Here is a 72,089-nt window from a genome sequence, read left to right as displayed (position 1 = left end):
ACTGTTCTTCCAACTTAGGCACTAGAACAGTAGCCACAGCCCCTCTACACCCAGTAAACTGGATCCACATAGATTCTGAATCCCACACACTCCAGCTCACTACTCTTTGCTTTCCAACCTTTGTAGGGTAGCATGTAATTCTACAACGGGCAGGGAGAGGAAGGATGGCCTTGTGCTTAAGGCGCTGGACTATGATTTGGGAGATTTGGGTTTAGTACCTGGTTATGCAACAGACTCCCTATGTAACCATGTGGTGATTTTTTTAAGTGTTCAACTTTGCTATAGGCAGCTAAATGGACTGACCAGATTTTCAAAAGTGCTCAGCACTCAGGAGCTTCTATTGTAGGAGTCACAATAGTTTTGGACCCTGCATAGTTTTGGGTACAAGGGGCTGAGGGTAGTTGGATGGCTTCCTGCCTAGACCCCATCTTTCCTTCAACCCTCATATTGCAATACCGGCTAAGCTGCTTCAGTGTCCGCTGTGCCAGCGTGACTTTCTTTTCTGGCCCCCAGAGCTGGCACATCCCTGGAATTTCTTTCTTTCTTTCCCCCCCCTCCCCAGTCTACATGGCTGCATTAAATGATTTGTCAGGGAAAAGAAATGTGCAAAGGTATTAAGTCTAAACAGTCTAAGGCAGTGTTGAAAAAAGTAGGAGAACAGTCCTGCAAGCTTTTGACTTCAATATGCTGAATCACATGAGTAAAGATTGCAGGATCAGACCATTAAGAATATAAACAAGTTTCTTTCATGAGCATTCATAGATATATGAATTTACCTAAGGATGAGCAGAAAATCAACAAAATAACAGGTGCAAATAATATGAAATTTCTCAATTTGGTTGGTCAAGTATCTTTCAAATGTATCTGTTTATTTTAGACAGGGTATTTAAACAGATATTTTAATATAACAAAATTGTGCATGGCATATTGCTTGTTGTTGACTAGGCCAGATTTTCAAAAGAATTCAAGGTATTGGGTGCTGCATTCTGTCCTGTATAGAGGTAACTAAATGAGAGCAGCACTCTTCTGAAAATCTGGTTGCAATTTTCAACTCTGAGCACTTCTGAAAATCTGGCTCAAAAGGTACCTTTATCTGTGGATGCGCCTTACTGATTCATTAAGGTTTAATTAAATAGTCATAGCTTGATTCATAATTTTCAACCTTTTTTTTTTTTTTTAAACTTCAGGCTTGATACTTGGAGTGATATACGGGTATACTGTCCATAACATTCACTCTCCTAAAACTACCCGTAACTTATATTATGATACTGGTGCAAAGAACTGCATACTTGATTCTTCTATTTTATTTGTATCAACTTCTAGCTCTTAACATTTTCCTTTCATTGCTTTTAAAGTAATTTTGAATCAGTCTCCTTTCTTTTGCTTTTTACTGTCATATAACATCAAATGAAAGAAGCAGGTTTTTTATTTCCATATAGTTTAGCATGACCTAAATCCATGTGATGTCTCCTCTTTAATATTTAGAGTTTGTGAGAGACTGAGCAGTGGCCTAAGGTCTTCAGAAGGTACACTAGCAAATAAGTCATTTGTGGACTGACTCAGACCCAGTTAGAGTCCAGGGGAAGGCCTGTTGAATTCAGTGAGAGGTTTTTCACTGACTTCAATGGAGATTGGGTCAAATTCTTGGATGAGATTCTCACATCCACTCCAGCTCCTTTTTACTCTGGATAAAGGCATTGGAATAGCAGAAAGGGGCTCTTAATGCCCTATAGCCAATTATAAAAGATATCAGGTATATTTAGGATATAACAGCGAAATACAAGTATTAATGTTGTAACACAGGGCCTTCAGGCATGTAAGATATTTAGCTTAGCCAAACAAGGCCACATTTTGAAAGATAGACTGACATGAGCAGCTAACCAATGAGTGACCCTATGTCATCAAATGAAACAGTTACAGTAATAGATGTATTAATTGCAGATATTTAGAAAATTATATATTGCAATGTTCCAGTTAAAGCAGGTTAGAGTATTTTGGGGATTATTGCAGACATAGGGTGTCAGCAATGGGCTAAGCACAAATTGTTATGGTGACTGAGTGACATATGTGTAAATGAGTATACGGGGACCTTACAAGTGCCTATGAAAAATGGGGCACACCAAATTTGGTGGGGTGTGGAAGTATAGATAATGATTGAAACCTTCATAAATGTGTCTGAACCCCAATGGGTTTCAGCATAAACACTATAATAGTTTGTGTGCCCTGGGAGACACTAGGATGACAGCCACTGGTAGTTGTGGCAATAAGGAGAACAATAATGACTCACACTTTGAAGGAGTTGTGAGTGATGCCAGTCATAGGACTAACCACTTTGTATTATCTCTATCTGTGGTGGTAATTCCATGTTTGTTGCTTATCTGCTTAGTGGATTTGTTAATAAAGGGATGTGTGATAAATTGCAATTGTTTCTTGTGTGGTTCTCAGGTCTCTCATTCTAATAACATTAGTGGTAATCTTCCTGATGCAGTAGCTGTTCAGGAGACTCAACCCTTATTGACAACTGTGGTCTTAAAAAATTAATCAATACACCAAAAGGAACATATCAGGCTGGGGGAGAATTTTCTTGGTGCAAGAACTGAGGAAGATAGATATAAATTTTGAGAATCCACTGTCCCATCGTAGTTTAGAGAATAGGCAAGGGTTGGAGCTGCTGACGGGAAGGGAACATTGGGGACAAGACTACAGCACGGAGCACTGTGAAGGTTCTGGGCAAGGTTGTTGCTCATAGGGCAACTTGAGGATTCTGCTGTAACTTGAATATTCGCTAAGGGTTGGAGCTGCTGTGGGCTCTGGAGCAGAGCAGAATCGGGAAAGCACAAGCGTAATTTAAAGCCGGCATAGTTCCTCACTCCTTGGGCTGTAAATTCTGTGCCTCTAACAGTCACATCTCACAATTCACCTCCTCCTTATGACTGAGAGGATCATGATAATGTTTGTTATGAAATCTGTCCCTTTGTGATAATACGTTTCCACTCACCATTTGGTTTCTTAATTGCAGTCTGTCTCTATTTAGTTCCTTTGTATTAAATTACCAGACTTCATAACTAGACTGGGAAGAATTTGATTTATATGTATTTTCAAAGGATAATACTGCAGTTTATTTCTAAGCATTTTTTCCAATTTTATAGATTAAAATTTTCACAGTTGTGGAAAGTTGGGTGGGAGGTGTCAGACAATTTAATGACAGTAGATGTTGTGATTCAAAAAGTTAAAACTTTATAAACTATTAAAAACACAAATTGTCAACACCAAATAGCAAAATATACAAAGTAAATGTCCTTATTCAAAAAATCATATCAGTTTTTACTATTCATTCACTAATCCATTTGAAACAAGCCTAATTCAAAAGTCTAAATCACTGGATTTTTACTCTAATACATTCCCAAATAGCAGTTTTTTCACTTTGCCTATCTGTAAATTTCTGTTATCAATGCAAATATATTTTCTGTGCTTTGTGTGTATGGTGCAATTGATGTTTGCCAATAAAAATGTAATCCTTCCAAACCCATACTCATATCTATTTTTGTTACAGTTGGTGGTGATGGGGAAATACGTTTTGACTCTTGATCCCTTCTGTAATAAAGACTGTAATTTGGTCCACGTGCTTAGTAGTTAAAACAAATTCTAAATGTGCTAATTTGCCCTCTTTTTCCAAATGGAAAATGTGCTGGAGACAGTGAGTATATAATTGTTAAATACACATTTCTATCTCACCTATTGCTATCACAGCAGCTTGCCACCATCATTCTTCCAGGTGGAAGAACAGATGTTTCACAGTTGACATCAGTGCTACTCCTTGGCCAGCTGGCAACAGAAGTCCATGACTCCCTCCCACTTGAGATCGCAGATGTCACTTTTGAGACATTCCTTTACTAGGAGAGCAATCAAATTGTGACAAAGTTGGCACCACCATGCAATATTATTTTGCACTTTGTGCGTGTTCCTGCACATGTCTGTGTCTGCATGTGTGTTGATCAAGATCAGCAAAATTGTACCTGGGAACCATATGTGCTGTGGCAGGGATTCAAATAAGTAGTTATCTGAGAATGGGATTTTTCTAAGGGATGGAATCCTGTTGGTACCACTTTCCACTTCAAATATAGACAGCATGTAAGCTTTGTTCTTTTTAAGCTAAATTTGACATTCTTGCTGCATGAATGCTTCTCCTAGGCTTCCAAATATTGTTTATAATCAGGCCAATAGTTCACATGGATTCAGTTCCCTGCTGCCTCAAACTACTTTGACATTCATTCTCTCTCCAACTTTGGAAGACAGGGGAGGAGGAGAAGGTGTAAAGAAAACAGAAGTGTTTTGAAAAAGTGCCAATTTGCAAGCACTTGTGACAGGAGGAGGTTGTGTCTCCTCCTCCATATATTTTCAAATGTGAACAGTATTCAAAATGGAGACCAGATGGAAAATTACTGCTCTCCAACATGCACTGCATCATTTTATTTATTTGAACCCCTGGTCGACAAAGTTGCAAGCAGTGGTAGTTTGTTTCTCCAAGCACTAACCTTTTTTTTTTTTTTACTGTTCTCTTTTTTTTTAAATGTATGAAGTAATTCAGTCTTCACAATAACCCATCATTTGATCTGCTCTTCCAAGTAGCAGACTGAATCAGGTTCTATGACATGGCTGTAACATGGTTTTCTGTGACTGCAGTTAAACCATGGAGATTCTACATACTATAAGCACTTCCGAATACAGGGGTGATGCTTAACTTATGCATGGATGTACAGAGCATTGGTGGTCTGGCATGTTCTATCCCTCTTGCAATCATTAGCTGTAAAACATCATGTAGCTATATAATCTGATTAACCCAATAAGCATTAGCAGATGCTATGGTATCATTAATTAATGGAAATTCCAACTTTGGAGCTACACTTTAAAGAATGGTAATATTTAAATGGTTCCCTTTACCTAATACCCATCCTAGCAACAGGATAGGCAAAATAATAGGAGGTAAAGATTTTTTTAAAAAAATACCTTCCCTCTGTTTTTTAAAGTGATTATATGTGTATGTTTCGGCATGTGTCCTTACAGGATTTAGCTGTAAAGACGGTTAATCCTGTATCCAATCTTCCTTGGGCTAACCACCTCTGTCTCTTTGACTTTGTCTCCAGCTGTTTTTCCTTCTCTCCTCTCCTGCTACTCAGCAGCTTCAGGAACTTAAATGCCAGGAAAGTCTTTAAAGCTCACTGCAAATAGTTTGGTTTCAGCTGGATTTGAGGGGGTAGATACCGGGGGAATAGGTTAATTAAAAGCTGCAGTAAAAATAAAATAAAATCATTCACAGAATCTTTAAAACTGAGAGAGGATCTGAATAATATTGACAAACAATTTATGTTTAAAATAGTATAGAAAATGTATATCGAATCTTTGCCCTAGTAAGTATTTTCTCAGGAACCACTTTTTCATAGTGGAAAGATACATGTCATACAAATAATGCTTTTTAAAACTTTTTGTAATGATATGTTTCAGTAAATAGCAATAGACCAGCAATAAGATACTGGTATATCTTGCGCATTAGTATGGTATTGATTCACTTCTTAATACCTTGAAATCAATCCGTCTTAGTTTCATTCCTCACACCACAGCCATGTACCAATAGCCTAGTAATACAAATCCTGTTGTGACTTATTGCTATACTGGCCAGTGATGTGACTTTATTCATGATACTTTAGACATCATGCTTCTGGATGTGATATAAAAGCATGCCAACCACCAAATATTCAGCATAAATTTGGGTATGTCAAATAACTGGAGGACTGTATTGTGCAACCAAGCAAATAAAGTATTTCAAATTATAGTCCCGTGAGCCTGGGACAATCTCTTTGTTCTCTGGTTGTGCAGCATCTAGCACAAATGGGTCCTGCTGTATGACTAGGGCCCCTTGGCACTCTGGTAACACAAATAATAATAACTCAGTCCATCTCTAAGACTCAAGTATATTTCATTTCATTTAAAACACTCAAGTGAAGCAAAAAGTAATAAGCGAGATACATCTCTAGATGGACACATACCCAAGGGTGTTTAATGAGAATTACAATATGTGGGACGTGGGGAAAGCTTGGAAAATTTTCTCCCTCGCAAACTGTTTAGCTGGTAAATTTGGAGAAACCTTTCCAAGCTTTCCTCACATCCCACATATTGTAATAAACACATAACTGGAAGTGACTTATCCTGCAGGTTTTATGCTGCCTTCTCTTATAACTTTTAGGAGTAAAGAAAGTACGTTTTCCTCCTTAATGAGCGTTACTGTCATTGGGAAGGAAACAAAACAAGGGGTGGGAGTAATGGGCAAATCACTTCACTTCTCTGCATAGCTGAGCCTCTCATTAACATAACCAGGTTGTTATCCATAAAGGCCTATCTCTTTTTTTAACAAAATGTACGCCCTTCCCTGACACCCACAACCACAGAAGAATAAAAGACATAGGTAGTGCTGGATTGCGATCACTCCTTCTGTGGACTAACAGGGGCAGAGGAGTATACAAGAAGCACCACTGCCTTGCCCCCAGGAGATAGTGTATCTCCTGAAGCACAGTCTCCTGCAGCATTCCCCTAGGTTGTGCAACTCTGCAATCGCTTACTCTTCATCCACAAAAGTATATGCAATTTGCATAATCCAGCCCTGGAAATGAAGCATAGCAGAAAATTCACTCAGCTCTCCGTAGTGAAGGGATTCATAAGCAAAATGTCCTTTGCACACCACAAGCCAGGCAACGTTTGCACTCCGGTGGGATTTCCCAGCTCGTGTACACATACTTGCGCTAGCTCTCCTCAAGCTAGCATGAGGATACGTAGCAGCGTAACCACGGTAACATGGGCAAAGGCAGCACAGCTTAGCCAGGCCAAATACAAACCCGCTTGAAACCGACACGTGTGTCACTGCTGCCCATGCTACCCTGGCTACAGTGGTATTTCTATTCACTCGAGTATGTGTACCGGAGCTGGGAGTCATAGCTCTAGCTCACAAAGTACACGTAGTCTGAGAGAGGCATTTATTTTCCATTGAACTGCTAGGAGCACCGAAGATACTTATCTAACGACTTGCATTCTCCTTGAGGTATATTTTCTATTAATAGTAATTATCTGTGACTGAGAATTTATCTTGAATTCTCCTTACTGCACTTGAACTGATAACACACTGCCACAATTAGAGTCAAAAGTGATATGACTGCATTCTTAATAACAGCTGCTGATACATGTATACTTAAAAGTATCACTTCTTCTGAAAGGTGTTTCTACTCACAGCAAGCAATATGAATATCTGAACACTTGCAGAATAGCTATGATGACAAAACTCTGATATTAGCTTTAACCAGAAAGGACATTGACATAAACTTTTATGGTCATGGACAGCTCATGTTTTTATTTATTATTGTTTGTTATATGAATTACAATTGCACGTAGAGGCCGCAGGCAAATTTGGAACCTCATTGTGATGGTCTCCAGGCAAGCACACTGTAAGAGAGTTTACTGTCTAAATAGGAATGAAGCTGGAAAAAAGAAAGTTATCTAATTATTTACATCTCATGTACTGAGACACAGAGAGATTGATTTATCCAAGGTCACACTGGAAGTCTGAGGAAGAACCAGGAATCTAACCCAGATTTTTTGCATCCTAGCCTAGTATCTTAACCACAGTGCCATATCTCTTCTCAATGAGCCTAGCCTCCCTGTTGTAGCTGCAAATTAGACCCATCTTTTCATACCTGCAATTGGATTGTGAGTGCAAATCAGCTACAGGTGTTAAAACCCGATCTGTGTATGTGCAAATTATGTGGTCAGATGTGCGAATGTTATGACTTGCCTATTAAATTCAATTTGTGGGTGCAAAAGTAAAGTTGAATAACAGAATCAATAGAATTTAAACTCAAAAGGAGAAAATATGTGCTTCAAATGGAATATTTTAGAAGCCTGTGATACATCTGAATGCTTGGCAGAAGTGCAGGCCTGCAAAGACCCTCCACTCTTCCAAGATGCCTGTACAAACCTCGCATAATGACAGGTTTCAGAGTAGCAGCCATGTTAGTCTGTATTCGCAAAAAGAAAAGGAGTGCCTATTTGTTAGTCTCTAAGGTACCACAAATATTCCTTTTCTTTGTACAAACCTACATTCACACACACACAGCTTAATTTGGGTACACTAATCAGTCAATTTAACAATGAGTATTGTTAGCTCTAATGTATAGTATTTAGAGTTGCATCAGTGGTCAAAAAAGCAAACATTCAGGATGAAAAACAGAGCTAAAAATAGCCATTTGCTTAGCAGTCACCTTCCCATTGGAAGAGAAATCTGTGGGTGAGTTATCAAAGTCTGGCTATATTGTTAATGTAATTCTTGTTTCATTTACACTATATACAGCAGTCCTTGAACAGAAGTAGTCACAAACAGCATGCAGGCAAACCCCACATTCAGAAAGTTCATCACTAATGCCAGTGCACCATATCGAAGAAGCCACTATGCATCAAGGTTGACTCTCGTCACAATTTGTCAGAAAGAAAACCATCTCGCTACTTGCAACAGCTCCCCAAAAGACACCTGTCAAGGTTCCTCCCCCACTCTGAACTCTAGGGTACAGATGTGGGGACCTGCATGAAAAACCTCCTAAGCTTATCTTTACCAGCTTAGGTCAAAACTTCCCCAAGGTACAAAATATTACCCCCGTTATCCTTGGAATGGCCGCTACCACCACCAAACTAATACTGGTTACTGGGGAAGAGCTGTTTGGACGCGTCCTTCCCCCCAAAATACTTCCCAAAACCTTGCACCCCACTTCCTGGACAAGGTTTGGTAAAAAGCCTCACCAATTTGCCTAGGTGACTACAGACCCAGACCCTTGGATCTTAAGAACAATGAACAATCCTCCCAACACTTGCACCCCCCCTTTCCTGGGAAATGTTGGATAAAAAGCCTCACCAATTTGCATAGGTGACCACAAACCCAAACCCTTGGATCTGAGAACAATGAAAAAGCATTCAGTGTTTTACAAGAAGACTTTTAATAAAAAATAGAAGTAAATAGAAATAAAGAAATCCCCCCTGTAAAATCAGGATGGTATATATCTTACAGGGTAATTAGATTCAAAAACATAGAGAACCCCTCTAGGCAAAACCTTAAGTTACAAAAAAGATACACAGACAGAAATAGTTATTCTATTCAGCACAATTCTTTTCTCAGCCATTTAAAGAAATCATAATCTAACACATACCTAGCTAGATTACTTACTAAAAGTTCTAAGACTCCATTCCTGTTCTGTCCCCGGCCAAGACGACTACAGACAGACACACAAACCCTTTGTTTCTCTCCCTCCTCCCAGCTTTTGAAAGTATCTTGTCTCCTCATTGGTCATTTTGGTCAGGTGCCAGCGAGGTTACCTTTAGCTTCTTAACCCTTTACAGGTGAGAGGAGCTTTCCCCTGGCCAGGAGGGATTTCAAAGGGGTTTACCCTTCCCTTTATATTTATGACACGCCCCCCAAATCTCAGCTAGGGTGAAACACTGGCTGGGATTTCTTCCTGGAGCTCTAGGAAAAACAGAGTTAATAAGACACATGCATCTCTAAATATACTACCAAGTACATAAAGACTAACAATATTTTCCACATCTCAAGGACGATTTTAACCAGTTGATTCTGGGAAACTTTCACGGGAGAGTGCATCAGCCACTTTGTTAGAAGCTCCTGAGATGTGTTGGATGTCGAAATCAAAATCTTGGAGAGCTAAACTCCACCGAAGAAGTTTTTTGTTAGTTTCTTTGACGGTGTGAAGCCACTTTAGTGCAGCATGGTCGGTTTGCAGGTGGAAACGCCGTCCCCAAACATATGGGCGTAGCTTTTCCAGAGCGTAGACAATGGCATAACATTCTTTTTCAGTGACTGACCAGTTGCTTTCCCTCTCAGACAGTTTTTTGCTGAGAAACACTACAGGGTGGAATTCTTGATCAGGTCCTTTCTGCATTAAAACTGCTCCCACACCACGCTCGGATGCATCTGTGGTTACTAGGAACGGTTTGTCAAAGTCTGGGGCCCTTAGTACAGGGTCAGACATGAGTGTCGCTTTAAGCTTGTTGAAGGCCTTCTGACACTTTCCGGTCCACTGAACAGCATTTGGCTGTTTCTTTTTGGTTAGGTCTGTCAGTGGGGCAGCGATTTGGCTGTAGTGCGGTACAAATCGTCTGTAATAACCGGCCAAGCCTAAGAAGGATTGAACCTGTTTCTTTGACTTTGGGACAGGCCACTTTTGGATAGCATCCACTTTGGCCTGTAGGGGGCTGATAGTTCCTTGACCCACCTGGTGTCCAAGGTAAGTCACTCTGTTTAGGCCTATTTGACACTTCTTAGCCTTAACAGTTAGTCCTGCCTCCCTTATGCGCTCAAGGACTTTTTGTAGATGTTCCAGGTGGTCTGTCCAGGAATCCGAAAATATGGCCACATCGTCAAGGTAGGCGACTGCATATTCTCCTAATCCCGCTAGGAGACCATCTACAAGTCTTTGGAAAGTGGCGGGTGCATTTCGCAGCCCGAAAGGGAGTACAATAAATTCATACAGCCCGAGATGTGTGATGAAGGCTGACCTTTCCTTGGCAGATTCATCTAGCGGTACCTGCCAGTACCCCTTGGTTAAGTCCAAGGTAGAGATGAACTGGGCCCTTCCCAGTTTCTCTAATAGTTCATCTGTGCGTGGCATGGGATAGTTGTCTGGGCGAGTTACAGCATTTAGCTTACGGTAGTCCACGCAAAAACCTATTTCCCCATCTGGTTTGGGAACTAGAACCACTGGAGATGCCCATGCACTTTCAGAGGGGCGGATTACACCCATCTGTAACATATCCTGGATCTCCCGTTCTATAGCAGTTTTAGCTTGAGGAGACACCCGGTAAGGTTGGACCCTAATTGGGTGAGCATTACCTGTGTCAATGGAGTGGTATGCCCGTTCAGTCAGTCCTGGGGTGGCTGAGAACGTTGGCGCGTAGCTAGTGCACAGCTCCTGGATCTGCTGTCGCTGCATACGCCCAAGGGTCATGGAGAGGTTCACCTCTTCCACACCACCAGCACATTTCCCTTCGTAGTAGACACCTTCAGGCCACTCAGCGTCGTCTCCTCCCTGGGCTGTAAACTGACAAACCTTTAATTCTCTGGATCGATTAGAAGAGCTGAGAGGCGGTGGGTTGCTCCGTGCCGCCGTCCAAGCTCTCTGGAGGCTTTCATCTGCTTCCTGTTCGGTCTGGAACTGTTCCCTTGATGCTGGAGACATCAGTTCCTCATGGGATTGTGGACCTAGGCTTGGTCCCTCTGGAAGCGATATAGGGGATGGAGCTGTTTCTGTTGACTGTGAACCGCTCTCCGCTGGTGCACTATGTTGGGATTCAGGCTCCGGCTGAGCCTCTTGTGTAGGGTTATCGGCTGCTGCCAGTTCAGGTTCGGTGGGGCCCTCTGGTGTTGAGGTTGCAAGTACTGGATTCAGTGCTGACACGGGGTCTGGTGTTGGTTGTTCGGCTGGTTCCGGTTCTGGGACTGGTTCCGTCTGGGTCTCTGGGACTGGATCCACTACTGCTGTTGCAGACATTGGCCTGGGGTCCAGGTCCATCACCTCTGACTGGGTCCTGATAGAAGTTTCCGGAACAGAGCTAGGCCTCACGGCTTGTTTAGCCTGGTTGCGGGTGACCATTCCCACCCTCTTGGCCTGCTTCACATGATTGGCCAAGTCTTCCCCCAACAGCATGGGGATGGGATAATCATCATAGACTGCAAAAGTCCACATTCCTGACCAGCCCTTGTACTGGACAGGCAACTTGGCTGTAGGCAAATTGAAAGAGTTGGACTTGAAGGGTTGAATCGTCACTTGGACCTCTGGGTTGATTAAATTGGGGTCCACTAAGGAAGCATGGATAGCTGACACTTGTGCTCCGGTGTCCCTCCACGCGGTGACCTTCTTCCCGCCCACACTCACAGTTTCCCTCCGCTCCAAGGGTATCTGGGAGGTATCTGGGCCTGTGGACCTCTGGTGTGATTCCGGTGCAATGAACTGTAACCTGTTGGGGTTCTTGGGGCAGTTGGCCTTTACATGCCCCAGCTCGTTACATTTAAAACATCGTCCAGCTGACGGGTCACCGGGGCGAGGTGGGTTGCTGGAGAACGGGGTGGTGGGACGATAAGGGGTCTGGAGGGTTCTTTGGGAGGTAGGTGGGGCTTTGGGCGGCCCCCGGTAATAGGGTGTGGTCTGGGGTGGTCCCTTCTGGTCTCCGCTCCAACTGCGACCAGTTTTCTTCTTCTCTGCCACCTCCACCCATCTGGCTCCAATCTCTCCTGCCTCAATTACAGTTTTGGGTTTCCCATCTAGGATGTATCTTTCTATTTCCTCAGGAACACCCTCTAAGAATTGTTCCATTTGCATTAGGAAGGGCAAATTTACTGGAGATTCAACACTTGCTCCTGATATCCAGGCATCCCAATGTTTTACAATGTGGTAGGCATGTCGGGTAAATGACATGTCTGGTTTCCACCTTAGGGCTCTGAACCTCCGACGAGACTGCTCGGGTGTTATCCCCATTCTGACTCTCGCCTTGGATTTAAACAGTTCATACTTGTTCATGTGTTCTTTAGGCATTTCAGCTGCCACCTCAGCTAAGGGTCCACTGAGCTGCGGCCTCAGCTCTACCATGTATTGGTCAGTAGAGATGTTGTACCCAAGGCAGGCCCTTTCGAAGTTTTCTAAGAAGGCCTCAGTATCATCACCTGCCTTGTAGGTGGGGAACCTTCTGGGATGGGAAGTGGTACCTGGAGAAGGATGGCTAGGGTTTGTTGGTATATTCTGCTGGGCCTTTATCCTCTCCATCTCCTCCACATGCTTCCTCTCTTTTTCCTTCTCCTCCTCCTTCAGCCGCATGAGTTCTATCTGTCTTTCATGTTCCCTTTGTTTTTCCTCAGCCTGAAATTTGGCTAATTCCAGCTGTAGTCGAGCTGAGGATTTGGCCATTCTAACCTCTCTGTTTTTAACTAACTTTACACCCGAGGTTTAGAAATAAACAAACAAAACTTGGCTGTAAAATTTTGCTGTGCTGGAATAGAATACCTATTCTCTGATAGTGATTGTCAGCCTACAGAAAAAGACAATTCCCTTGTCTCTGCTCTGGGCCCAAATTAAAGCAAAAAACCTCCAACTACTTGGAAAACTGCTTACCCAGCCCAAAGAAAAAAAAAATTTCTTTTCAAACCTGTGCTCCTTGTAAAACAAAAAAAAATCAAAATCCTAAAAAAAAAACCCTGCCACTTTTGTCTCCAGGCAAATGGGTAGAGCACACACCCCCTATTTACTTTTAGGAAGAAAAGAAAAAAAAAAAAAAACCTCTGGGTTGGAAGACTGTGAATTTCCCTGCAGGAGTTAAGTACCCTGCCTCCAGGCAAGAAAACCTGCAATTCACAAGATAATCCCCTTTTGTCTCTGCTTGGCCACAAAGCAGAGAGAAACCAAGCTGCTTTCAGTTTCAAAGCTGCCTTCTGGACTTCCTAAAAATTCCTTTTTAAAATCTGTATTTCTAGTTCAAAAAATCTCAACTGGATCTCAAAATGATTTCAGGTTAATCCCACCACTGTGCCACCATGTCAAGGTTCCTCCCCCACTCTGAACTCTAGGGTACAGATGTGGGGACCTGCATGAAAAACCTCCTAAGCTTATCTTTACCAGCTTAGGTCAAAACTTCCCCAAGGTACAAAATATTACCCCCGTTATCCTTGGAATGGCCGCTACCACCACCAAACTAATACTGGTTACTGGGGAAGAGCTGTTTGGACGCGTCCTTCCCCCCAAAATACTTCCCAAAACCTTGCACCCCACTTCCTGGACAAGGTTTGGTAAAAAGCCTCACCAATTTGCCTAGGTGACTACAGACCCAGACCCTTGGATCTTAAGAACAATGAACAATCCTCCCAACACTTGCACCCCCCCTTTCCTGGGAAATGTTGGATAAAAAGCCTCACCAATTTGCATAGGTGACCACAAACCCAAACCCTTGGATCTGAGAACAATGAAAAAGCATTCAGTGTTTTACAAGAAGACTTTTAATAAAAAATAGAAGTAAATAGAAATAAAGAAATCCCCCCTGTAAAATCAGGATGGTATATATCTTACAGGGTAATTAGATTCAAAAACATAGAGAACCCCTCTAGGCAAAACCTTAAGTTACAAAAAAGATACACAGACAGAAATAGTTATTCTATTCAGCACAATTCTTTTCTCAGCCATTTAAAGAAATCATAATCTAACACATACCTAGCTAGATTACTTACTAAAAGTTCTAAGACTCCATTCCTGTTCTGTCCCCGGCCAAGACGACTACAGACAGACACACAAACCCTTTGTTTCTCTCCCTCCTCCCAGCTTTTGAAAGTATCTTGTCTCCTCATTGGTCATTTTGGTCAGGTGCCAGCGAGGTTACCTTTAGCTTCTTAACCCTTTACAGGTGAGAGGAGCTTTCCCCTGGCCAGGAGGGATTTCAAAGGGGTTTACCCTTCCCTTTATATTTATGACAACACCTAATCACAAAACTAGCAATAATATATAATTTCATCTGAGTGAACAGTGCTAATGCTAAGAAAGAGAAATTAAAAGACTGTAATAGTACTGTCTGGGACTTCTGCCATAACAATCTTACAATGCCATTATCTGAATTAGTTGTATGCTCTTGTGTGGTATACTGTGTTCAGATCTGATCAGCCCATTGGAAAAAAAAGGTGATTGCAGAAACTGAGGGGGTTCAGAGATGGACAACAAAAATTATTGACATGGAAAATCTCTTATATGGGGAGAGATTGAAAGGACTGGGGCTGCTTACCATAGAGAGAAGACATGATTAAAGTATGCAAAGTAATGAGTGGTATAGAGAAGGTAGACTGGAAATGTTCTTATATGATGTGAAAAATTCACATACAAGAGACAAAGGTACACATTTTAACACAAAGCAAAATTAGCTTGTGAAATTCATTGCCACAAAATATCACAGTTGCCAAGAGGCACTGGATCCTCAGAAAGGATTGGCCATTTATATTGATAACAAGAACTTTTAGAATTACAACAGTTTAAAAAACAAAAACAAAAGTTTCAGAAGAATTACCAAATTTCCTGCATTATGGCACAAGTCAACTTCTAACTATTGTGGGTTAGGAAAAAAATTTTCCTTGGTCAGGATATTCCATAATTGCCTCCACTATGGTTTCTTCCACCTTCCTTTGAAGCAGATGGTACCTAGGAGTGCTGGCGACAGGATAGTGGATTAGAGGGAATACTGGTCTGATCCAATATGGCAATTTCTATGCTCCTATGAAATTGCTATTTGGGATTTGACCCTGTGTTCACTGAAGTATATGGCAAAGCTACCATTAGCTTCAAGGTTGCAGGAAATGTTGCATACATAGATATTTACCCACATACATATTCAGGGTTTTTTGCTTTCTCTTTGAAAAACTCGGTCTTTAAGACTAAGAATTGCTATCTAAATCATGAGTGTAATAAGCACATAATTGGTTTTCCATTCCTTGCACTTATTTATTAGTAGTACCTGACATTATTTTAATAAGGCATCTAAGTGAAAATTTATCCCAAAAGTATGTGTATGTATGAGTCTCATAATTATCTGCTCACATTAACAAGCACGCTGACAATTTTTTATTTAGCAACACGAGTGAAGCCCTTGAGCCCTGCCAACAGTGTTTTTCTGTTAATTAAAGTGAGACTTTCCCACCCAGCTTTTTGCTCCTAGTAGACAGCGGAGAGTCTTGCACATCTTTCAAGGAGGTAATGAGATGGAAATGTAAGACCAACAGGTCACAAGCAAGAACACATGTTTTTCATAATGTCAATGGAAAGGTTAGGGTCCTAAGTCACACAGGATGAGAAATGTTTTTAAATTAACTATCATAAATAAGCCTCTAAAACATTATTTGGTTGGCTTGATTTTTTTGGATGCAAGCCACTTAGTTCTAAAATGCTGGGCTTCATCCTGCAGCATGATCAACCCACTTTATGCTGCTCAAGGTGGCAGAAACAATCTCTGAGCAATAACCCAGGGAGAGGTTCTCCCCAGGTGACAGAGATCCTTTATGACAGCTCTCTGCTAGCTCCCCTCCTAGTACAGGGGACATGTCAGGCGAGGGAAGGGATCTTCCAGGAGCACTCTGGAAGGAAGGAGAGAAAGCAGCTGAGACCCACCACATTTTACCTATTCTCCACTGCTGGTGTCCTCTAAGCGTTGCTCTATGGCAAGGGACAGGCCTTGAAAATGTGTGTGTGCGTGTACATATGTATACATGAATATATATAAAGAAGATGGAACAGTTTCCATAAAAGTCCCGTTTTCTAATTCTCGTAACTCCTCAAAACATTTACCTTGAGAGTTGACATTATCCATGCTTAGTTTCTGCTTTAAGGATAAGTTGTAATAATAAAGTAATGTGCCTTTGCACTTTTTTTGGGAAGGAGGTTGGGTTATTAGCAGGGGTGGATGGTAGAGGAAGTAAAACTTTCTGGCTATGTCTCTACTTCCCTGCAGCTCAGACTCCTGGGGTGTGAATAGCAGTGTACACCAAAGTGCTGCACTATAACTCCCGTGTGGACTGTTTGAAGAGGAGGATTATATGAATGTGAACAAGGAACCTTTTAGTTTGCACCTTCAGCATTCACATGAGCAAATTACAGAGTAGCATTTTGGGGTGTGTGCACTGCTATTGACACCCCTGTACTCCAAACTGCAGGGCATCATAGATGAGCCCTCTGTCAATGGGAGCTCTGGGTTCCTAACTTTGAAAATCAGGCCACTTGTTCAGATGCCTAAATATGAATTTAGGTGCCTAACTTTAAACACTTGTACTTCAAAATGTTGTGCTATATCAGGGATCGGCAACCTTTGGCACGCAGCCCGCCAGGGTAAGCTCCCTGGAGGATCAGGCCGGTTTGTTTTGGATAGCTAAAATTAAGTCTTCCACTTGATCTCTACATTTTCCTGTGCAAGACCAAGACACAATACAGCAAGTCAGATGTGGGCTCTGATTTATTTCAGATCTGATCATTTAAATAAGATCTTTAATGTGACTTCAGCAGGGTTTTCTTTACCCTTAATAGATGTGTGTTACATCATTATCTCTTTAGAAGACTGGGATCTATTAGTGGCCTGTGTTTTTCTCATTATATGGTCCATTGTATGAGCTAACCACAGCTTTTTTATGGTCTTTCTTTCTCTGTTATCATCTTCTTAAGTTGTCTATCTCATGTTCAGAGCTATTGTTCTGAGCTGCTTAGAGCAGTAACAGGTAGAGATTGAAACAGTGGAGTGTGAGAACTGAGGGCAGAAGATGATGCTGACAGAAAGCCCGGAAGTAATGTTGTAAGTACTGCTGGAGCCAAACCATTTTCACTGAGCTGATAATATGCATTTTTAGCAACTGTGTGAGTAGATATGTATTGACAGGGATGCACAGATTTCTTCTATGCTTCCCTGTGATGTTGCACTCCATATGTTTTATGGAAATATGCTTATGAGTGTGAATATGATGTAACTGGAATATGTTTTATGCAAAAGGTCTCTTGTAAGATATCATAACAAAGGTTATAACCTACTGAATATATTCCTCATATTTGTATGTATGTATCATTCTTGCATCTGAGGCTAGAAATATGAAGTATAACTCTGAGGTCCTATTGTAATTATGCAAAGTGTGGGCCATTAATGGTGGCTTAGAATCTTGATGGCTCCCATTGATTAGGACAACTGGTTGTGAATGGGTGTATTTACCTGCAAGCCTTTCTGTGTATTTACCTGCAGGCCAGCCTATGGGTAATGAGGAATGAGGTCTCACAGGACATGTGACCATGTCACATGATACTGGAATCCATCTTAAATCTGGTACTTTTCCATTTAGAAGGAGCGGTGGGGACCCAGAGAGACAAAAGATTCCCACCTTGTGCCAAAGTTATAAAAGGGGGTGGAACAGAACAAAGGGAGGCTGCAGTCATGAGAAAGCCCCTGCTTTCCGCCTATGATGTCTGCTAGAACTAACAAGGACTGTACCAGGGGAAAAGATTGGGCCAAGACTAGGAAGGAGTCTAGTCTGTGAAAGGTTTCAGAGTAGCAGCCGTGTTAGTCTATATCCACAAAAAGAAAAGGAGTTCTTGTGGCATCTTAGAGACTAATGAATTTATTTGAGCATAAGCTTTTGTGAGCTACAGCTCACTTCATTGGATGATGAAAGTATTCTTGTCAGCAAGTTAAGGAAGTATGGGCTGGATGAATGCACTATAAGGTGTGTAGAAAGCTGGCTAGATTGTCGGGCTCAACGGGGAGTGATCAATGACTCCATGTCTAGTTGGCAGCCGGTATCAAGTGGAGTGCCCCAAGGGTCGGTCCTGGGGCAGGTTTTGTTCAATATCTTCATAAATGATCTGGAGGATGGTGTGGATTGCACTCTCAGCAAATTTGCGGATGATACTAAACTGGGAGGAGTGTTAGATACGCTGGAGGGGAGGGATAGGATACAGAAGGACCTAGACAAATTGGAGGACTGGGCCAAAAGAAATCTGATGAGGTTCAATAAGGATAAGTGCAGGGTCCTGCACTTAGGATGGAAGAATCCAATGCACCGCTACAGACTAGGGGCCGAATGGCTAGGCAGCAGTTCTGCGGAAAAGGACCTAGGGGTGACAGTGGATGAGAAGCTGGATATGAGTCAGCAGTGTGTGTGCCCTTGTTGCCAAGAAGGCCAATGGCATTTTGGGATGTATAAGTAGGGGCATAGCGAGCAGATCGAGGGACGTGATCGTCCCCCTCTATTCGACATTGGTGAGGCCTCATCTGGAGTACTGTGTCCAGTTTTGGGCCCCACACTACAAGAAGGATGTGGATAAATTGGAGAGAGTCCAGCGAAGGGCAACAAAAATGATTAGGGGTCTGGAACACATGAGTTATGAGGAGAGGCTGAGGGAGCTGGGATTGTTTAGCCTGCAGAAGAGAAGAATGAGGGGGGATTTGATAGCTGCTTTCAACTACCTGAAAGGGGGTTCCAAAGAGGATGGCTCTAGACTGTTCTCAATGGTAGCAGATGACAGAACGAGGAGTAATGGTCTCAAGTTGCAGTGGGGGAGGTTTAGATTGGATATTAGGAAAAACTTTTTCACTAAGAGGGTGGTGAAACACTGGAATGCGTTACCTAGGGAGGTGGTAGAATCTCCTTCCTTAGAGGTTTTTAAGGTCAGGCTTGACAAAGCCCTGGCTGGGATGATTTAACTGGGAATTGGTCCTGCTTCGAGCAGGGGGTTGGACTAGATGACCTTCAGGGGTCCCTTCCAACCCTGATATTCTATGATTCTATGAAAGAAGCTTATTGGAACATCTCTGAGGGTGAGATATTGTCTGTAATCAGTTCTTAATGTATTAGGCTTAGACTTGCGTGTTTTTGCTTTATTTTGCTTACACACTTACTTTGTTCTGTCTGTTATTACTTGAAACCACTTAAATCCTATTTTTTATACTTAATAATATCACTTTTGTTTATTAATTAGCCCAGAGTAAGTGATTAATACCTGGGGAAGCAAACAGCTATGCATATCTCTCTATCACTGTTATAGAGGCAGACTATTTATTATTTTACTCTGTATAAGCTTTATACAGAGTAAAACAGATTTATTTGGGGTTTGGATCCCATTGGGAACTGGGAGTCTGGATGCTGGAGATCGCTGACCTGCTGAGCAGTTTTTGGTGAAAAACTGCAGCTTTCGGGGCGTGGACCAGACCTGAGTCTTTGTTGCAGCAGGCTAGCGTGTCTGGCTCAACAAGGCAGGGTTCTGGAAGTCCCAAGCTGGAAGGGAAAACAGGCTCAGAGGTCACTTCAGCACGTCAGGTGACAGTCCCAAGGGGGTTTCTGTGACCAAACCCATCACATTCCCCAAGAAAATTTTATCTTTAAACCATAAAATGCATTAATCAAATAATATTGAAGATGTAAGGCTGGATTTAGTGGCATGATACATCTGGTGTAAATTTGTCCATAAAAGCAGTATAGGCAGCCCCAAAAGTTTACCCCAGTGAAAGGGTTATCCTTTACTCCTACAACCAGCACAAGGATACCTATACTACTTCCTATCCCAGCTGCCAGAACATCAGGGAAAATTAGAAATGGCCAGGATCCACACACATTGGTACTCAACCTTATTTTCACCTCTATGAGCCTATTTGCAGACAGCATAAGTTAGTCAGGACATCTTTGGTGCACTCTGACTCAGTGCAAAGGGACCAGACATTTTAAGACTGGTTAAATTGTCCATCTTCAATTCATCTGGGGTGCTCATCAGTGTTCCCTCTAATTTTTCTCACGCATGTGCCAGAATGAATTTTGTTATGTGCACCAATATGGAGGTGATATGTAACATCACCTCCATATTGGTGCACATAACAAAATTAATGTGGTAGAGGTGGGGCCGAGAGGTTTGGAGTGTGGGAGAGTGAGGGCTCCGGCTGGGGGGTGTGGGCTCAGGGGTGGGGCCAGGGATGGGGGCTTAGGGCTGGGGCAGAGGGTTGGGGTTCGAGAGGGGGGTGAGGGCTCTGGCTGAGGGTGCGGGCACTGGGGTGGGGACAGGGATGAGGGGTTTGGGGTGCAGGCTGCTCTGGGGCTACAGCAGCACGTGAGCTGGGGGAGGAGAGGTGCCTCTCTCGACTGTGGCAGGACTGTGGCTGGGGCCGCAGGTTAGGCATCTCTCCTCTGGCCACAGCAGGCCTGGGCCGAGGCTGTGTTAGGGCCTCAGGAGAGGCACCACTCCCCCAGCTGAGGCAGGGCTGGGCCAGAGCTGGGTTTGGGACAGGGCAGGGGAGTCTCTTCCCCAGCCGTGGCATCGCTCCCCTCCACAGCCCTGAGCGTCTGCACGGTGCTTAATAGGCTGCTTTGCAGCCACACAGCTCAGAGGGAACTTAGGTGTTCATATAGGCGAATGAAGCCATGACTTAAATTTAAACCAGATAATACCATAAAAAAGACTATATATTTTCTAGAAGAAAATTATCAGGGGTAGGAGAATGCCATTTGTTCCCATGCAGCAGAGTGCAAAGCAGGTCCTGGGTACAGCTTGGGAAATCTGTGGAGCAATGATAATTTACTGCCCTAGGCACAGTAGGGGTTTGTTTGTTTGTAAATTCTCTTTCCTGTCAGGCTTATCCCTACCATGGATTTCAAAATGTTGGTTGACTTCTGAATCTCTTTAGTATGAGACTGAAGAATGGAGAGTAGACCTGGCCAATTAGGGGAATTCTAGAAGCTCAGGGATGTTTTAGCAACTCTCACTGGCAGAATGGAGTCTGTCTGGGCACAGATAACGCATCAATGCATTTAACCCAACACCAAGACTGACATCCTTGTCACTCATGCAAACACAGTCTCATGGGGGTGAAAATTCAAAGGAGATACATCTCAGAAAGTATGTGTTCCATGCCTGACAAATGCTCTGTGTGCAGAATCCTCATCAGCGTGTTTAGCTTCCAAATGTAAATGTCATGCTTTTGTATAGTCTCACTTCCTTCGATGTTTCAACATTATCCCATGTCTTGTGTACAGAGACTCATTAACTTCTTCAAGCACAAATGTGAGGCACCTGGTTTTCTGTTCTGGCTGAGCTCTTCTCAACACAAGAATATAAAAGTGTGTGTTGGTGGGGGAGGTGTCTTTCTGCCTACTTTACTCAGGATGAACAGTTACTCCCATTGACATAAACTAGCATACAGAGAGGAAAGACATGGGAACTGATTCTCCACTTCTCTGCATCTGGTGCAGCCACTGCCATCAGTGGAAAGTGGGTGTAAAATAGAGCTGTTCAAAAACTGCTCTATTTTTCAAATTTGAAAAATATTTTTGAAAAAAATTCATTGAAATTCTTTCCAGGCTTCTTTCTTTTTTCGTTGTTTCGTTTTTCAACCATCTTCTAGAGTGGCTGCAATTTTACAATAATTCAAAATTTTGACAAAATTTAATTTTTTGCTGAATTTTCCACTGGCTTTAGAGTAAGCACAAGCAAATGGGAACACTAGCATTTTACACTCACAACATCTGTTACAAGATACAGAATCTGATTTTCTCCTGTCTTGTCACTCCACAATATAGTGGAGAATCATAATGCAATCTCAGTTGGACTGACAACTCTTGTCAAATGAACATAATAAGTAGTAGTCTGCAAAAGTGAAGCTTGACACGAGGGGTATAAGTACCACAATTTGATGTTTATACAGACATCAACTGATTCATTGCTCCCTGACCATAGCTTGCTATAGTCTTGGATGCAAATGGACATAAATTTAGCATTTAGTTAGTAAAAGGCCTCCTGAAGATTTAAAAACACTCTTCACCATAAGCAACATTAGCTCAGGAAAGTTTAAAACTGTATACTGTCATACATTTGACATACATCTGTCTGCAATTCTTGCTCAGGAAAAATATTGATTTGATTAGGAGTGTTGCTTAAATAAGGATTGCAGATTTGGGCCCTTGATGGTCACCCGTGAATACCAAGAATAGAAAGAAAATTTCCCAAATTATGTCACCATGTTGGGCCAGACGCTGACACTACAGATGCTGGTTCTTTGGATGTGGAATAAGATGTTGTGCAAAATGAGTGTCTGAGCAGGAGACCCTTAATTATGAAATGATCAGAGCAGATAGTGAAAATAATTATTTACACAAAATTATTGATGCTTCACAGAAAAAAAAAAGAATAAATTATTTGACAGATCTTGTTCTGCCACCTGTATCTGCTTTACTAGTACCAAAAAGTTATTTGTGAATATTTTATTTGACAATTGACAGAAAATGACATGGAATAATCTATGCATGAATATTATTCACAGGAGAAAGCTCTTTATCATAACAAAGTGTCTGTGTAGGAATCATTCTGCAGGAGTCTCTCTCTCCTTCCAGTTATTATTGAGAGAGAATAACCTCTATATTTTGGGAGAGGATTCAGTAAGTGCTATTCTCTAAATCAATAAGAGAAAAATTCTTCAAGGCATAGTCCATAGAAATGTGAGAGAAATGCTGTGAGATTGATTGCTAGGGGCTTGAATGGATGACAATGGGTATGAACAGATTTACTTATTCTTCCAGTAAAATATATATAATATATATATATATGTATATATATTATATATATATAATCATGTAAGTTGCAAACAGAGATGGCTTAAATGCTTTTTAAAAATGTTTGAATAAATCATAAAACAAGACAAAAATATATAATAAAATGACATGCCAAGGGGTCCTCTATAAAATCCTCAGTGATCATGAAAGCTGTTGTACGGTAATGGCCTGGTTTTCAGAAGTGCTGAGCACCTGCAAATCCCTTTGAAACCAGTGGGAAGCTGCAGGAACTTGGAGCCTTTTAAAATAGGCCATAAATCTTTACAGTTCTGTCTGCACATCTGCACTGCCATCTTTCTGATGGACTCACACCTTATACATTGTTAGATCAATAGTATCACATTTCTAGCAAATTCACTTGAAATTTGTATTTAGTTGTGAAATTCACATGATAGTTGAAGATATATTTAGCTTCTTAATTATGTTCTATTAACAATTGGCCTGAATTCATGTGTGCCATATATATCTCAGTATGCAAGTATTGATTTGTTGAGTAATGGTATTCAGATCAGATTTTGGTACTTTATTTTACCAAGATCTCCGCATGTAAGGGTTAATGATTTTCTGCACTGATAGTTTTATTGCATCATGACATAAAACGGCCCCCTTTTTATGGCTTGTGCCAAACCAGTGTCACTCAGACCATGAGAGCTGTTGAGCAGCACTAGCTGCAACAGCCAAGGAATTTAAGGTACCATCTGCAACAGTCTAAGTTTGTATTGGATGCCATTTTGGATTTTGCAGTCCAGAACCACTGTATGCTGCATTTTCCCCATATTACATAGTGCGGATTACAGAATGCTGACAGCGTCATTAGCTTTTCTGTTTGCTCCACCCACAATATGGTGCACCAAGAACTCTTTGCTGCAATCTCATGTCAGAATGTAAATCTCCCTCATCCTGAAGAATTTTCTATTTTCTATCTATTTTCTATCTATACTATAATATAGCCTCTTATTTGAAATCTTAGATGAAACAGCATCATCCAGTGGATAGAGTACTAGACTGAGACTCCAGAAACCTGGATTCTATTCTCAGCTCTGTCACTGACTTGCTTTGTGACACTGTTTCTCTTTCACTACCTACCCTTTTCTACCTTCTCTGTTTAGAGTGTAAGTAGGAGTGGTCAAAAATGTTCTGTTGCAACTGGGTTTTGTGTTTGTATAGAACTGCCCTGGTGCAGCTACATCTAGGGCCAGCCCTAGTTGTTTTGCAGCCCAGGGAGGAAAATGTTTCGGTGCCTCCAAGTGGCTGAGCCAAAAAAGCCCCGCAAACAAACAAAAAGCAGAGAGGAGCAACTAAGTGATGTGGCACCTCTTCTCCCCCAATTCCCCACTGATATGGCATCCTCAGATGCTGTCGGCCAGGGCAACTACCCTGATCTCCTGCCTCTAGTGCCGGCTCTAGGAACATCACGGTAGCTAGAAACAGAAAAGTTTCTTCCAAGTAATCCAAATTCTTCCAAGTAATCTTTATCTGCCCTCTGCTCAAGCAGTGTGCTCTGCTGTTAATACAGAATGCAGTTGCTTATGTGGGGATGATTTGGTGTGGTCTGTCTTATTTCGTCCTAATATTTCTTATATATTTGAGTCTAATCTATTGATGTACTTATCTGAGTGTCTAAGAAGAAGCATAGTATTAAAAACTAGAGCTGACCAGAGAATGACAATTCCATGTCACCACAACTTTTCAGGTTTTGAAATTTGTCTTTGTTCAGCACTGGAAAGAAAACAAAACCTTTCAAATATTTTCACAAACCAGCATTTTCTCAAAACAACTCTTTTCACTCGAGAGGGTCCGGGTTTCTGGTTCTGCATGCTCTCTGTCTAGTCAGAAGGGACCAGAGCACTCTGGACCTCAGAGATCTTCCAAACACAGACTTAGTCAAAATCGATACATCTTCAGGTGAAATTGTAGTTACTGTTCTATGCCAGCAACATGAAAGAAGATATGTCTTCATGAAACATATTGACTTCGATGACACACACCATGCTGAAGAAAGTACATTTTGTCAAAAGCATGCTGACCAGCTCTTAATAAGAACAATGGGCCAGGCCTAGGCCCCACATTCTGATCCCTTTGTACCACTCCATTGGTGCAGTGGTGTTATAAAGCTGCCTTAACCAGACAGCGAAGGATTCCCTAGCATGGGAAATCACCAGGTGGTACAGAGCTGATCTTCCCAACATAGCTAGGTTTCCACAACCTCCTCCTTCAGCCCCCAGTGACGAGGGTATGTCAAGGGTGTGGTCAGTGAAGGAAGAGTAACTAAAGTGCTGTTGTTCTCCAACTCATCTTTGAATGGCATCATGTCCCGTTAAGGGGTCACTACCCATGGCTTAGAGCAGTCCTGTGGCTGGCCAAAATGGACCCCAAGTGTCCCCTAGATAAGATGAGCACAAAGGTATATATATTCAGTTTTGCCTCCTCTTCCTCAAGTCCTACACTGACTATAGATTTCTTAGACCTAAAGATTGGGTTCAATATATAATTTTGCAAGTTGATGTCTGTGAGACACAGATCGTATCATCAGACATATATATTATGAGATGCCTTTAGATTGCTGTAACTTTAAATGGAACTCTTCATAAGTCATAGTGTTAAACTCACACATCTCTGACCTGAATATATTTCTGATGATTTGGGAACATGAAAAGGTGTTTGATTATAAAAGTGCTGAGTGCTTGATTGGTATAAAATTTAGTGAAATGGTACCTTGTGAGTGAACAAATTATTTTATGTTCCTAAAATAAATCGAGGTTGTTGGAATCATGTAGATATGAATTGCATAGTGCTCCTGGAATTAGAATTTTAAACTTTATTTAGCTTCTGTGGCTGTTTTATCAATGCTGAATAAAGCACATTTACCCATTGGTTTTAATTAAAAATAACCTCACAATAATGCTTCTGCAACTGCTCTGTAAGGAGCTGTTAATGAACACATCTCAAATGCAGAAAGCCATTTTCTGATCTAGAAACTCTTTTTCCAGCCAAAGAATAAAAATAAATTAATAGATACATCATATGCAGAGTTTCTTAAAAAAGGCATTTGTGGTCTCTTTTGCATCTCAATTCCGACTCCTGATGAGGGTTTTGTCTTTTATTCACCATTAGAAGCTCCCCATGTTGCCTTCATATTGTACGCAAAGCTTTTTTTTTTTTTAATGTAATGGCAGGCATTTCTAAGTGCAGCTTTCAGAGACACATTTGCCTTAATTCATTTAATTAATTATAGTTGTCAATATTCTCTGGGCTTTTATAACTGAACTTTTTAGGGATTGCATTTATTCAAATGTATTTACATAATCTTTTTGTAATAGATTAGCTAGATTTAACCAACATCACCATTCCATTTGACCTATCACATAAAAATAAAAATTTATATTTAAAACAGCTTTCTTATATAAGGCCCCACTTCCAATCTCACTTACATTAGTTTAACTCCAGACTAATTCTATTAACTTCAGTGGAATTATTCCTGATTTACACTGTTGTAAATAAAATCAGAATCAAGCCCTAAGAAAGACAAGACAAACTTTAATCTTACTTAGTCACACTGATTTAAATACTGTCTGAATAAGCTTCAGCTCAAATATCTTAAAAGCATGAGGTCAGGTCTTCAACTAATGTACATTTATACCAGCAAAGGATCTGGTCCATATTGTCTAGCAGGAAAAGACCATTAATTTCCATTGAGACAGATGTACAAATTGTACCTCAAGTGACAAATGTCAGAATGATTTCAGGCACAAGGTCAAACAGGGTCTGTGCCTACGGATTTCTTAAACTGGAGGAGATAAAATCTCAAAAACGTAAAAAATGAGCTTTCTGCTATGAAGAGTTTAAAATTCCTTAGTGGTTTAATATAGACAGTGCTATTCATATCTCACTCTACCAATGAATCCCACTAAAAATTCTCCTTGTCCAAACTTTAAAATTATTAATTGAAATAAGACTAATTAAGAACATGAGATAAGCCCACAAAAGCCTGAAAATTCAGAGGTAAAGCTGAACTTCCCAACTCCCCCTGTCGTGACTATATTTTACTGGTGCACAGATAAGGCCATACATTGACCTCAGTGTATATGCTCAACTCCCACTGACATCAGTGGAAGTTCTTCCACTGAGGAGATATGCCCCCAACTACATGAGTAATCACCTGCAGCATTGTTTGTAGACTTTTGCTATTCCTCGATGCAAAAACATAAGGTATAGATGTGTTTTTATAACCTTAATCACCGAATGCACTGTGATTTGAATATATTTTTGCAGTTACACTTTCTTTTTAAATTCACAACTAAGTTAATTAACAAAAGAAAATCCTCTCTTGGCAGCATATACTATGGGAGTTGACACACTAGATTACTAGGTAATTCAGTGTTTGGGCTCTAGATCTGATATGTACATATTTACAAAATTGTAAAAATGCTTGTTAATATTTATCCAGTAGATCTTGTGAAGGACATGGTGCTAATAATTCATGAATACTGTATGGTGATTGGGATTGTTACCATATGACTATATTAAGTCATTGGGCTGTTTATAGTGTGAATATGTCAGTTTAGTTTAATAGCAGGAGGTTAGGAAATAAGAAGGGGGGAGGGATAGTTCAGTGGTTTGAGCATTGGCCTGCTAAACCCAGGGTTGTGAGTTCAATCCTTGAGGGGGCCATTGGGGATCTGGGGCAAAAATTGGGGATTGGTCCTGCTTTGAGCAGGGGGTTAGACTAGATGACCTCCTGAGGTCCCTTCCAACCCTGATATTCTAAGGCTTCCAATACAGGGGATGATAAACCTTCACTAAAACAGTCACATGTGTAGCCTTTCCATTGTTCTAGAACACTCTTTCTCTTATGTTATTCCTACTGTTAAGATGAAACAATACTTTGATTTAAGAAGGCTGTTTTGTGTCATTAAGCCACTTGGACACAGACAGTCAGAGGGAATAACCACAGGTACACAAATCCTGTTGCACCTGCTGGGTATGCTCAGTTGACCCACAGGGTACTCTAGTTCAGGACCTGGTCTAAGAATGTGAGAATACTGTAACACCTAGGTACAGCTAGTCCTGTAACTGTGACAGACCTGTAGCTTTCTTGACTTCAGTAGGGCTGCACTGATTTACACCAGCTGTGGTTCTTGGCCTACATCTGTACTTAGGAACTTTCTTAAACTTGATTAACTCTATAATAACATTGGAGGGCTCGTTTCAATGTAGTCATGGACACTGCTCTTAGAGCTGTTTTGTGCAATAAACAATATTAGCTAGAAAGATACTTTCATGTATGCTACCTACTTTCCAAATGTTAAGTACCTATAAATTATCTTTATTACTTAAAAATGTAAGTTATCTGAGCTACATGCATACAAACTTTTATTGTCTAACATCTAGTGTATATATATATATATATATATATATGTATGAGTAAATCAGGGGGCAGAAAAGTTTTGACTGCATTGCCTAACATTACGAACTCCAAGTTGAAAACTTAATATCCCAAGTTCTAGCCCCAAAGGAATTTTTATGACCAATTAAAACTTGAGAAGACATGCGTTGATTATAAAAGTTGATATTCTTGTTCTTACCACTAGGATTATGAATAGTATCACAGTAACTAACATATGGATTGCTAGCTTTATTAAATCCAAATTATTAACATCCTCGCTATAGAAATTTTACTAAAGCACGGTGTGTAGAAGACAAAATTTAAAAATCCAAAACTTTAGAGCAAATGTTGAATATAAAATATCCAATGATATCTAGAATAGAAGGATCAGTTATTTCTTAAGAGAAGCATAGAATTTAGTGCAATGCTTGACTTCTAACTGACTCTAGTACTTAAAAATCTATGAAAATGATTACGGATTCTAATATCAGTGGTAAAATAAAAAAAAGTGGCTTCAGGGAACATGATAATAAAAGCAGATTGAATTGTCATGCACTAATTATCTCCTTGTAAAAGCACTGATCAGTAACACAGACCTACAGGACCAAGGATCAAAGACAGAAATGTTATAATTCAGATACCAGTATAACTTCTCTCTTTTGCATCTTTTTTTCCCAGTTGAGAGTAGTCCTAGTTGCTGTGCCTATGTATGGTACCACATATGGTAAAATCACCCATTTTCTACTACTAGTGTCCTTAGCAAGATATTATAATAATTATTGTGAAAGGTCTTGATTAAAGCTGGTAAAAAATAAATCCGATGGAACATTTTTCCACCAGAAAAATGCCATTTCTCTGAAATCAAAACTTCCTGGAGAAGTGTATCGATATTGACAAAATTTATTTAAAAAAAAAAAGGAAAAAAAGCATTTTGATAAGGTTGAAATGTTCTAGTTTGACATTTTTAGAATTGAATGCTTTTGATTTTGAAGTTACTTTTCATTTCAAATTTTATTTTTATTATATTTTTTAATTAAAATGTTGAAATGTTGAAAATATACATTTTGATGTTATCAGAACAATGTTTCAAATGACATGAAATAGAATCTTTTCTGAAATTTTATTTCACAGGGCAATTTTTTTTTTGTTCATTCTGATTTGGAGTGAAAACAAATTTAGAAATTATAGAATTTCCCACAAACTGGAAAAGTCCACACGTTTCTATTCACTGGGTATCACAAGGTAGTGTTGCAGAGCATTTCTGCTTTGGTTTAGTGAAAATATACTTTTTGGTTTATGAAATACAAGTCTTGTGATACAACAGTTTTATATGATTATGTTTAACATGGTTGAAGATTTTATTATCTGTTTAAAAATGTGTATTACTTAATCATAAGAAAATGCAAGAGCTCTTTTGGGGCAGTTCGAAGCTGGAAGAAACACAGCATGAGCTGAGAAGAGTTATTGAAAGAGCATTGTAGCCAGCCACAAATACCAGCTGAGCACTCTTTATTTTTATACCTAAGGCATAAAAGTCCCTGGGTTTGAGGTTGAGCAGTACAAGTAGAACGTCTTTTACAAACTAATTGGAGATTGAGCAGTTCATAAAATTGAACATCTCAAAATTACAATTGTTACTGAGCATAAATTGCAGTGTGGAGCACTGCATCAATTTCTTCTTGTCTTAGAATTTAAGGACAGAAGAGACCACCTCATCTGACCTCCTGTATATCACATCCCACCTATACCACCCAGCACTGGCCCCCGAATGCAACAACAGAATTTAGACCAAGGTATTACAGTCCTCAGAAGATTAAATTATTATATGCCTCAGGCAGCGCATAGGAGGGACTGAGGTGCCCCAATACCTGAGGCCTTTAGAGTGGCAGGAAATAGATTAAGTGAGAGATACCCAGATGATCCCAACAAATGACCCGCATGCCACGCTGTGAGGAAAGTGAAACAAACCCAAAGTCACTGCCAGTCCGACTTAGGGAAAAATTTCTTCCTCACCCTTCAAACTACTGCAAAGTGATGCATGCTAATGTACTGAGGGCATCAGACTGTGAAGATGTCAAGGTATGTCGAGTTACTCTTCATCAGCATCACTTTTGTGGTGTGATTTCTCCCTCTGAGTCAGGAAAAAGGTTTGTTGAAGTGACTGGTGTTCGTAAAATCGAGGTTCTCCTGTACAGCTGAATTTTGGATTCATTCTTTAGAGGATTCTAGAACTGTAGGATTCAGAAACTGGAGGCATCAAAGAAGTTTCAGGAACCTGAGGAACTGGAAAACAAGATGTTTCTAGACACAGAGGCTATACTATGCCCTGAAAATAATCACAGATCTCTCCAAGACGAGACTGAAAATGCTGGAATTTATGTATATCAACAAGCAGAGCTTATATCTGCAGTAGACCTGGTGTGTTCCAGGAGAAAACACCTGTATTAAGAAGTTTAACTGAGAATTTTCACCTTCAACTCTTTTCTAGTTACTTAAGTTCAAGTTGAAGGTGCAGCTTTCCTTTTGGGCATTTTGTTGTTGCTGTTAAAAAAGGATACATATATGCTACCATAGAGAGAATCCTAGAAATAGGAGAAGTCATAAAACTTAAAAATACCTTTAAGAAACTCTGAAAAGGGCATACGTCTCCCCATGCAGCCAACCTCTGGCCTTTCCTCACCTTCTTTGGGAGGGCATCATGTGCCTTTAGCAAGTAAAGGCCTGATCCTGAGTGGTGCTGAGCACCTCCAATCCTCATTTAAGTCAATGGGAGTTGTAGGTGCTCAGCAGCTTACAGGATCAGACCCTAATTAAGGAGGAGTGCTTTATGTGTGCCATTCAAGAGCACAAGGAGGGTCCTTTCTCTGTTTCTCCCCTTCCCACACACACACACACACACACACACACACACACACACACACTGCATACTTGTGTAACAGGTAGCTAGGCCTAGCTCTTAATGAGTAGTTTTCTTTCATTCTTGTTATAACATCCTTGAGAAAGAGACTTTCTTAACAATGTATTTTTTGAAAAGTGTCCCTTCAATTCATGCTGTTCCATCACATTCATAACGATTAGAATTGTGTGAGAACAGTATCAGGTGAGATTAGGCAAGAGTGAGCTGATACAACCTGCAGGACTGAGTTTTGCTTGGTTTAATTTTGGATTTAATTCACTTGATAATGATCATCTGTCATAAATATAAAGGGAAGGGTAAACCCCTTTGATATACCTCCTGGACAGGGGAAAGCTCCTCTCACCTGTAAAGGGTTAAGAAGCTAAAGGTAACCTCGCTGGCACCTGACCAAAATGACCAATGAGGAGACAAGATACTTTCAAAAGCTGGCAGGAGGGAGAGAAACAAAGGGTCTGTGTGTCTGTCTATATGCTGGTTTCTGCCGGGGATAGACCAGGAATGGAGTCTTAGAACTTTTAGTAAGTAATCTAGCTAGGTATGTGTTAGATTATGATTTCTTTAAATGGCTGAGAAAAGAATTGTGCTGAATAGAATAACTATTTCTGTCTGTGTATCTTTTTTGTAACTTAAGGTTTTGCCTAGAGGGGTTCTCTATGTTTTTGAATCTAATTACCCTGTAAGATATCTACCATCCTGATTTTACAGGGGGGATTTCTTTATTTCTATTTACTTCTATTTCTATTAAAAGTCTTCTTGTAAGAAAACTGAATGCTTTTTCATTGTTCTCAGATCCAAGGGTTTGGGTCTGTGGTCACCTATGCAAATTGGTGAGGCTTTTTTATCCAACATTTCCCAGGAAAGGGGGGGTGCAAGTGTTGGGAGGATTGTTCATTGTTCTTAAGATCCAAGGGTCTGGGTCTGTAGTCACCTAGGCAAATTGGTGAGGCTTTTTACCAAACCTTGTCCAGGAAGTGGGGTGCAAGGTTTTGGGAAGTATTTTGGGGGGAAAGACGCTTCCAAACAGCTCTTCCCCAGTAACCAGTATTAGTTTGGTGGTGGTAGCGGCCAATCCAAGGACGACGGGTGGAATATTTTGTACCTTGGGGAAGTTTTGACCTAAGCTGGTAAAGATAAGCTTAGGAGGTTTTTCATGCAGGTCCCCACATCTGTACCCTAGAGTTCAGAGTGGGGGAGGAACCTTGACATCATCACTTGGAAAAAAGCTAAAGAAACCCTTTTAAACAATGGTGCATACAGTGTCATATGCTACATTCCTTGAGTAGGGCATCAATCAAAGTCCTTTGGGGTAAAGTTGTGCGTGCCCTTCCAAACTAGCTTCAAAAGGGGATTAGAAATTTCATTGTAATAACTGCTTCACAAGGGTATGCAGCCTCAGCAGCTTGAACAAGCTCGCATCTGAAGAACACATCTTATTGTAAAACTACTGCCAAGATTCAGGTCAGAGGGAGTCATAACTGTTCACGTGTAGTTACCATGAGGTAATTTAGATAAGAATATCAGTACACAGAAATGAGCTAGACCAGCAAGAACTGAAAGGACCCATTTCAATGTTTGCATTGTTTAGAGAGTTACATTATTTTAACAATGCAATGAGAGTACTCCTGCAGTAAGGTATTGCTCAATGTCAGGGTAATGGAAGTCAGGCCCTATGGGAGTAATGTGCCTTTGTGGATCCTGTTTGAATTTGAATGGAGACTGATTATGACAGTGTTTCAGTTCAAATCACACAGCTGACATCCCTCTACTTTGGGCTGTGCCTAGTTTTGATTCCTATACAAATATGGAAATATCTCTGGGTGAGGTGCTTTGTGTAATGGCTTTCTGACTTGCAGTGTATTAGTCAGCCACTAAATATCTGTGTCCGGTATAGAGTTCTAGGTGGTGCCTAGTAAACAAGGGAGACAAAACTGGATTCTCAAGGTACGTTGAAACGTGCTTGTTTGCTCCGCTTTTTGTAGGTGACTTTTTATTATTATAATTATTTTTAAAGGAAATAGCTCCTGTTTAAGTGATGATCTGAAAGATTTATTGTGTAGTTATGGTCAGAAATCAGAATGCAAAAGTGGCATGTCTGTGTGTGTCATATATACACTTTGTCGGTAACTTCTATGTCCAATATATTCAAATAACACACAATATTCCAGCATGGGAATATCAACCTGATATCTGAAAATCAAGCAGTAATCTTTATACTACGTACATCACCAATGCAACACATTTTGGAGTCAGAATTCAGGTGACAATATTGCTGAGGATATGCAAGACAAAATGGAATACAGCTTACTCTTCCCACAGCTATGCTGGCTCTATATTGTGAATAACTTGTTTTTTCCTCAGTAAACTTAGCAAATATGTTACAGCAACATTGCATTTTTGCAGTCACTTTTCACATCTCTAACATGAAGAGAGACTGAAAAAGTTGGGATTGCTTACCTTAGAAAGGAGGTGAATAAGACAGGATGTGATACAAATATATATAAAAAATGAATGGCATTGAGAAAGTAGAATCGGAGCTTCTCTTCTCACTATCTCAAAACACAAGGGAAGAGATGTTCAATGAAATTAAAAGGGGGCAAATTCAAAACAAAAAAAGGAATTTCTTTTCACACAATGCAGAATCAGACTAAGGAACTGATTGCCACAGAAATCCATTGTGGCCAGGAGTTTAGCAATATTCACAAAGATTCTAGATAACTCTGGGTCTGCTGTTATAATAAATGATAATACAAACTTTGGAAGAGACATTAAATCTTCAGGGTTTAAACCAATCTATAACTCTTAGAGATTAGGATGAGACCTAGTGTGGGGGTAGATTATTCCATATCTGCCTCCTGTTGGGTTCTCACACCTCCCTCTGAAGTTTCTGGTACTGACCACTGCTGGAGATATGATACTTGGCTAGGTGTGCCTCGGATCTGATCTACTATGGCAATCCCTATGTTCCACATTTTAAAACCCTGGCTGGAATTTTATTCAGTTTATAAACCATGACAAACACTGACCACGAAGAGAGGGAAGAGCATCTTTGCCAGCAGGCTGGCTAACCTAGTGAGGAGGGCTTTAAACTAGGTTCACCGGGGGAAGGAGACCAAAGCCCTGAGGTAAGTGGGAAAGCGGGATACCGGGAGGAAGCACAGGCAGGAATGTCTGTGAGGGGAGGGCTCCTGCCTCATACTGGGAATGAGGGGCGATCAACAGGTTATCTCAAGTGCTTATATACAAATGCACAAAGCCTTGGAAACAAGCAGGGAGAACTGGAGGTCCTGGTGATGTCAAGGAACTATGACGTGATCGGAATAACAGAGACTTGGTGGGATAACTCACATGACTGGAGTACTGTCATGGATGGTTATAAACTGTTCAGGAAGGACAGGCAGGGCAGAAAAGGTGGGGGAGTAGCACTGTATGTAAGGGAGCAGTATGACTGCTCAGAGCTCCGGTACGAAACTGCAGAAAAACCTGAGTGTCTCTGGATTAAGTTTAGAAGTGTGTGCAACAAGAGTGATGTAGTGGTGGGAGTCTGCTATAGACCACCGGACCAGGGGGATGAGGTGGATGAGGCTTTCTTCCGGCAGCTCATGGAAGCTACTAGATCGCATGCCCTGATTCTCATGGGTGACTTTAATTTTCCTGATATCTGCTGGGAGAGCAATACAGCGGTGCATAGACAATCCAGGAAGTTTTTGGAAAGCGTAGGGGACAATTTCCTGGCGCAAGTGCTAGAGGAGCCAACTAGGGGGGGCGCTTTTCTTGACCTGCTGCTCACAAATCGGGTAGAATTAGTGGGGGAAGCAAAAGTGGATGGGAATCTGGGAGGCAGTGACCATGAGTTGGTTGAGTTCAGGATCCTGACACAGGGAAGAAAGGTAAGCAGCAGGATACGGACCCTGGACTTCAGGAAAGCAGACTTCGACTCCCTCAGGGAACGGATGGCCAGGATCCCCTGGGGGACTAACTTGAAGGGGAAAGGAGTCCAGGAGAGCTGGCTGTATTTCAAGGAATCCCTGTTGAGGTTACAGGGACAAACCATCCCGATGAGTCGAAAGAATAGTAAATATGGCAGGCGACCAGCTTGGCTTAATGGTGAAATCCTAGCGGATCTTAAACATAAAAAAGAAGCTTACAAGAAGTGGAAGGTTGGACATATGACCAGGGAAGAGTATAAAAATATTGCTCGGGCATGTAGGAATGTTATCAGGAGGGCCAAATCGCACCTGGAGCTGCAGCTAGCCAGAGATGTCAAGAGTAACAAGAAGGGTTTCTTCAGGTATGTTGGCAACAAGAAGAAAGCCAAGGAATGTGTGGGCCCCTTACTGAATGAGGGAGGCAACCTAGTGACAGAGGATGTGGAAAAAGCTAATGTACTCAATGCTTTTTTTGCCTCTGTTTTCACTAACAAGGTCAGCTCCCAGACTGCTGCGCTGGGCATCACAAAATGCAGAAGAGATGGCCAGCCCTCTGTGGAGATAGAGGTGGTTAGGGACTATTTAGAAAAGCTAGACGTGCACAAGTCCATGGGGCCGGACAAGTTGCATCCGAGAGTGCTGAAGGAATTGGCGGCTGTGATTGCAGAGCCACTGGCCATTATCTTTGAAAACTCGTGGCGAACCGGGGAAGTCCCGGATGACTGGAAAAAGGCTAATGTAGTGCCAATCTTTAAAAAAGGGAAGAAGGAAGATCCTGGGAACTACAGGCCAGTCAGCCTCACCTCAGTCCCTGGAAAAATCATGGAGCAGGTCCTCAAAGAATCAATCCTGAAGCACTTGCATGAGAGGAAAGTGATCAGGAACAGCCAGCATGGATTCACCAAGGGAAGATCATGCCTGACTAATCTAATCGCCTTTTATGATGAGATTACTGGTTCTGTGGATGAAGGGAAAGCAGTGGATGTATTGTTTCTTGACTTTAGCAAAGCTTTTGACGCGGTCTCCCATAGTATTCTTGTCACCAAGTTAAGGAAGTATGGGCTGGATGAATGCACTATAAGGTGGGTAGAAAGCTGGCTAGATTGTCGGGCTCAACGGGTAGTGATCAATGGCTCCATGTCTAGTTGGCAGCCGGTATCAAGTGGAGTGCCCCAAGGGTCGGTCCTGGGGCCGGTTTTATTCAATATCTTCATAAATGATCTGGAGGATGGTGTGGATTGCACTCTCAGCAAATTTGCGGATGATACTAAACTGGGAGGAGTGGTAGATACGCTGGAGGGGAGGGATAGGATACAGAAGGACCTAGACCAATTGGAAGATTGGGCCAAAAGGAATCTGATGAGGTTCAATAAGGATAAGTGCAGGGTCCTGCACTTAGGACGGAAGAACCCAATGCACAGCTACAGACTAGGGACCGAATGGCTAGGCAGCAGTTCTGCGGAAAAGGACCTTGGGGTGACAGTGGACGAGAAGCTGGATATGAGTCAGCAGTGTGCCCTTGTTGCCAAGAAGGCCAATGGCATTTTGGGATGTATAAGTAGGGGCATAGAGAGCAGATCGAGGGACGTGATCGTTCCCCTCTATTCGACATTGGTGAGGCCTCATCTGGAGTACTGTGTCCAGTTTTGGGCCCCACACTTCAAGAAGGATGTGGATAAATTGGAGAGAGTCCAGCAAAGGGCAACAAAAATGATTAGGGGACTGGAACACATGACTTATGAGGAGAGGCTGAGGGAGCTGGGATTGTTTAGCCTGCAGAAGAGAAGAATGAGGGGGGATTTGATAGCTGCTTTCAACTACCTAAAAGGGGGTTCCAAAGAGGATGGCTCTAGACTGTTCTCAATGGTAGCAGATGACAGAACGAGGAGTAATGGTCTCAAGTTGCAGTGGGGGAGGTTTAGATTGGATATTAGGAAAAACTTTTTCACTAAGAGGGTGGTGAAACACTGGAATGCGTTACCTAGGGAGGTGGTAGAATCTCCTTCCTTAGAGGTTTTTAAGGTCAGGCTTGACAAAGCCCTGGCTGGGATGATTTAACTGGGAATTGGTCCTGCTTTGAGCAGGGGGTTGGACTAGATGACCTTCTGGGGTCCCTTCCAACCCTGATATTCTATGATTCTATGATTCACCTACAACGGTACAGGTAACCTCTCTATTGTAAGGGGCTTTCCACTGTATCTACAATATAATTCTGCCCCATTTTCTGTTCTTAGTCATCTTTCTCCCCACTTACCATGGTTACAGACTTCCCATTCATTAATTCAAATCCACATTTTGGATTAATTCAAATCCACATCTTGAATAGTCTGTGGTACAAAATCGGAGCTCACTTTTTATTAGGACTTAAGGAAAGCTGTGAAAACCCAGGATCTTTCTTCATTATTCATGAAGATTCTTGTGTCTTCTGGTCCGAGCATCCTGTTAGGCATATACCTGTTCCCATCCCTAGCTTTTCAAAGTGCCTGTGCAGGGGTGTCTCAGGCCATCTTGGCCTCCCTGCTGGAAGCATCTGTCTCCGGACTACCCCTGCTTAAGAAAAACCCACTTCAGCTGTGCTACCTGAGAGATGTAGTCCTCCAGAGGCCTAGAACAGAGGTGGGCAAACTACGGCCCACAGGCCACATCCGGCCCTTGGGACCCTCCCGCCCGGCTCCTAAGCTCCTGGCCCCTCCCCTGCTGCTCCCCCTCCCCTGCAGCCTCAGCTCACTGGGCAATGCTCTGGGCAGTGGGGCTGCGAGCTCCTGGGGCAGTGCAGCTGCAGAGCCCGGCCTGACCCGGTGCATGGCTGGCTTCAGCCGGGCGGCACAGCTGCCTGTCCTGGTGCAGCCGTGCTGCCAGCCACCAGTGTGGGGGGGTTGGATGGGGCAATGGGGGGCAGTCAGGTGACAGGGAGAAGGGGTGGTTGGATGGGGCAGGGGTCCCAGGGGGCAGTCAGGAAGGAGAGGAGGGGTTGGATGGGGTGGCAGGGGGCAGTCAGGGGACAGGCAGAAGGGGTGGTTGGATGGGGCACGGGTCCTGGGGGGCAGTCAGGAAGGAGAGGAGGGGTTGGATGGGGCGGCAGGAGGCGGTCAGGGGACAGGGAGAAGTGGTTGGATGGGGCAGAGGCCCTGGGGGGGCAGTCAGGAAGGAGAGGAGGGGTTGGATGGGGCAGTGGAGGGCAGTAAGGGGACAGGCAGAAGGGGTGGTTGGATGGGGTAGGGGTCTTGGGGGAGCAGTCAGGAAGGAGAGGAAGGGTTGGATGGGGCAGCTGGGGGCAGTCAGGGGTGGAGGTTCCGGGGGTGGTCAGGGGAGAGGGTGCAGAGGGGCGTGGATGGGACAGGAGTCCTGAGGGGGACTGTCAGGGGCAAGAAGCTGGGAGGATCAGATAGGTGGCAGGGGCTGGGCCACGCCTGGCTGTTTGGGGAGGCACAGCCTCCCCTAACCGGCCCTCCATACAATTTTTGCAACCCGATGCGGCCCTCAGGCCAAAAAGTTTGCCCGCCCCTGGCCTAGAAGGACCAGGAGGTGATATGGGTGAATAGGGAGCCAGCAGGCCAATTAAGAAGGCTTACCTGCTTCCTTTGAGGGTAGTGCTGGGATGAAGGAGCTAACTCAGAACCAGGCCAGGTTCGGTCCAATGTGGTCCTTGGCTTATAGCACTGCAGCCACATGTGTGTCTTTTATTTTTGTTTGCCCATTTAAAAGAATGGATAGCCAGATTCTACGCAGTTATGAGTTAACCATTTAAGGATTGTATGCTGAGCTTATAGTACAGACCACCCCCGTCTGGACCAGTTGCTACTCCTTGTAAACTGAGGCAGAGAGCACCTGCCATCCCACACCCCAGGACAAGGGGGTGCAATAGTGGTGAGTGGAACTACTTACAGCACCACTGTCTAGTTCCTACTATTCCTATTTCAATGGTTCACGTCTTATAAAAGCAGTGTACATGTAGTAGTAATTATGAGCAGGATTGTTCCTCCTTTAGAAAATGCAAGGGAAAATTAACTACTTCCCTTAATTTCTTTTAATTTGAGCTACATATGCTCAAGTGTCCAAGCAGATACACAGAGGCAACTGCTGTTCACCCTGTACAGGTAAGAAAGAAATCCCACTGAAGTCAGATGAACAGAATTTGGGCCCATACTATACAGAATATATATGGGTCAAAACCTGAGAGCTCAACGTCAGTTGTGAAGGCGCTAATATGTTATTTCCAAGTTTCATTGAATGAACCTATAGATTAAAACACTGTAATCAGGGGGAGCTGTAGGTGTCAAGCACATTTTTTCAAAGGCATTTGAAAGGATTTGTTTCACAGCTTATGTTTAGATTGAGTTATTTTAACTAAAACAAAGATAAATACAAAATTAAGCTTTTTTCAATTCCAGTTTAGCTTTCCCTTCACCTTTATACATTTATATTTTATAAACAAGGCTGTCCAAAATTATTTTGAAACCTGTGGTAGATTACTCACAGGGGTGTGTATTATTAATATAAACGTGTTTGTAAAGCAAAAATGACTACAGTTACACAAGCCAAATATCCACATTAAAATACAAATAACCTTTGGGCCCCTGAAATGCAGTTTGTTCTTTGTCAAGTAAATATATTTACAAATTATAAAATACAAAGTTGGGGGGGTCCGTGTTTAATGAAGATATTGTATGGAGACTAAAAATGGGGAAAGCTTTCACAATTCTGGTTTCAGAGCAAATGGGAAATAATTCAGTACACTTACAAGTACATTCAAACATGCCAGTCTGTTGCCTCTGGAATAAAATAAACTGCATATAATGACATCTCTGTGTGTCGGCTGCAATTACTATATCAGCCCAAGTGTACTGAGCATGAAACTTACTCCACCCACATAAAGTACACACAGGTGGAGGCTGAAATTGAACTAAGGATCTGACCTAGTGTTAGCTGTCTGGTTGCCAGACCAGGAGAAGCTACATGCCTATTAAAATAGGGGGAAGGTAGACAACTAAAGCCAGATCCTAAGATGGTGTAAATTGGCATAGCTCAAGTGAAGTCAGTGAAGCATGGAGAACTTACAAGAGCTGAAAATCTAGTCCCTGAATATTAACTAGTGATAAAGAGGTTTGGTTTAGATGAAACAAGAAATCCTTTGCAATGCTTAGATCTATGAACAGCACCTAATCCCATTCATTTTAATTCCATTTAGTTTAACAACAGTTTAATATAAATGTGGGAGTTCTTAGTTTATTTCTACTGCATGTTGTTCTCAGTGCCTACCAGTATCCACTGGGCTTGCTAGAAAGAAGGCTCAGGTTTTATTTCATGGGGTAAGTTCTCTCCAATTACATTCTTAAATAACAAGGGTAATGGAGATGAAGGGTGGGTATATAATAAAATGTCAGAAAGCAAAGAAATATGTAACATAAATACTACAACAAAGACTAGACCTTTCTTTGTTACAGGAGTGTGAATCAAATTGTAAATACCTTCAAATCTAATGGGGATGAAAGTGACACTAAACTTGCTGGTAGTACTTATCTGTGTATTGGCAAGATAAAGTGCAATATCCTAATTTACGAGATCAGATTCATAAGCAATGGTTTACATGTCCTGTTCCATTCTGCTTGGCATATGGTTTTGGATTTTTTTTACAACAGTGTATGAATCTTCATTTAAAGTTTACATTTAAACAAGATGATAAAAACAAGGATACAAACAAATGTGCAGCATTCATCATGAAAACCAGAGAGGGTTCCGCCCTCTTTGACAGGACAGCTCAACAGATATTAGGTGTAAATTGACAACAGCCCTATTGACTGCAATGGAGCAGAGCCTACTCACGCTAGCTCAGAATCAGGTTTTCATTAGTACCCTTAAAAGTACTTAAGGGAGATGTTACAAGGAATCTCAATTTTGGTTCAAGATTTACCTTCAAACATTCATAATAGAATTAGAACAAGTATAATACCCAGTCCTAAACCATTTAACAAAATAAGAACTTGAGCTTGCACTCTGAATCAACACCTTAGATAGTCTGTCCCTTCAAGCGGCCAAGAGTCTACATTTCCAGATGGTGTCCCACATAAAGACATGATATTTTACATTTACAGCAGGCAGAGATAGACACTCATCCTCTGAAGTCACTAAGCTCTACAAGACGGCCAGTGATTTGTCAAAGCGGTGTTGCATATATCAGTTGGGCTGGTAGTCATTCCGAAGATGCATTGCAGTGGGTTCAAAAAACTGGAAGAAAAGATACAAGGGAAATTTCAGTCATGTGCTGCCAACAATGCAGTCAATCAACAACACAACTTAGCTATTGATTCGCAGCTGCCTCAGCAGGCTTAAACCAGCAACATATTGTAAGGAAGAATCTTCTCAGGATTAGAAACAATGTTCACTACTGGGATCAGCAAAGCTGAATTCTAAGTATGCATGCTAATGACTCTGGTTAGTTCTTTTGCAGTTCATTTTATTTTCCAGTGGTTAAAATGAAGCATGATATTATATACATTCCAAGGGTCAGCGAGGTTTTATGAATGTTAACATATTATACATGGGAATGGGCAACAGGGGATGGATCACTTGATGATTACCTGTTCTGTTCATTCCCTCTGGGGCACCTGGCAGTGGCTACTGTCAGAAGACACGATACTGGGCTAGATGGACCGTAGATCTGACCCAGTATGGCCGTTCTTATGTTAAACGCCTTTCCAGTTCTCACACTTCTTTCTGCTGGTCTATCCACTCTGCTGCTCCTAAAATCAATTCCTCACTCACATCTCCGTGGAGTTTCTGCATCACATTCCAACTCTACATCTTTGCCTTTAAGCCCCTACAAAGCTTCCTTCCTCTACCCCACCATGCTCATCTCCAGGTATGCGCATAACAAAAACAGCCAGAGTTACAATATGGAGGTTTAAAAAAAAAACCCACCACAATTTGGGAAGGCATATAAATCCTCATTCTTCAGGTCATAAATCAGACTCTTACTGATTGTGAAAGATGGAGAAAGATTCCTTTGGGGCAGATGTTCCCATAACTGCCCACTGCAGGGCTTCTTGCACCTTCCTCTGAAGCAGCCAGCCAATGTCAGAGACTGGACACTGGAGCAAATGGACCACTAGTCCAAATTTTTAATGGCAATGGCTATCTTTCTCATACATTATTAATTGCACTTTGGTTTTGGACAGTATGTCTCATATAGAACTGCGTGAACAAAGTTTATTTGGGGGAATTTATTATCCCTCGCATATTATTTCCAATAGTTAGGATTATTTCAGGACTAGGGCAGCTTTTGCTGAAGCAACCAATATTTTTTTTCAAATTTGTTAGATTCTCCACTCATAAATCCCTGTATCTGACTTGTCTGTCCTGGTGGTTTTGGAATGCTGCCTGCCACTGTACTCAGCGGATGAGTGTGTGCATGCAAATACAGTTGGCAGTATTCCAGTGTCATGTAGGTATGATGAGAAAGTTATATTCTGATATTTTGCAGCTAAATTAATTACAAATTGACCTTATATAGAAAGGAAATAAGTCCTCTTAAAGTAGTAGTTTTAATGCTTTGATTTTTCACATTATAAATGGTACATCCATGCTGCTGCAGTTAAACATCTGTCAGATTTATAACTGAAATGCTATCTTTGCAGAGGCTTATAACATGGCTACCAAAATTCATTTTGGTCTAGAAACTGACATCTGTGGTTTCAGGATTTTTTTATATAAAACATTACAAACACTTCAATTTTCCTGTTACGAATTGCATGAGAGGAAAAAATCAGTGTGATTCTAAAATCACTAACTGTAAAGCCAAGCAAACAGCAGGCAGAACATTGTGTTAGCTTCATTTCACAACTCTGCTGATACAACTGTGGCCCTGCAACACCACTGCTACTCCAGCCCTGAACAGGTGTTGAGCAATAATGTCCAAGTGTGTCAAAAATACCAAACTGTGTAGTGGTTTTATGATATGGATAATTGCTAGTTAAGGACAAAGAAAACTCATTTTCACTCATGATCTAGCCAAGATGTGAATCATTTCTCTTTACCCTATTTTCTTCATGAACAAAAACTTCCCCAAATCATCTTGTTTTAACTTGCATTTGCTTTTCTTTCATTTCAGAGGGTTCTGTCATTTTACTTAAATGTAATGTAGGCCTGGGCATAAGTAAGTTATTTGCCTCATTTCTTAGTGAGCATGATGGGCGAGGTAAATTGATCAGTTGGCTAGAGACAGGATGTCTGCATTAGCTGAGATAAGGGGGAATTTCAGGGTACCATTTACAACAGACAAGATAAGCCTGAAATGTAAGATGAGGTAAAAAGTAGGTCGTGCGTGCACAATGTGTGGACAAAGCATGCTGTACTGGGATTGATTCCTGCAGAGTAACCAAACCAATCCAGAAGCGTGTGATGCACTGTATTGTTAAGAATGCTAGTGTTGGCAAAGATGTATGTAAGGAAAACTTTTGCCTATACCCACCCCCTATACTTGAATCTGATCAACTCAGCATAGCTTTGATGTATGCAAAATAAAGGAGCCTGAGTGATGAGACTGGAGTCAAAATGACTTCTTTGGTAACCGTGTGGAAGAGGTCTCAGGGGACCCCCAACATAGATCAAACTAGCAATTTTACAAAAAATTTGCTAAACTTATTTGTGAAATTCTCTGATCCAGCTGAGTTGTACTTGGCACAGGACCAGTAAGGGGGAGAGGGTCTGGCATTACACCATTTATGCAACCCTCATTCCTGATGTCATGAATTATCAACTGCATAAAACAAACCAGCTTGGAAGGCTGCCAGGGTCTGTTCAAGCACCCAGAGTTCAGCTGGATTCAGTAACGTCCCAGTGCACCAACTTTCCCCAGCCATGCGCCATAATCCAGATTTTAGGAGGACTGTACAACATAGGACCTGCTGTGTCAGCACTCTGCCATCAATGGATTCCTCTCTCTAGGAGAAATCCTCCAATGCTTGGATCCACTGGTATATCGCTGCCTTGAACAGATGGATTGGTATAAAGGAACCATAAATTTATCCTGTGGCATTCTGTGACCAATGGGCATAAATGCTCAGTTACAGTTTTTAGCTTGTTGAAGTTGATATGATTTATGTATACATTAGGACAACATTTTTCCCTTGATCACTTTGTTTGTATTTATAGTATATTTTTCCCTTGTGGTATTTTCTATTGTTCTGCATATATAAACAACATTCAGAATACGTAAACATGGGAAGGCACTTCTTTCAATATACAAAAATCTAATTATTGCATTTGTGCATTTAATATTTTTATTTTTTCCTTTTTAATTGCGTTTTCCAGAACTATACTGTTCTCTAATAAGAAAATTATTTAATGATAATGATTTAACATTTATAAAGCACTGCACCTCATTATGAATCCCGAAGTGCTTTACAAATTTTATTAACTGACACACCATGCAAACTATACAGGGATCACTTCATTCACCGCTAAAATGCAGCCACTTATGATTTGGGCAATAAGCAGTAACTATTTGATAGTGCACAGCAATGCTTCCCAAAAGTCTAGGGGACAGATCTTCAGCTGGTGTAAATCAGCATGGCTCCACTGACTTCAGTGTAACTATGCGGATTCACTCCAGATGAGGGTCTGACTCCAGGTCATGAGGTAAAGAAGAATACTGTAGCCTACTGAAATAAAAAAAAGAATTTGGGCAGACTATATAATGATCTGAATTGGAAAACAACCAAGACATCTGTGTTAACACACCTGCACTTACAAAAAGTGCCATGGGTCTTTATTACAAGTGAACCAGAGCTCGTTGTTAAGTCTCATCTAAAACATGGTTGGTCAGTTTCTCAGCTAGTACAAAGTAGCATCATTCCGTTGACCTTGCTCAATGGAGCTACACCCAGTTTAAATCAGCTGAGGATCTGACCCAGTAGTTCTAGCCCCACACTCTCCCCCATAAAACATACTGGAGCAATCTTGACTGACTACAGACTAAAGGGGTAAAAGTACCATTTTCAGAAACAACAACACCACTTATTGCAACACCTATTGTATGATTTCCTTAAAGGTCTCCCATTCAACTACTTATCCAGACTACCCTTGCTTAGATTATGAGATCTGACTGTACAAAGTGGATTTATTTTTAAAAAAATGCAAACACACATGCAAGCTGTTATTAATTTGTGAAGCCCAAGTGATAAATAATTAAAACTATAACTTCATAAGGTCCATATTACAGTGATCTAGATCTCCTGTCGGCCCTAATCCTGGAAAGCATTTAAACGTGTGTAACTTTGCTCTATGATTAGTGAAACTATTCACTGGTTCTGCAAAGCATTTAAGCACATTCATGACTGGGGTCACTAGTCCCTGATAATATTACTATACAGAATGTGCCAGAGTGTTTGCACATGAAATGGATATTTGGATAATATTAAGGTATTTATTTTTTTTAAAAGATGTCATAAATAACTGATTTTAAAAAATCTAATAAAACTGGATTGTTATACCAAAATGTGCATAGTTTGCTTCTTTTTTTGGAAAAGAAAGGCTCTATGGACTGAATGTGCCACTTCCGTAAAGTAGATGCAAGTCTACTGACTAATCTCCATTGACTTCTTATGCAAGTTATACACTGGTCCAATGTAGCGAGGGTGTGAAAAATATTAATGACGTTCAAAGATATTGTGGCAGGATTCAATTTGTTAAATCAATTTATTTCAGTAGCGTATCCCTGTTTAGTAACTTTGGGCCTAATCCTGCAATTGAGTTGAATTGGCCTGTTTATATGGCCTGGGCTTTGCAGAATTCACTTATGCCTTGAGTAGAAAAGATTAATATAGCAAAACGACTACAGGCATTTGAAGCAATAATGACAAGTTAGTGAGATGGTATAGTAGATTATAATTCTAACAATGAATATCAAAGCCATTATTCTTCACACATGAGTAAACGAAAAGCAAAATGTAATTTACAGAGAGGTGTCTGAAAAATACTGAAACACTAAGTGTCAATAGTCTCCCTTTTTGTAGTTCTGCTTTAGGATTTTTGCCATAATATAAGGCTAGTATTGAAAAGAATTTCTCAGTTGTGTGTGCCTTTTTGGGAGCATTTAAAAGTGACACATGAAAAATTATTGCAGTCAGCACAATTTGAGATGCCTTTGAAAAGTCTAGGGTTAATATTTATGGTAATATACCTGGTTCAACTTAAATTTTCCATAGCTACTGTGGGAAAACAACAATAGTCTTTCATTTTCCATACATCAGTTTAGAATTTCAGAGCGAGATCCTCATCTGGTACAAATCAGAACAGCTCCAGTAAAGTCAGTGGAGTTTATACCAGTTTGCAATAGCTGAGGATCTGCCCCCCAAACTCTCATACTACCAGTTCATGTAATTATGTATTTTATATATTTGTTTTAGGGGAACCTGAATATTTCTGATTGGTGTGTGTGTGAGAGAGAAAGAGAGAGAGAAGTATATATGTTTTCGCTCTCTGTTGTGTATTCAGTATTGTCCAAATGTGGCCATTCTCTCTGTAACTCTCACACACAGAGCAGAGTATATTCATAACATCCAGTGGAATGTATTAGGTGTTCAAAGACAACATGGCAACAAAGTAAACACCTCATGGTTTGTATCATTCTTTTGTCCCATCTGCTGCATTTAGGTGAAAGAGAGTAAATTCAAAGGAGAATTTAAGCTACTAGAAGAAAGATTTAGGGTTTTAATGACTGTCTGGAAATGATAAACTAATCATTGACAGATTATCCCAGAAGCATTTAATTTGCATCATATGCATCTTTTCCATGCCACCTAGGAATGAGGCTGGGAATACGAAGGACAAGACATTGTGCCATTTAATGCAGATAAGACTAAATCTTTTAAACAGAGTTATGCAAAGGGGGACGGGGTGTGGAGGGGTGGGAGTATGTGCCTGTGTGTATTCAAACTTTATTGAGGTAAAAAGATGCACCAGGGTTTTTATATATAGATAGGTAGATAGATATAGATATAAATTAATGATGGAACAATATTTAGAGAGTGTACAATGCAAGTGCAGCCATTTTCCCCCTACTGTTTAATGTTTAGAATGCATCTTAAACTTTCCTTTTTTTTTAAGAGACCATGCAAAATAAACTCATCATCTTAAGACAATCATAGGCTATATTAGGGTTCTTATCTCCTTCATTGCACTGCTTCAACAAATACTATGCCATTCCCTGTCACACCTAGCAAGATTAAGTGATGAAAGAAATAAAATTATATATATATTTTTGCTAGGAATACAATCTTAGACAACTGCTCCCAACCTGCTCAAAGTATGTTGAAAGAAAAGGTTTTAATTTCTCCCCTATGAATAATATTACTTCCTTGTCTTCAACACACCATTCTCACTGGCTGCTAATATGTATTATTAAAAATTTCTATGCTGCAAAGAACTGAGTAACTGAAGTTCCAAGGCTGAATTAAAAAGAATGCTGGCCCCCAAAGCATACTTCCATTCTGTAACAGTTGAATGCAATTAAATGCTAGTACTCACTTCCATAGTATCCTTTGAAAGATAAACAACCCAATATACCAGGTTGAATCCTGCAAATGCCACTGGAAAGAGGATCCTGGAATATTGGTCTATTTTACTAGTGCCTCCGAGTGCTGGTGGGGGAATAGATATCGGTTGACTTTGAGATGCACTATTGGATATTATGCTGGCTTCAGGAGACTGGTCCATCTGAGAGGTTGTGGAGTTCATTCGCTTCTTCAGGTTGCAATTGGAGTCAGAATGCTGTAGGGAGAAAACATTACCAGATTCTCAGCTGTGAGATTTGAGACACATAGTTGCAGTTTCTTTCAACATACTGAAATTAGGCTTCCTCCTGCCTTTCTTCTTGGTTTTCTGAGGGTTTTTTTTTTGTATTCCTCTTTGCACAGTTTAAAGTAGTCACAAAAATAATACACATAGACATGCTAATAGCCAGAGTCAGTCCACAGGTGTATATTTGTGCACCACTCTCATGACATGAAAGATACATGCAGATATCTCAGGCAATATTTGGCTCAGAGCTTTGATAGAAGCTGATAGCAGAAAAAGGTTCTACGTATAATGTTGTGCTACCATTATTATATATGGGGGTTGGGTGAGGGAAAGACAATTGATCAGAAGAGAAACCAGAGAGAAAAGACAGATGAGAGAACACAGAAGAAAAGAGATTAAATAGACATAAATACTTCTCTTCTACGTCAGTGCCTCAGCTTATAAGGCCAAATTCTACCCTCAGATATGCGCACACAAATCCCATTGGTTCCAACAGAAGTTGTATACAGATGGCTGAGGACAGACATTTTCTCTAAAAGTAGGATTTTTTTTTATAACTGCCACTTTTTTATAGCATAATCTATGTTTAATAAAAATGAAACCCTGCTGTTTCTCATAATTTGCAGAATAGCACTGGCCATCACTGATCACTGACATTAACATCTGTTCTTCCATTGTTCCCCTTGCCAAACTACCCCTTTCCGAACCCAACCAGGCCATGAAATCCATAAAATTCAGACAGACCCACTGATGCATTCTGTGTTTGCCTTCCTTATAAAGGATCCAGACAATGCCCAGTTCATTGTCAAATGTTTTCCTACCCTGTTTGATTCAGAAAGACTGAAAACAGGTTGACTGTGCTTATTAAGCATGGATGAACTCTCCTGGGGCTCCTTAACCACCAAGGAGATATTCTATGCTCAGTTCTATCTTAATTCTCTCTCAATTCCTGCCACTGAAGTTTTTCTACCATGTGAGTCTGTTATTTGTTATTTATATTACCTTAGCAAGTAAGAGCCTTAGTCATAGACAAGAATCCTATTGTGCTGGTTGCTGTAGAAACACAGAACAAATGACAGACCATACCCCAAAGAGTTTACAATCCAGTGGATTCACTGATACTGCTCAGTTCTGTCTACTATCATCATAGCTAGGCTTGAGGCTTACAGAAACTGAGGAAGGAAGGTGTCCCAAAAACCTATGTTTCAGGGTTATGGATAAAAATATTGGCACTTAAATTGAGTATAATCTCTGTGGATGTGAATTAGTGAAAACCTACAGAGCTTTTTCCATCATCCTCTGCAGAAACAGAATGACTGAAAGTGATGACTGAAGTCTTCAACAATTTAAATATCATTAGATTAAGAATACTTGTATTGTAAAACAGTGTTGTGAGATTACTTCTTCACACAATGCACAGTCCAAGCACAGTCAGCCTGCAGCACTCTTTGGCAGGGGATGTTGTGCAGGCTAAAAGTATAACTGGGTTAAAAAGAGAATTAGATAAGTTTATGGAGGATAGGCCCATCAATAGTTATTAGCCAAGATGGTCAGGGATGCAACTCCATAATCTGGGTGTCTTCTAACTGCCAGCAACTGGGACTGGACAACACTTGCCCTGTTCTTTTCATTCCCTCTGAAGTATATGGCACCGGCCACTGTCAGAAGTCAGGAGACTGCGCTAGATGGACCACTGTCTGACCCAATATGGCCATTTCTATGTTTTTATATTTGCATTGTGTAGCACAGTAAAATGCTGTTGGCTGTCTAATTTTGGTGACAAAACTCTGCAAAATTCATTATTTGGACATTTATTTTTATGACAATCATTCATTTAAGAACATCCCAGTGTCTTATTGTAGAAGTTTTATGGCTTGATTCTTCAGCTGCTCTATGCATTGGACTTCATTTCAATGCAGAAGCTGCAGGATTGGGCCTTTAGCATATTAAGAGATGAGCATATGTTGAAACAGTTATTCTATTCGATGGTAATCTATAGTTAATATCATGCACTTACGGATAACCAGATAACCTGGTATTGACAATATGTCTTATGTTTGCTAAACAAAAGGGATGTAAAAGAATTATCTTCTTAGTATTCCGTATCACTGCTAGAGTATGAAAGAGAACCGCACACTTCTCACAAAGGCCAGATTCTGCTCATGGATGCACATGCTGATTTCCCATTAAAAATCGATGGAAGTTGTGCATGTGTATCCTCCTGCAGAATTTGGTCTAAAAAGACAAACAGAAGGCAGTGGGGAAAAATAAGCTTCTATTTGCACAATAGATAATGCTTTTTTTCTCTCTCTCTCTCTCTGTTTCTACCCCCCCCCCCGCCCCCGTTTCTTTCCTGAATCCCAAGCCCCCTGCCCACACTATGTCAAGTAACTGAAGAGTAACATGTTTTGCAGATGGATTATCAGTGGCATACATACTGTGGGGCTATGTCTATCTGGAACACAGATGTTTGATTTTTGTATTTTCCAGTTACACTGCAAGCAGCACACAGGTTTGAAGGGGGGATCATCCACAGATGTGTCACAGAAAAAGAAAGAGGGTTATCCATGTGCACTGGCACTAATCATAATAATCCTTCTCTCTAAACAGACTGACTGTTTGAGCCTGAGCTATTACTTTCGCTCAGAGTCACTATCCCATTCTGCTTTTCTGCCCTGCTTTCGAAACTGCAATGTTGCTAGACACACAATGTGGTTTGTCTTAGCTTTAGTCTTTCCCCAGTGCAGGAGAATTCTTTTTAAAAAGTGTTTGTTATTTCATCATATCACTTGTCAATAAACAGCATTCTGACATATATAGATCAGACCAAATTCTGCCTTGAATTACACTGGTATAAATCAGGATTCAGTACACTGAAGTCGTGGAGGTACCATGGTGTCTAGCTGGTCGAAATGGGTATATCTACACAGCCCAGGTAAACAGACTTAGGCTAGTGGGGCTCACAAGAGTGTTCTAAAAATAACTGTGTGGACACTGCTTTGAAGTTGCTGCTCAGGGCTGCTGCTTAGGCTCCAAAGCCCATCCCAATTCCTAGGCTTCAGAGCCAAAGTTCCAGCCCAAGCTGCAACTTCAAACCGCTGTTTCTAGAGCACTAGCCAAGTCCTGCTAGCCCCAGTCTGTCAACCCAGGCTGGGAAGCTCGCTCCCCCAGGGTGTGTAGACATCCATAGTGAAAAGAAAAATAGGCCCACTGTTTGCTGATGATGCTTTGGCAGAAGGTACACTAACTTTCCTTCTATTCCTCCCTTGTTAATGCAAAGATAGGAAATCCCTTTGTATAAGGAGTTGGTTGAGGGGAGGGAAGGTGGTGATTTTGTCAATGGGTTTATTAAATCTTTGTTATATTTACATTGCTACAAGGCTGGGTTATCTGCAGGTACTTGCCGGAGGTTGTTTATTGGAGGGTGTATTTTTAAGAGTGAAGTATTCCCAGAGCATGGTGTGGCCAGTTCTTTATTTAGTATAGCACAAATTTTAAGAAATGAGTATCCCTAACCATAGGTGCTGGAACGAGGGCGGGGGGGCAGGGTTGCTGCCACATCCCCCTGGCTTGAAGTGGTTTCCATCATATATAGGGTTTACAGTTTGATTCAATGGCTCTCAGTACCCCCACTATACAAATTGTTCCAGCACCGCTGTCCCTACATGCCATGAAAGAACTTGCTCTTCACATCAGATGATGATACAATTGGGGGATTTTTGCCACCACAAAATACAGGAGATTCCTTTTATTTTAACTTCTCCCTTACTTTCAAGGGCCCACCTGTATATCTTCATTTAGCATTGCATTCACAGAATCCTTGATCACAGATTCAAGGTGGAATATATTAATTAGTCCCAATTCTTGGGTCCTGTTGAGCTGTGCTCAGCAGAAGACATAAAAGGAGAGAGACAAGATAGTTTTATGCTCCCAACCCTGGACCTAGGCAGTGGCTGGATGGCAACTGGAGCAATTAAAAGGAGCATCCGATTGCTTTAAGTTACACCTCAGTGGCCTATTCCAGCAGCCAGGAAACATTATTGCTCCAGCAGTTAATGGCCGGTTCCTTGGACATCCCCCACACACTGAGGAACATGAGGTAGAGCTGGTATAACTCTCTGGAGGGGAAACCTCAAATAGCTGCTTAAACCAAATTAAAGATTCCTGTTTGCTACTTAAGCAATGCAAAAGGGGCAGATAGAAGCCTAGGACTTGGTCTGATGTGTTGCAATGGACTGTCTTTACCAACACTATCATTGTAAATTATTCTCCAGTTTATAATACAACTTTTTCTCAGCTACCAATGAAGACTACCCAGAGACCCTGGCCAAAGGAAGAGCAGCAAGAGGAGGCAACAACCTGTGGCTCTCATTCAAATTAAATTGATAAAGTTTGTGTGGGGGGATGGGGTTCTGTGACAGCTAAGCTCTGAGTAGTTGCTGCAGTTATTAATTTTCTCTATTTGGATTTTCCCTTTTGAGAGTTTTCTTTGACAAGGAGCATTGAGCTTAGGGTGCAGTGGTGAAATTTGCCCAAAACACTAAACAGAAAATATATGAACTATTACAACTAGCAAGCTATGTTAATCCCTGATTTTATGGACTAGAATAAAGCAAACTTGTCCAGCGCACCTAAGACAAAATCTCAAACACTGTTAGCTGAGTTGACAAATTGCAAAAGAAACTGGCTTCTTTACATGGCCTCTTTGCTGGCAGTGCAGATTTGTGATGTTGCAGCACAATGAAAAACATTGCCCCATGCCTGCAGTCTGACCCATGCGTGTGGACCTTTGCACAATGACTCAAAACTAAACAGGAGGTGCTGTATGGCATAGAGTAGTAAGGTGCAGTCTAGGACTAACTAAGGTCATACAACTAAACTAATTTATACTCTTTGGATGCCCACAAAGCAGCCACGAGTCTATTCCATCCAGATACTGATCTCCCTCAGTTCTCATTGACTTTGCTAGGGTTTTCTTGGCACAACTCAGGAGGCTCTCAGCAAATTGCAGGATCAGGCCCTTACCTCCAGTTAGAAAAGATAAAGCAAATACCGCTTTGGAATGTATGCAATTCTGTGTTCCAGCCTTCTCTGTTTTTACAAGAATGCTGTGTGCGTATTATTAATTTTGTGTGTATACTTTTCTCTGGATATTTTTAATTAAAAATCACTTTGAAATTATCTATGAATCTGCCTTCCTTTGTACTGCGGATATGTGATTTTGCTGTCAGTGCAGCTTGTAGCATGGCACTAAAATGAGCATCTTATGTATGTGCCTGGATACAACAAACTTTAAAACAATTCGTACTTGTTCTTATTGCTGTCTTCTTTGCTCACTTAAGATTATGTACTTTTCCTGTCAGTACAGTGAAGTAAAAAGAAAATAATGGCAATAAACTCTAAACTTTCAGATAGAAAAATGTGATGGTTCTTATTTCCTTTATAATTTACTAGGCTAAGGATATAGAATTTTGCTGTCATCACACTGGAATAAAAATGAAATTAGTGCCAAAGCTCAATATGCCTGGACAAGCATTAAAGAAGAAAAAAGCATATCTCCTACTCTTTTCCCCCTTTCCTTCCTATGAATATGTGACATTCCTACCAGTGCTACACAATATAAATGAAATCACTAACTAGTGGCCTGAAATCCTCAAAGATTATTCAAGAGCCTAACTTCCATTACAAGTGTTAGGTACCTGACTGTTTTTGAGGATCTGAACCCTAGACACTATAAAACTTAGATAATAATAATTAATAATTGATAAAGCTTTCTTTCTTATTTTTGTTTGTTGACCTAATGGCAAAAGGACTCTAAGGACACTCTTTTAGATCCCAGTGACACAGATATACATTTAAAACCAAAACACCATTGAAAATATTAAATCTATTTCCAAATTGGGCCAGATTACTGAGCCTTTACTCACACTGGTGAACACTTACTCATACGAGTAGTTCCAATGAAGTCAACAAGACCAACCTTTTGAGTAACTGCTTACCAGTCAGTATAAGAGGTTCACTGTCTGGCCCTCGATTTAATAACCTTCTCTCCAAAGTTCTACATTGCTCCCAACATCTGTTGATTCCATCACCAACATGTAAAACAGGTAATGAATTGGCATAGTTGGGTCCACAGCTGTTACTAACACTATTAACATCTGCAGAAGAAACACAGAACTCCAACATCACATCTCAGCAGGTAAAAAAAGGCTCTTTTAAAGATTTACGATCTTGCTATATCAATGCAGTTCCATGATACGACACATCAAAATGCAGATTGACACTGCAGAGCCTCTGACAAAATATATTTATTTTATGTTATTTATGTTAAATGATTAAAGCCACATTTTGCTCTTAGATACACTGGTGATTCCAGATTCCAGCAATTTAAATGGAATAATTCTGAAATGGCCCCTGTGGAACTGTGAGCAGAAGGCAGTCTCTCCACTTACTTTGTGCAATCTTTGCAGCTTTTATACAAAAACAACTGATATTCCTTCATTCCTGTGCAATCATATTTGTTGTGTCCTATTTTAAGATGTGCTGCTGTGACTACTGAGATCAGACTGCAATACTGTGCAAAAATGTGTAAATGCTAGTGGGGGAAAACCCTCATATCTTGAAATGCAAGACATTTAAAATATATTTGTGTTTGATTTCAGCTGTCTCTTCTCTCTCCCATCCCTATTGCCCAGCTCTGTAGCTCTAGGAAATACTGAAGACATGTGGATACAAATGATAATCAGTTACTTGCCCTCTCCTTTCAGCCACATCAGGATACTCATTAAACATGTCCAATATATTCTGATTGATGTAATCACAGGGAACTAAATCCTTTCTACTGGAAAAACATCAGGCTCCTCTACACTTGAGGAATGTTGCTTAAAGACAGAATAAGAATCCTCTGCTGTCTGAGCCATATCACTTTGTGGCTTAGGAAAAAGAGCTGTTTGAAAAAACAAACAGCAAAAGCTTTCACAAAAATATTGAATTGGAAAGTGTTTTTATTTGTTTGTTTATCAAAATGTCATCAAAAATTCTGACCAGCTCTATATAGGAAATAATCCCTGTTAAACTCTGTGACTGTCATGCTGCAAAAGCTCTTGGATACTGTACAACAGGCATGCACACCAAGTGACTTTGGTCCCTGTCCTTTTCTGTACTGGGGGACCCTGGCTCCCTCTTGAAGTCAATGAGATGCCAGAGGGTTCTGTGAGGCACCCAGGGACCCATGCAACACTTTCAGAATCTGAGCCTACTAAATAAAGAAAGCTGTGAAGAACCAAACAATGTGATTCATATTTAAAACACACACATTTTAAATGGAATACAATCGAAACGCTGCCCTGCTTTCCTATGCTATTGGTACTGAATTTGCTTCTGATATGCTAATTGTAATTGTAATTATAAAAGCAAATGTAATTACTGTAAGAATAAAAATGGGCTTCCATCAGGGTCCAGATGCATTCTCAGCTGGTGGCTGTCATATATTGGAGTGGAATGCCCACAGTTTTGTATTTCACACAGAGATCACCTGCAGCTGACAAATACAATGAGCCAAATTCGGCTCTGAGCTAGCTGAGGGAAATTCATAGTGACTCCTTGGCAACCAGTGAAGTCACTCTGGGTTTTTATCACTTCACTGAGAGCAGAATTCAGCCCACTGTATCTAACAGTCCAAGAACTTATTGGAAGTTTGCAGCAACTCTACTGAGTATGACAAAATAGAATTTGGCCCTGTGCCTTCTCTATTTTTAGATTAGAGGTTTGGTGGAGCATTATGTAATAACATATTAGTAAGAGATTTTGAATAAAAGAGGCATTTAAACAAAATTAACTATCTTAAAGGGTGAGAGGGACACTTTTAATATATTTTGAATGATTTTTGTAGTAGACAAAGTTAGATTTGGAACTGTAAAAAATTGAACGTATTCTGAATCCACTTTAACTTGCTGGGTTTAAAACTATTCAAGCAACTAAAGCTTTCAAATGACTCTGAATTTTCATCAATACTAGATCTTCTCTCTCAGGTCTTGTCTGCTACAATGAAACGTTTGGGTGCAACTATCTCATCGTTACTATACCACCAGTGGAAGTGTTTGTGTAGACAGGGGCATACACACCACCATCTCACTTAGCCTGGTTGGGGCAGGCTTAGAGAACATATTGGCAAAAATGCTGGTGTCTTATTTACCCTGTAACTCACCCCATTATTACCACTAATGAAATTGTATTGGTAGCACTGAATGATTCCCAGTCTAACACAGACACAACCCTTTTATATTTTCTGCTCCTGGACTCTTCAGTAACTAGCCCAACCTTAACATTCTCCATCAGCTTTCACTGTCTAAGGAGTAAGTTCAATAAAGACAGAAGGCAGATAGCACTCTTCCTTCTGACACAAACACTGCTCACTACATTTCTCCTCAAACTCCCAACTGATAAAACTAAACCCCTGGCAATCATCAAAAAACACAAGAAAACCCACCATTATAGTGGAAGAAAGGTTTTTTTTTTTCTTTGAGGGAGAAATAATAGACCAGAACAAAAAAGTAGACAAGAAGATCTGAGGGCATAAGAAAACGTGAAGATTTTTAATTAAGGGGTTTCTTTTAATCACATGAACTTGGTGGCTACTTAGGAAGGTGGGGGGTTAGAGAAAAAATTTCCTCTTTAAAACATTGTTGAGGAAGAATAGCACAGGGCCTTGTTAAAAAAAAATCTGAGACACACAGAGGACATCTTAGAAAAGACAGAAAGTCCTGCAACAATATTATACAAGGATCTAGAACAAGAAGAAATAGACTTTGCAGAAATCAGAGAGAAAAGGAACTGTAAAGGAAAGCAATGATATGACTTAGAATCAGATAAGAAGTAAGGAACCAAAGCATAAGAACTGAATAAAAAACAGAAGGGGCAGGATTCTAGAAAGAGAAGGAAAAAGAGACAAGACAAATAGGAGAGTGATATAGCAGTAGTATACAAAACACAGACACACCCTCCTTAATGACATTCTAGATCCTATTAACTCCCCTTGAGCCAGGGCTGTCTTCTTACAAGAATTTTTTCCCAGCATGCCTTTATAGGGGTCAGCCCTTTAAATCTGACAGAGCCAAGCAGCTGCAGTCCTAAACAAGCCACTTTTGTAAGTGCTTACTACATCTCCTTCTTCTAGTTCATAAGAACTCTTGATTCTTGTTGTGGTTTCCCTTGGTTTTCCCTTTCCTGTTGCTGAGGAGATGGGTACATCCTTATGCCAAACAAGCAGGGTGGAACTGGAACAATATTCTACAGCTATAAAAAGTGACTGCTGACTCTCTAAAGATACAAACTCTGGATTTCGGCTTGGGGAGAAGGTCTATGCACTGCTCTTTGCAACCTTTTAAAATTTGAAGACTTTTGAATAGGGCTTATATTATTTGCTTGGTTGGTTTTTGCTTCTTTCCTAGTTCTAGATGCCATGTATGACTTGTAAATAGCTCTGTTAAGGAAAATATTTGTAGACTGTGTTTCTTAGGTATTTTACTACTCACTTGCTGGCTTTTATTGTTAAAACGGTGAAAAAAGAGGAATGTATTGATTGTACTTACTTCTACACTTGTTTGTGATTTAAACCCTTGAGAGGGAAACTTTACAGAGTGAGAGTTCAAACTTCTTTGTTTGCTTTATTGATTCCTTCAAGGTCAGACTTTTAGCCTGTGTTCAGATTGGGCTGCAGTGGTATGGAGAATATGTAAATCTCTTCAGCAGCTGTAGGAGCCACCAAGCTTTCTAGAATCAAGCCCTGGTGTGACTGGGAAAGCAGCTATGGGGAGCCATGTCCTCAGCAGCCGGGCTCTCACTGCCTTTGCTTTGTAGCATCTGTTGCAGAGTCACCCCACAGCAGACTATGTAGAGGAGGGCAAACTGAAAAAAGTCACTTGCTGAAATCGCTTCAGTGTGAAGATAAATTGGCTGAATATGGGCCCTGTTTTGGGGAAGCTGAAACACCTCTGTGATCTGCACTAGAGCTCAAAAATAGGGTAGTTCCTCTGTGAAAGGTAATGGCTCTGTAGCTCCTCTCCCTTATACAGATTTTGCACCATTCTAACTTCACTATAAGAGTGAGGAAAATCACACCCAAAACCCTGGATTGCACATTTCTGAAACCCAAGATGAGGACTTTGAGAACTGATGAAGAGGCTGAGAATAATGAAAGTGCTGACTGGATTTTGGTATTTGATTGAACAATTGCAACATGAATGTAATGTTCTTTTCACTAGAGACTCTTGAGTTAAAAATGGAAGAGTTCTGCTAAACTCTCTGTTCTGTGGGAGCTAAGGCACCTTGCAGGATCAGGCTCATGATGCCTTTGGCAATCAGTGCTGTGGGGGGGCCTCCTCACTGCTACTTCTGGGAACAGCAAATAGAAACTCCATTGGGCAAGTTTTCCTGCCAGGCCTCCATGAGCCACATTATCTTATTCAAGTTCCACTGTATGTATCAGTGTCTTAAAAAAAAATGAGGCAAATGTTTGTCTACCTATGAAGAGGAGTTGGATCTTCTAATATAATTTTTTTCTTCTGGGATCTCAGAATTTTAATCATTGCAGTACTTACGTAAGTGTTTTACTGGATATAATTTGATGTCTCTGCCTAATGTATTTGGACTCTAAATTGTGTAAAATTACATTTTTGTCTTCTCCAAGAACACAGGACTTTATGGACCATTATCACATTGTTCTTTTCTCCTCCTTCTGTCCTTTCTGAATTAATTTCATTGTTTATCTATAATGGACCCTCTACAGACCATATTATATTTTCTTTAGTATTCTATATATATAGTATTCTATATCTTTAAATGGGAACAAATGATGAACAGCATTGATTCATTATTCAGGGATTCAGACCCGAAATATCTTTCCAGTTTAGGGTTCTTATTCTAATATAGTGATGTGCTTTCTGTTAATATTTTCTTTTACTGTGTCATGCAAGGTGATCTATTTAACTTAGTATTTTGATATTTGCCTGAGTAATTTCCTGTGAAAAAGCTATATTTGAAAAAAAAGAGGACTAGGGATCTTTTAAAGTGCTCCTAGTCTTTAGATCTGTAGCATTTTCCTTTGTAGCATTAATTTGCTGTTACAATATACAGCCCATAGGGTATGTAATGTCCTCAGTCAAATGATAATATTTCAGTCATAACAACTGAGCCTTTCTCAAATGTCATGACATTTGAAAAAAATTATTTTATCTGAACATTAACAAATATATTATCTGTTTTTATTGTAAGTTTTGATGAGGCAACTTATTATTAAGGGTTCTTAGAATAATAAAAATGTAAATATTCTACATGCACATTTAGATTTACTTTATGCATATTTATTTACAAGTTTCATCAAAATTGAAAATCTACTTTTTCATTATCCATTATTGCAAACTTCTGCAAACTCTATCACACATTACTAGCTTTGCCCAAGTCAGTCTTGCTTGAGTTTTTTGCAGAGGTTCTTTAACCTCATTTTACACAATCTGGGCAGGAAAAAAAACATTCATTTTCTGAGTTGTTAATGTGTGATACGGTTTCTTTAAACTTTTCTGAAAGACAAAAGATCTTATGAGAATCTTTTTTTTTTGGTCCGTCTTTTCTGGAGTCTCATATTTTTTCCCCAATGCTAAAACAAATCTTTACTAAAATACACTGAGGGCTTGTCTAGTTAGTGTGTGGCAAGCTGCAGTATAAACTAGAGTATGCTAGTTGTCCGTGTACACCCTGCTAGCATGCATTAAAAGTTCTGTAGAACACTTTAATCTATTCTGCTTTACAGGAGTATATTAAAGCACACTAGGGAACGGCATACTAGTGCACTGTAGACTTGCACCCCAGCTTGCCACACACTAACTGTTTTTCTAGACAAGCCCTGAGATTTATGAGCCCAGTTCTTCTGCCACTGATGTTAAGGAAAATGTTGCTTTTCTATTTCAGTGGGGAACAGCAACAGGCTGTACAACAACACCTTTGTTAGTAAATGGACCCTACTACTCATTAAATGGTTTTGGGTACACCTAGCCTATTACAGTTTTAGCTGTTTTAAAACACATTTAAATAGAAATGTTTTAGCTAGGGACTCTGAGATTTGAAATGGAGAAGAAGAATGGCTTTGTGGTTAAGGCAGTGGACTGGTATTCAAGAGAACTGGGTTCAGTTGTGCTACCCACTTTCTGGATTACCCTGGGCAAGTCCCTTAATCATTATGTGCCTCAGTTCCCTATCTGCAAATGGAGATGATGATAATACAGTATTAACTTACCTTGGATTAGTGTTGTGCATATAAATAAACTGAAGTTGGTGATAATGGGGGCCATATCATCACTTAGGGAGACTTGGTAGTGAAAATATTTAAAACCAATTTTCAACCATTTAACATATCTTGCTTTTGATAAGAGAAAGCATTTCTGTCTATCACATGTGCTGAATATTTACCCCTCTTCCTTTAAAACTGTATCTCTGTGTCTTTCTCAAAGCTTCCACCAACACAGCTCTTTATTCGAGTAACAGATGCCAAGTTTATGTAAAAGCTAATTCCCCTTCCCCCAGTTGACCCACTTATGGTATGTATATTACAGTGATCCAATAACCATCCAGCCAATGCATGCTCTCACTCTTTTTTGAACAGTGCCCTACAAATTCTGCAATCTTACTATGATGTAGTCCACATACAAGGGATTATTTCCGTGAATCACAGTACTTATAGCATTGCTTAAAGAAAGTATCTGTGTGTCACATTTGTCTAATGTTGTTTTTTTCTTTAATTATCTTGCTTTATACAAATCAGAATGACCGAAGAAGATCTCCACTTTATACACACAACTGAAAATGAACTACTTTCACCATCTGATGTTAGAGCAATAACTTCCTTGACATTTGCATGGATGTGACTCAGTTATGTAATCTGTTCCAGACTAAGATCACTTTAACATTGTTCAATTGTTTTGCGGTCACTACTTCGGCTGTCTCCTCCTATATGACGCTTATTATTAGAAAAATGAGCAATTACCGAGACCGTCTCGTCCTCTGCCGGTACAGTTGCTGCGGCTAGTACTGCTGTTAGTGCTGCTGTCCGGGCTGCCTTCCTCATTGCTCTCTGAGTCTGCAGGTTGGTAAAGTAGTTGACAGCTGCAAACTCGATAAGTGCAGAGAAGACAAAGGCAAAGCACACAGCTATGAACCAATCCATGGCAGTAGCATAAGACACCTTGGGCAAAGAGTGGCGGGCACTGATGCTTAAAGTGGTCATTGTTAGAACTGTCGTAATCCCTTTAAAATAACAGAATGAAAATCAAGGTATTAGGATTTTGCTTATATCCATATTGCTTACAAATTGTTATACATCTGTAGATTACACTTCCTATTGTTTCATTACTGTGCTCCCTCTCATCTGATTAACAGATTGCAAAGTACTCCTTGTGCTTCAAATAGTTCATATTTGTATATCTAATCATAGTGAATAAGCCACCCTAGACTGTATGTCTTATTTGAAAATGGTACACAAATGTAAAGTTTAGATACCCAGCTACTGAGTAGGGATTCTTTCTAGAATGATGCTAAAACATGGACATAACATGCCTGGAAGCACCACTTTCTAAAGAAGGTATTTGCAGGAATGACATGAGGACCACACATGGCAATTCCCCTATAAGAAGGGAAGCGCTCAGATTTCAAAAACCTATTTTATCTATAGGTTAGTGAGCACCATCTATTGCTGTAATCCAGGTTAAAATACTATAATTTAGTGACATGTAATGTCAGCATCCTTCTCCTTCCTCCCCACCACCTTTGAGGTTACATTAGATGAACATAAGATGTCATACAGAATTCATGGGAATTCTGCATGAAGACCAGTGGCATGCTAGAACCCTGAGAACTTTTAGATAAGAACAGGATGTGTCTGAGGAATAGTCCCATATGCAGCATTTTTATTTCTTTGTGGAAAAAAAATTACTGCCTAATTTGATCAAAGTGTTTGTAAGATTCACTAAGATATTTCATACATTTATGGGGACCCCCCAGTTTGCATATTCCTAGAGACTTGTAGGTGTGGAAAACACCATAACCTTTAAGGTCCACATTTGTTCCAACAGAACAAGTCTGAACCTCTGTCTCTTGACCCACATTATGTTTTCCATGTCTTATGGCATACATATGCCTGATTAACCTTCTACTCATTCTTCCTATTTGAAGTGAGAATGGGTTGATCACTCACATATTCCCCACAGATGCCTGATAGAACAAAGAGATTTCATGGCATGCAAGTTTCCAAAATCAATGTTCACTCTTTACTGTGGCAGGTGGGTCTGGGGATAGCATATATTGAAATAAATAGATTGCAGAACACTGCTTCTCTCCTCCCAGTGGTCAGGAAAGGGTGGGTGGGAAGGTAGAAAATGTTATGGTACGTTGTATTGATCATCAGTATGCTATGAATGATGCTGAGCAATGAGAATGCAGTGTCATCACATACTGATGTAACATCTCACTGCAGCTTCTGGACTATGTGAGTTGATTATTTTAGGTTCTCTCTGCAACTCTCTCTCAAGCTGCAGCTTGTCAACTATCTGCAGTTGAGTACCACTGTTCCAATGTCATAACCTAACACGTTTTTAATAAAATGCAAGTAGAAGATTTTAAAAAAAAAATAGTATCTCTCATCCCCCAAATCTGGCAGACATTTTTATAACAGGAGTATACATAAGCCTGAGGTATAATTCAATGCCAAAAGTCCATGTCTCACATGTGCACACAAATGAACTTTTCAAGATTACGTATGATGAGATTAGAACATGGTCATGTGCTATTTAGCAATATTTAGTAATGTAATGATGGATTCAGTGTCTGTATAAATACTTATAACTACTGGAATTTAGATATTAGGAATCTGAAAGATTCCTATCAGTGAGGGCTGAATGATTTTAGAAGGTGATTTTCTTGAAATGCTCTGGATTGACAAAATTTGCTTTATCTAGCAGAATGCTAAAATACAGTTGAAAAAAATTGTACAATTGATATTTGCTTATTTTTGGCTCTAATTTTGAATATTTCTCAGTAAGTTTTAAGAGAGATTGGTTAACATAACTGTGTAAAAATTCATTTTATTTCACTACTTTCACAATATAATTTTGCTTTAAGAATCTTTCCACATCTGAGATTTCAATGAATATGCTAGATCAACAGTCAAATTCTGGCTACCAGTGTGATACAAAAACAAGAGAAAGGTGATCATATCTATCTGTGCATAAAATTTTCCATCCTGAACCTATCAGCTAAAATTCATATAGAGGGGACTCTTTGTGAGGACTCTGAGACAGACATGGCATCTGGATGAAGTGGTGACACCAAGAACAGAGTGGGTGTGAGCTAAAGGATAACTTAGAAATACCCATGTTCTTTATTCCACTCCAGGGCAGGAGTAACACATATATAGGGAAATGCATATTGGGAATGCACGACCCTTTTTGAGTACATAGCAGTACAAAGGAGTACTACTGTACCTGAGATGGTTCTGCCTACCACACTGTTTCTTTCAGAGGGTTCTAGCAAGCAGATCTTTATGACTCCTGCTTCTTCATCTTGGGCTCACAGCATTCCTTATATTTGTAGACTGTAATCTTGCACCCCTTTTTGAGGGATTCAATCTGCTTACAATGTTGTCCCATTTATATAATATTGGAACTGGTTTTAGAAAACTAGCTTTAATCTCCCATCATTAATTTCTCCTTTCCCCCTCTTTAAACCTTTAATTTGGAGAAATTCAGATGACTTTTCTAGTCAAATTCACTTAAATACTAATTATAACATAAGTGTTTTCCAATGTTATACATAATGGGATGTCAGGCCTTCCATTTTAAACCTCTGATTTGTCACTGGGCCTGAAAATTTGCTCTAGGTAGTAAGGAACGGACCCCACAATCATTTTGCAGGTGAAACTCTCTGGAGTCAAGGCAGTTTTGTCTGAATAAAGACTGCAGATTCACACTGTAATGGGGATAAATCCTTCAGTCCTTACTCTGCTGAAACTTTCAGTATAGTCATTGGACTGAATGCCCTGAATAAGGAGTGATGGACTTTATACAAGGTGTCAGTCTTGGTATTACTAATTTTCAGCAAAACTGGCAATGGCATTTTCATTTACTGTGTTTTCTAAGAATATTCCTCTGCTCCTAATTCTGTATTTACTCGTCAGCCTGAAATAGCTCATAAGAGCTGTCATTTCAGATGTTTGTAAATATTTTTTTAAAAAAATCAGTCTGAAGACCTATTTACCCAATAGACTGAGCAGTTCCAAATCATCCATTCAGCCTGTCAGGTGAAGAGTATACATTTCACCAAATATGCCATGATATGTTTCTGATCATCTGTAACTGTTCCATGAACAACACAGTACTGGGAGTTATTACTATGTATTATGATGTCAGATTGTCAGCCCACATTTGTTCTATACACAATGCACTTCAACAGCAATAAAGAACTTTATAATCTATTATATCAACTCAACCTTTATAATCTATTATATCAACTCATCCCAGTACATGATTATTCTTTACAGTTCTGTCTGAATGCTTAAGAAAATAAAAATTAATCTCCAAACTTTCAAAAGTGGCCTCTAATTTTGGGTTTCACGTTTTTGTGTTTTAGGGTGCCCAACTGCAGTTAGGGTTGTAAGAATGAACAAGCACGCACAACTCTATTTCAAGTCAATGAAAGTTGTGTGCGCTTGGCCCTTCTAAAAATTGGGCCCAAGGTGTCCATTGGCTCTAACATGCACATAAGTAGCTGTACGTATATTAATAGTTCCATTGCAGTTAAGTGAGAACCATAAAAAACAATCCTCCTCTCCCCTGAAGTTGGGCAACCAAAATTTTTGAAAATATGACCCTAGATCCTGCAGTCTTAGTATAAAAGGCAAATACAGGAGTTTGGTCTATACAAAGACTACAGGACTGGGCTCCAAGGAACTTACAATAATATACCTAGAGCTGGTTGAAAAATGATCTGGGGAAAAACGCATTAAAATTTACAATTTTTCTCCATTTTTCGCTGTAAATATTTTTGATGAGAATTTTTTGTCCAGCTCTAAGTATACTCCAGTCCTTCTCAACCATTTGGTTGGTAGAAGTTTTGTCTTTGATGTTGATGGGCATAGTACAGGTCCAAAATTAAGAATGAAGTAAACAGAAGAGTCTGAGTTACAAAAGCCAATATATATAAATGAGACATGAGAATCCAAAATATACAACTTGATAGTCCACCCATTAACCCAAGTCATTGGAGAGAGGGAGGCCCAGTGTCATGAGAGACAGGCAGAGAAGAGAGCTTGTGATGGGGTTTCTGTTTGCATTTTGTCACTCTTTTAACATAACTTTTCATAGACTTCTCCAATTTAACACTATACATTTACTTTTCATTAATTTTATAGGTAAACCTTTCTTTGAATCTAAGTATTGGCTTTAACAGAACACAAATCAAGGGAAAACGTCTTTTCTCAAATCTGAATGGTGGATCTTAACTCTGAAATTCTCCGTGCACATATGCCTAGAATGTCTATGGACATTACACAGCAGAAATAGTCAAAACTGACGATGTAAATTTTATGAGAACAGAATTATGTTCCCAGTAGGATTTTTTTAACATTATTGATTTGGTTTCAATATAATTATTTATTTTTGTTCCCTGGGATCCATTAGCTTTTTCTTTCTCTACTTAAAAACAAATTTCCATCACACTACAGTAGCTGTTCAATACTGTGGATTCAATACAACGAATTAATTTCATGGTAAAAACATTAATACCAGCCACAGTTCTTGCTGGAACAGATTCTTTGTTGATCCAAAACACAACTTGAGACAGGACTACAGTCATGGTGCATGGAATATATATCTGAATGAGATAGTAGCCTATTTTCCTTTGCAGATGAAAATAGAGCAGCTGAAGTGAATATTCACCTGCAACAAACAAGCAATGAAAGGCGATGAATAAATGGAATGATGACATGAGCTGTTGCAGAGACTTTAACACAGCATACCAAAAACTGTTCTAGCTGGAACAGACTCCTTATTAATCCAGAAAGACACCTGAGAAAGAATGACTGTCATAATGCAGGGAGTATAAATCTGTATCATGAAGTAGCCCATCTTCCTTTGCAAGTGGAAATAAACTGTCATTATTACGTATTCACCTGTTAGGAGACAAGTATGTCAGCATTATTTTGGCAATATATGAAAGAATGTTACTGGAGTAAACCTTGGAATGTCTTAAATTAATATGCTGTGTTTTGAGGAAAGCAGTGGCGAATAATGGGCCTCCTACTATACGGTAAAGTTTAGCCGATCAATAGAAGCTAAAGTGAATCAACTGAGATAAAGGGAAAAGGTGAATCAGTTATTACTTTGATATGTTATTCTGCTACTGAAAAAGCAGCGTTCCTGGAAGTTGCATTAAACTTTGCCCACCCATGAGCAATATGTTGAAAATCAGTCTTTTGCAGGAAACAAACGAAACTTTTCAGCAATTTTAGTTAGGGGGAGAAGAGTAAACAGTTAAGAGATAAAAACGAGAGCAATTTAGTTGGTTTCCAATGAGTCTTTTATAATGTGTCAATTCTACATGAGGCTATGTCTTACCTGTGTTAGATTTAATTGTTTCACTAGACACTGTTTGTCCTATAAGATCATACTGGAGGAGACTGGAAGATTCTTGTGGTACTTCTACTGAATATAGAGGTCCTTTTTTCCATGTGTAAATGATTTCACTTTTTGGATAGGCGTCTGGGGTATCATGGAGGAAAGAATCAATAGTATTAATTATATTACAGTAGTGCCTAATGGCCAAAATAAATACGATGGCCCCACTATGGTAGGTGTTGTCCAAACAAGGAGACTTGGTCCCTACCATTACAAGCTCTTTCTAATCTAATTAAAATTCAATTCTAATTAAGATTCAGCTCCTGAGCATAACAAATAGGACGGGGGAGAGGAAGGATGAGGGTAAATAACTTTTCCTTCTCAACCTTCCTCTTCCACCCTGGCTCCCATGTAGCTAGCATCTACACAGGACCCTTTTCTCCCATTTAGCAGCATAAGAAGGGTAGACGGTAGTCATGCCCCGGTTGAGAACCCATAACATAGCCTAAGAACATGCCTCAGCTTGAGGGTTTTGAATTATGTTAAGGTTCTTTTTTATTCTAATTTTAAAATTCCCTATCAACTCATAATGCGTTGTGCTCCCTTAATATTTGTCTTGTTTCCCTCAATAAATAAAAGGTGACTCTGTACCCGTGGCCTTTGTATTTGTTTTCCCCCTTTTCTATATAGACTACAACCACCACCCATCTACCTACCATTAAAGGGCCTTATTAATAAACATAAGCAATCACTATGGCTCCCTGGGATGATGGTTCCCCCTTTCCCTGCATAAGCCCCCTCTTGATGTGTATCTGCCACATGTGGTTCTCTGAGACTGTCAGGGCCCTGAGAGTTATCTCACTTACTCTGCTATTGCCCACAGTGGAGGGGTGGTTCCCTCCAGCTGAGGGCAGAAAGTCTGTTGATTGTAAGTGGTCATTTCAGCATATTTCTTCATTCAAAATATACCAGTTTCTTTAATTAGTGAGGGCATGTAATGATAATCTTTCTTCACTGCTAAAACAATAGATTTGTTTAAAAGGTACCAGTATAGACTTGGCTGTGTCAGAATAACAAAAAACAATTCAATTGATAGCCATGAGCTTGCAATGAGATCCACTAGCCTGGATTCCTCTGACTATGCAAAGCCCTGGTCCTAGTGGTATGCATGAGCAGATTCTGTTGTGGAATATGGGCCTATAGTTAGTTATCTCCCATTAAGGACTGCCCTAAGACCCCATTTTCAAGTTCTTAAAGTCACTAACGGGCCCTACATCCTGTTGTTCAAATATGGATATATATTAAAAAGTCCAAAACTTTTACAAAACTTACAGCTCCCAAACTTCAATGGACAAGCATGCCCATCCATAGGGAAGTTTACCAGCCGCATGGGACAATCAGCATTAATGGTCAGTCTAAAATACATTAAAATAAATTGTACTCAGTTCCTTCATTAGCTGAAGAAAACAAGTTGAACGGGAAACAGCACAGTAGCATCTTACCTCATCGTATAAAGAATAGTTCCATTCTGCATAATTCTGAAAAGTTTGTTAGGAGTTGTCATATTATGAGCAATCGACTTTTTTCCATTTCTAAAAAAGGTATCTGGTGTCCAGATCTTACTGACCATTAAATTGTTCAATCTAAGAATTTCAGTTGGCCCACTAAACTTCAACCTCTCATCAGTCCATGTCTGCCGAAAGAAAACATCCATTGTGTATTCCTACAGGAAAACAAATCAATCATAGGTCGTGGCCAACAGTACTGACCTACTATAACTCAGTGGAAGACAACACACATGGTAACCACATTTCATTCACCGCTGCTTAATCGTGTTAATCCTATTATCAAGTAGTTGCTAAAAAAAAAAAAAAGCCAGTCTATGAGAAAAAATATCCTATTTTCTTACTATTTTAATAAAGAGCTGCAAATTAATCACTGAACAGATAATTTGATATGAATACAAAGAAAGTTCATTTTGCTCTCACAAAACATTTATGTATATAATTTATTTATATATATAATTCAAACAACTGCAATTATAAGGAGATACAAATGTCTCATTTTATATGCTTTATAACTGCTAAAATAAACTCTCAGTACTTAGTGACAGTGAACAAAAAAGACACCCTAAATATCTCTTATGCAAATTATTTTGCATATTTGCTACAAAAATCTTATACATATTCATTATAGTGTGATTACACAGCTTGTCAAGTTACTTCATAGTACTACTGCAAATTAATGTTTGCAAAAACTTTTTTCTAATGTTCATGTCCAAACTTTTCAAGTAGGTGTGTCTAAAGTTAGTCTCCTAAATCCATATTTAAGCACCTAAATAAGTTACTCAGAAGCCCAAATATAGACACCTAACAGTAACCACCCAAGTTAGACAACATACAGCCACTGTGACTCATAGCTGGAGAGCGAACACCATTTCTAGAATGAAAATATGCTTCATGATTATTTGGGGAGCATGGAAAATGGTTTAGTTTCGATGGTTTAAACTCTTGCTATTGGTTTCTATGCACGTTGGTGTAAACGAATAACTTTTATGGGGGTCTGCAGCTACCTGTATTCGGGTGCCACGCCTTATAGCTTCCACTGCTCTACTGAGAAAAGGAAAAGATTGAGCTCATCAGTCTTCCTGAATTACTCATGTCTTTATTTTACTGTTTCCTAACACGCAGCCCTGCTGTAAAGATATGCATTGTGGCACATATGCCTACAATCTTCTTAACGGTGCTTATGCATCTTTAACCAATCCTTCCTTTCATTCAACGCTCAGCAAATCAACAATTGCTCTGGTCGCTTTAGCTTGGGAAACAAACTTACTTGCAACACATTCCTCTCAAATTTTCCTTGCACATGCTGCCGAAATTGCACGGCCCGTTAGGTTGACACGATTGTGGAACTAGCTATATGCAACCCAACAGTAAAATGCTCTCTGCTCGGTCCCTCAGAGACAGAGATTGTCAAGAAGATTAAACCTAGTAATCTGCTCTAATGACAGTCCACTCAGATGCCACCGTAATGAATCCTGAAAAACAAGACCAGGGCCAGGGACAAGCGAAGCTCCCGTGCTGGAAAGATCCCACGGTTTGTGTGGCGAGAATGCCAAAAAGGGAACCGTTCCTGGGGCCCGGGGGTATATAATGTAGAATGAGTCTTACCATCTCCACGTCTGACACGGGGCCGAAGCTGGTCACATAGATATCCGTTTTGACTTCTGTAACAGCACCTAGCGGACATTCAAACAAGCTCTGAGCACTGCCAGGGGCCGAGGTACAGAGATGTATGCTACCGCCAGGACTGCACTCAACAGCCCGCATACCTACACAGCAACTTGCCTCGGGCAGGAGCGTGGCCCCCCGGGGCACCGCAAAGCTGCAGTTGAGAGAGTTGTTCCCGAGTGCATTGCAAACCAAACGGTGTGCACGCGGGGACCGCTGTTCACGTTGACCTCCTGCTTCTGGATGTCTAAGGTTTTGTGTAAATCAAAAGCAATTGTTTCTCCTGTCAACAGCTCCATTATGAAGGGGTAATTCAGGTGCAAACTTGAGACACATCTATATGGAAGGGGGGCGCGGGCTGGGAGGACACCTTCCACTGGTGTGACTCTCCATAGGAGAAGAGGGTAGGAATCCAGGGCATGGCCCTGTTTCCCTATCTCTAAGAACGATTTACTTTGCAACAACAGATAGGACACAAGAGGAGGGGAGAGCTACAGTTAAAGATACTGGGTTTCCTCTACCTCCAAATCCAGGTCGGAGCCTGTTGTCATATCCATCCAACAACTTATCCAGAATTCGGGTGATGTTTTCAGAGTACAGTTTCCCTTCATCAGTCTGGCTCCCCAGCGCCTTGTCTATACTGCAATTAACACACCAACAATGCCATCATCCAGCCACTCCTTCCCCTTCTGCGCAAAGTCAACGGTTGCTTTTCTTTAGCCAGGGCCGTCAGGGAAACACCAGGAAACGTACACCCCGCCACCCACCCTCTTTCCCCCACTGACTCGACCCCGGGCAGGGGAGTTGGGCTGCTTAGTCTTTGATTGTCTTTAGCATTGCTGAAGAGCTTACTCACCAGATAGCGATGCATATCCAAGAGAACAGCCAAGCCATGCTTCAGCACTGCGGCCAGGACTCCCAGATAGCCTGCCGCCTAGTCAACTGGAGCAAGTTCCAGAGCCCATCTTTCCCCCTCTCCCTGCGGTTTATGAGCTAAAAGTGCAGTTGTGCGGCTGGACTTGGTTGTTTTCTCCCTCTTCTGCTTCCGCACCCTTTTGTGCGTGTGTGTGAGCGCGGTTTGATTTCCACACCGCGGTTCAGCCTCGTCTGGCTGTTTCAGTTGGGGAATTAGAGTTTGAAGGGACGGTGCACGGTCGGAGAGCAGTGACAATAATCGAATAAGGCATTAGGGGAGATTAAAAGGAAGAAATCCACTGCTAGTTTTGGCATGGAATTAGCAGGGACCCGTTAGGAAATCTGGAAAAGCGCTGGCATCTTGCTGATAGAGATTATGTTAGAAATGGCCTCAGCTTTTATTATTTTTGTGGTTCACAGAGAGATTATTATGCAGCTTCTGCATCATTAGAACTTAAAAAAAAAAATCTACTATTTTCCAGTAGGCTGTTTTCTGACCTTTCCCAACAGATTTAACTGTGACAAGGCCTTTCAACCTATCATAAGGTTTCTTGAATCCCCCATTAATATGTATATGTTCACCCTTCAAAGCTGGTTTTCTTTTTTAATACTGGTCTTTATTGGGGGGGTTGCATGGAACTATTTATACACAGACTTTAAACCAGAGCATTATGAAACATGCTACTTCTGCTAGGATTGGTGCTATCCCATTTTAAATACTAGGGTTTATTGCTAATGTTGTAATGATAGGTATTGCTGATTGGATCATTAAGGGTCCCATTCTTCAATAACTGTGTTAATACAGCCAGTTCTAAAGGAAAGTAAGATCAGGCCTATCTTTCAGTGATATTATTACTTCTTCTAAAGCCACTAAATGATATGGCTAGCATGCATGCATTTAGCCCTGTTATAAATAAAACAACTAGATGTGTTGTCTCCTAATAGTAATAGGCGGGAAAACAAGTCACTGGATCAAAGCAGACTAATTCTTTGTAACATTTTGTTGTTTAAAATACATTTCCTTCACTGAGGCTGTAAGCAAATATATTTAAGTTCCCATTGAGAGACCC

General features: G+C 40.4%; 1 protein-coding gene across 1 annotated transcript; it reads right to left on the bottom strand.

Annotated features, from left to right (window-relative positions):
* Nucleotides 1-40,904: 40,904 nt before the first annotated feature.
* On the bottom strand, nt 40,905-71,070 carry GABRA6 (gamma-aminobutyric acid type A receptor subunit alpha6). Its single transcript, XM_084637680.1, has 10 exons — nt 70,961-71,070; nt 70,626-70,744; nt 70,045-70,112; nt 68,374-68,594; nt 68,204-68,286; nt 66,872-67,015; nt 66,274-66,426; nt 61,252-61,511; nt 47,943-48,185; nt 40,905-41,642 (listed from the first exon to the last, which is right to left on the bottom strand). Exons 1-10 carry the CDS (start codon nt 70,996-70,998, stop codon nt 41,592-41,594), a joined length of 1,380 nt encoding a protein of 459 aa, XP_084493806.1. The 5' UTR covers nt 70,999-71,070; the 3' UTR covers nt 40,905-41,591.
* Nucleotides 71,071-72,089: the final 1,019 nt, after the last annotated feature.

The sequence above is a fragment of the Lepidochelys olivacea genome (genome assembly GCF_965140295.1).
Source record: "Lepidochelys olivacea isolate rLepOli2 genome assembly, chromosome: 8".
In the NCBI taxonomy this organism is placed as follows: domain Eukaryota; kingdom Metazoa; phylum Chordata; order Testudines; family Cheloniidae; genus Lepidochelys; species Lepidochelys olivacea.
The sequence above is the reverse complement of the archived record's forward strand: the minus strand, read 5'-3'. Positions and strand labels throughout refer to the sequence as shown.

Excerpts from the sequence above, each read along its gene's own strand:
- GABRA6 (XM_084637680.1), bottom strand. The coding sequence starts at position 70,998 with ATGGCTTGGCTGTTCTCTTGGATATGCATCGCTATCTG. Across the intron at positions 70,113-70,625 it reads GCTCCGACCTGGATTTGGAG|GTGCTGTTACAGAAGTCAAA; the intron begins GTAGAGGAAACC and ends AATGTCCGCTAG. Across the intron at positions 61,512-66,273 it reads TCCAGCTAGAACAGTTTTTG|GGATTACGACAGTTCTAACA; the intron begins GTATGCTGTGTT and ends GTTATTTTAAAG.